Genomic DNA, 72089 nt, shown 5'->3' on the forward strand with positions numbered 1-72089 from the left:
TTCAATTTGTTCAGCATAATTTCACTAAATTGCAGTCGCCTGTCTGGATCATCTCCAATAAGCCATGAATTAGTTGTGGTCGATAGGGTTTCAACCCAATTTGCGTTATAATTCGCCTAATAGAGGTTTGTGGTATGTTCAATTCCATAGAAGCTCTTCTGGTGGATTTGTTTGGACTTTGAACAAATGCATCGGCAACACGTTGCTTATTATTCTCTGTACAGACTGTTTTGGGTCGACCACTTTTAGCAGCATTAAGGATTGAGCCAGTGGCGTCGAATTTGTCACGGATACGGTAAATGGTTTGTCTTTTTGGAGCTGGAGTATCAAATGTTTCAACCCACTTTCTCCTTACGGTTTCAGTATTTTGAGATTTCCAATACTCTTTTAACACCCATATTATTTTATCTGTATTTAAAGTATTTGACATTATGGGTTCTATTAACAATCTAAAAAAAAAAAAAAAAAAACAGATTAAATTAAAACAAATGTAATTATATAACACAAATAATATAGTTGCAACATAGTTATAATATACAATTGCATTAATATAACCGATACATAAACCTATTCCAAATGCTGTCCACCTACTTTTGGCTCACCCTGTATATCAGTACGATGGGACACTTCTTATACACTATGTTTGATAGCGCAAATTATCTTTAGACTGACAAAATGTAAAGTAGCACTTCACGTATTAAATGTGTGTTATAGTGAACCTATAAATATTGGTCACAGACTCACAGGTTCGGTAGTGACGTAAATAAAATCGATAATAATTACAATTCACTCATTTAATCTTATTCTCACGATAGCACTCGTTGTTCTTAAAATGCAATGATAAAAAAAAATAAAAGAATCCAGACTACTACTACATCTCCCATTGACCTGATAATATGTTTGTTTGTAGTTAACCACAAAGTTACACAAAGAGCTCTGTCCACCACGAGCTTATAGCATTGGCTTGTTTTTGTTTGCATTTCTCTTTCACTCTACTTTCTTTCAATTTTCAAGAAATTCCCACAGTAAATACAAAACTATAGTTAGAAATAGTAACCTCAACGTCAATTAGTAGTTTACTTACTGTGATAAAAATTTGTAAGGGTAAATATCGAGATTCAAAGGATGGAAAAGACTTTACAAATCATCAAACGAACTCTTAAGTTCATAAGTAAATGCATTTATATTGTTTCTTGGCTTCCATTTCTTCAAAGTCCTTGAATAGTGGGCAGGAACCAGAGGATTGAAAGTCACCTAATGTAACTCCTCTTTTCTAGGGAAAGAATAAACATTGTCACTGTAATTATAAGCTCATTCATTAATCTTAACGTCAGTTGTGGGAAACGTTTTGGAAAGTCTGATGGGAAATGATTTACGAAGTGTAAAATGTTATTCGATAGTTAGTATTGTTCCACTTGGTAAAAATATTGCTTTACAAATCTTACGACACTCTTTGAAGAGGTTAATGCTTATGTGAAAGAGGAAACGGGTGTGGATTTGGTGAATTTAGATTTTAAGATATTTATAAAACCTTTAACATGGTACCACATGAAAGTCTTTCTTGTACAAATTATTTCTGTGTGTGTTGGAGGAAATATATTGTATCACTAGGTAGAAAACTGGTTAGATGGTAGAAAGCATAGGTGTAATAAATTAATTCAGTGAAACTGGGTTAATGTCACAAGCTCGGTGGTGGGTCTTTTTCTCTTTTGATTTACATCAATGGTGTAGCTACTAGATGACCCTGTTAAAAGGGCATTAATTATGACATTCTTTAAATTCTGACGACTACACACACATACAAATTAAATTAAAAAGTATCGCATTTGGATAACCTGTGTCTGTACCTATAATCATTTTTCAGCAATATTATCCATAGATAATTTGAGTGAAATAAGATATATATTCCTTCTTTCTGTTGTACTAGTTATTTTAGATCGCGCAGTTAATGTGTTGAACTGCATATTGGTAGGTGCAAAGTTACACTTATAACTCGACCAAACAATACGCTCCTTATTTTCAGTTGTGATAACGTTATAAAAGTACCAGTTTGTTAGATATATACCACTGTGTCGTTTTAAGTTTAATTTGAAAATGTTATTTAATTTACATTGTGTGAACGTTAAAGTAAACAATAGTTATGGCAAGTTTGATTAAGTAATGGTTTATTAGTCATTTGTCGTGTAGTTCGATTGTTGTGAACTGAGATCAGGTTACTCAACTATTCTGAATTCTTCTCATTAATGTAATCGATTATTGATGAACCATATATTATCTGGTTGAGTGTAAAAGGTTCTAGGCTACATTTGGCCTATTGATAAGTATGTGTACAAAATGTGATAAGAAGTTAGTAAAAAACAAAGATAGATATTGATGGTGAGTTCAGCCAGAAAGTGTGTATAGTGGTGACTTTTAAAATGTAATAACTGCAGGTTCTATTGTAATAACTACTATTTTAAAACAAATGGACCGTGCGTTGTATATTTATTATTAAACATTTATGACCAACAAGTCACAGTCATCTGTCACAAAAACTCCTGCCCACATGTTTATCCGCATACACATCTCACTTGCTCTTAGGAGACTCTAGTAGCTTTGGCGATCCTTGTTTTGTTGTTATTGCTAGAAAAAATGTGAGACCAAAACTATAACTTAACGTAGCAATTTTGTTTCAGTATACAGTCAAGTACTAATTCAGAGCGTCTTCTCACTCATTTTTCACACGCAATATTTACATGGAGTAGACTTTGACTTCATGGCTTTTAACATAAGGATAAAATACGTAATACATCAGAATTTATCTCACAGAAACAAATAAACTAACAAAGAAAAAGACTGGATGGTATAAAACACAGTTTCTAATTGTCTGTCAAGAAGTTTAGGTAATTTGGTAAAAACCACTGGAAAGTGTATCTCACCTAGTCACCAAGCGGGGTAATAGTCAAAGGAATATTTCACATATAAAACACAACAATACAGAACCTATTCAGTAGAGTCACCACGTGGGGTAATAGTCGAAGGAATATTTCGCATATAAACACAACAAAACAGAACCTATTCAGTAGAGTCACCACGTGGGGTAATAGTCGAAGGAATATTTCGCATATAAACACAACAAAACAGAACCTATTCAGTAGAGTCACCACGTGGGGTAATAGTCGAAGGAATATTTCACATATAAACACAACAATACACAACCTATTCGGTAGTCATGAGGAGGATAATAGTTAAAGCAGTATTACACATAAACAAACACGTACAATAAAAGAGGAAACACTGGTCATTGAAGATAATCTTGTAGTTTAAGGATAAATCCCTCTTTAATCTCCTTTCTTCAACTCTCAGTACAGCTTTTCTTTTGATCGTAGTTATCAAACACTGTTCGTAGTCAAGTGTAGATTTCACAAAGTGAAACATGACGTCATAACTGAAACTTGTCCAAATTTGAAACGTTGTGATACAATTAGATGCAATTTCAAAGTATATTTGTATGAACTATAATTATATTTATGACAATTATAATTGGTATTTATTAGGTTAGGTTAGATTCATTGTTGTTTAATTAGACAAACTTGGTATCAATAAGCTTCATGAGGTCATGTTTAGTTTTGTTTCATTTCGTTCTGGCTTTGTAATTTGTTACTTGGTGTAAAAACGTCTGTTAAAAATTGTAAAAATAATAGGTTATCCTTTTCCTTCAGAAAAATATATTATTCTAGTGGCCTTGCCTTTTTTCCACAAATCTTTATTTCTGACTTCGTTATGGCAGCACTGATCCAAGGTCAGCATGTCATTGTATGATGATGAAACATAAGTGCTTGAACGAGTTTTCATTAAGAAGCTATTTTGTGTTTGTGAAAATACTTTTGTTTGAAGTGCAAAAGATATAAGATATAATTAATGATTAGTTGTCACCATTATAATGGATATGTGGCTCAATATCAGTAATAAATCTTATACTAGTAAAAATCTTTCTAGGTTTAGGCCTAATAATAATTCATCAGCGTTATAGTCGCGTGCAAGCATTTCAATACAGGATGATGCATGGGGTACTGAAACAAGAAAGAAATGAAAGTATGGTGAAAGTTTTGTTCAACATGGTTTCGCATGAACAGGTAATGAAGATGGACCTAATGGGTTGTGTGTTGAATATGGAACAGTATTCAGTAACAGTACTTTGCATCCAACTAAGTTAAAACGGCATATAGAAACCAAACACTTCCAATTAAAAAAATGTGGCACACATAAAAAAGAAAAACGAAACGAATGCCAGAAGACTTGAAAGAGGTATTGGAGATGTCCTAAAAATAGTTAAGTTTATAAAATGAAGACCGCTCAATGTGAGGATTTTCAGTTTAGTCTTTAAGGATATGGGAAGTTTGTATAAAAATTTGCTGTTTCATACTGAAGTCCGATGGTTTTGTCGGAGCAAAGTGCTTGCTCTGTTTTACGAATTGCGTGAGGAGATAGTTTTCTTTTTATCTGAATGCCATTTTGAACTTGCATACAAATTAAGAGACAAATGCTGGGTGCAGAAAGTGGCTTATCTTTAGGATGTATTTGCCTGTCTAAATGAAATGAATGTTACAATGCATGGTACCAGGGTAACGTACTTCAAAGTTCAGAGTGAAATGAAAGTGCTTCAACGTAAGCTAAACTTTGGGGTAAATGTATACTTATGGAAGAACTTGATTACTTAAGGAAAATGAAATTTCCTTAAGTGAAGATACAAAAGTTTCAGTCTTGCAGCACGTATCTGATTTGTGTACAACTGTTGAGGAGTACTTTCCCTCTAATTTAAAAAAAAAAAATATTGTGAATTCAAAATCCCTTTGTTGACTCTTCAAATACCAATGATTGTCCTTGAAAGAGAAAAACAGCTTTTAGAAATTTCAACTGCGTGTGTATGTTTTTTCTTATAGTAAAGCCATATCGGGCTATCTGCTGAGCCCACCGAGGGGAATCAAACCCCTGATTTTAGCGTTGTAAATTCATAGACTTACCGCTGTACTAGCGGAGGACGAAATTTCAACTCATTACACCCTAAACTCAAAATTTCAGCAGAAAGAAATTACACAATTTTGGATTCAAATGGCCATGGGAAGCATTGAAATAAGTAACAGAGCTTTGAAAATTTTAACGCATTTTTCAACAACATATCTTTGAGAGCAAACATTTTCACTGTATACAACTACAAATTTAGAAATAGGCTAAATACTGAAGATGATCTGCGCTTACACGTAACAGCCATAACTCTAAATATTGAACTACTTTGTGAACAAAATCGAGCCAGTCAGACCACTAATAAATAAATAAGTACACTGTACTTTTACTGATATAACATTTGCAAGCAAAAATTTTTGAACAATAAGTAGAAGTAAAATATTTTCTTTAAATAGTGATATTTTAATAAATTTATATTCTAAAAGCTAGCGACCGATTGTTTCTATTTTTAGTGTATTTTTTTTATTAATGCTCCAAAATGTTTTGTTTATTTTCTGATGTGAAACTCCGCAGGTCTGAACGTTTGGGAATTCCTTTCCTAAGGGGCCTGGCATTGCCTAGCGCGTTAAGGCGTGCGCTTCGTAATCTGAGAATCGCGGGTTCTTGCCCGAGTAGCGCCAAACATGCTCACCCTCCCAGCCGTGGGAGCGTTATAATGTGACGGTCAATCCCACTTTTCAGTAGTAAAAGAGTAGCCCAAGAGTTGGCGGTGGGTGGTGATGACTAGCTGCCTTCCCTCTAGTCTTACACTGCTAAATTAGGGACGGCTAGCACAGATAGCCCTCGAGTAGCTTTGTGCGAAATTCCAAAAAACAAACAAACAATCCTATCCTAAGATATATATATATATATATAAAAGCTTCTGGTACAAGCAATAACATATACAGCATACAAAATTATTACGAAAGTTTTGTTTTTACATATATTTCTAAAAGTATAGTTTGATTTAGATGAAATTTATACATATTAACGTGTGAAGGTGACTTTTTTATTTTCTTTGAATCTGGTTTCCATTTTTCTACTTGTTTCTCCAATATAGAAGTCGTGGCAGTTATCACATTGTATTTTATAAATAATGTTGGTGTGGTGTTTGTCAGTGTAGTTTTTACATAGTATAGACCTTAGTTTTGTGCCTGGTTTTTGAATAAATTTGGTATTAACTGGAATGTCATATTTTGTTACTAGTTTTTGCCAAATGTTGGTTATTTGTCTGCTGATGTCAGGAATATATGGAATGCAGCAGTATATGGTTTCGCGATTTTTTGATTCGTGAGATATATTTACTTTTGTTGGTTGATTTTGCTTTCTGTCTAGGTGTGTGCGTATAATGTTTTCTACGGTTTGTGGAGGAAACTTATTGATGTTGATGAAGTATTGTTTTATTTTGTCTAATTTGTCGTTAATTTTATCTGGTGAGCATAGTTTTATGGCGGCATAAAAAGTCACCTTCACACGTTTTCGAACACTGCAAGTCAAATAAACACAACATAACCATAGAAAACACTCAAATACTAAATAAAGAAACAAACATAAACAAACGCAAAATTAAAGAAGCCTTACTTATACAACAATTTAAACCCAAAATAAACCAATATAAAGGAACGCCTTTATAACTATATTAATATAATAAAATAAATAAAATTATGCATTCAAACATCTAACACCGCCCTCTACATTCCGACACTCAGTGACACAACCCTTTCCAAACATGTGGTCAGCTTCCGGTCAGTTACCTCTTTCTTTGTGAACTTGACGATGACCGAAGGAGGTCGAAATGTTGTTCGCTCTTTTATGTAAAATATTTTCTCAACCCAAACGAGCCGTTTTTGCATCCATAAAGACCAAAAGGGTTGTGGTATAGACAAAAACATATGTATGCAGTCTTTTGTATAAACAATTATATATACATATTATAACCATAAATGTTTAAGCCATAAACATATATAAATATGTATATACACACACACACATATAATAGTCTCTGGTATACAGAAGTTTATTCATATTACCCTCTGGTGGTATAGGGAAGAACACAGATACATATATATATATACTAGTCACTGATGAATGTATGTGTGTGTTTAACATTCATCCCCCAGCGTATGTTAACTGCAATTCGCCCGACAGTATACATGGTTTGTATCGAATACAACAGCCCTGAAACAGGACACACTTTTAAGTTCATATGAATTTTTCGTTTAATAAGTTAAATGGGTCAGTTATTACCTTCTACAAAGCATAATATTGAATTATCATCTAATGAAGTGATTACAGATTAAATAACAAAAGATGAAAGAGGCACGTTATCTTGTATTGTCTTTTATACGATAAACAGTTTTCGTTCCTCAACAGCTAGTACTGAATTACAAAGAGTCATACCCGAGTAATAACAAACGGTCATTTTAATTTAAGTAATCACAAAGTCACCTCCTAAAATTAGTAATAACAAAGTCACCTTCCAATATTAGTAATAACAAATTGTCGTGTCTTAATATAAGTAATAACAAACTTGGAAGTTTATTTTTCTTGGAAGTTAAGGTTTGTGAAAAAGTGTATGTAGTGGTTATGTTGATTTAATCAAGCTACTGATAGAACGTGATCATTCTGTTTATGAAATATAGTTCTGCTTTTGTTTTGCTTTTTTATTTCTGTCACTGCGAGTGGTCGTCATTGAATCATGCGATTGTGCTACTTCATATTACAGCTCACGTACTACCACGTGGTAACATGTACATCTTTCGCGCCTTCACTCACATCCTCAATGGTAATTTCCATGCTTATCAGTAGCAACCAATGAGAAACTCGGTCGTTACTCCACTAGCGATCCCAGACAGCAAAATGGGAACTATCGTTAAACACAAAGTAAATGAAAATCTTGAAGTTGAAGAACGTGCCGGTGAGAAAGACTTACCAAGTTTATATGAGTAGACACTCTGAAGACACGTTTTGTTTTGCTCGTTGTAGACAACTTACATTTAACAATTGACAAAATCGGAGAGACTTCACTCATTTCTGTGTACAGTTACTTTGTTTTACTAAATATAACTGTCTTTCAACATTCTATCACGTGCTTTATATTGATCGCTGGACATCAGTCGTTTCGCTCCTGTACAAGTCATAATAGTGAACTCGATTTTCAGCACTTTCACAAAATATTTGAGTTTATACTCAAAAGAACTAAGAAGTGTTGATACCAGTTTGTTCCATTATTAATTGTATAAGAACTAAGAGTGTTGATACCAGTTTGTTTTATTATTAGCTGTATAAGAACTAAGAAGTGTTTACACCAGTTTGTTTCATTATTAGCTGTATAAGAACTGAGAAGTATTTATACAAGTTTGTTTCATTATTAGCTGTATAAGAACTAAGTGTTTATACCAGTTTTATTGTTCGCTGTATAAGAACAAAGAAGTGTTTATACCAGTTTTATTGTTCGCTGTATAAGAACAAAGAAGTGTTTATACCAGTTTGTTTCATTATTAGCAGTAAAGAACTAAGTGTTTATACCAGTTTGTTTCAATGTTAGCAGTATGGAAACAAGAAGTGTTTATACCAGTTTATTTCATTGTTAGCAGTATCATCGACTTCGGAATTTAGTTATTTTTGAAGAGTAACATTAAACAGGTGAGTGACTTTAAGTATTTTGTTTTAACATGTTTTTATATTTTAAATCATAAGTAAACGATTCTCTCTTATCTAATTATTAAAACGTTGGTACTAAATAATTTAACTTTTTTTTTAAAAACAAGACGTTTAATAACCATTATTCCACCTTAGAATATTTTAAGTGTCTTGAAATCGATAAATTAGAATATAACTGAAACATCCATGCACCATAGTTAATTTTAAAATGTTTCTTGATGTAATAATTTTTAAATACTTAACCAGGGGGCTGCTTTTTTAAAAATAAAAACGCTTAAATAATATCTTCTCATCACAACACTATTTTGAATCTGAAATAAAAATAAAGTAAAAAATAGTAACTGTGATCTATTTCAATTCGTAAATTTTGTATCAGTTTTGATTTTTGGAAGTTTTGGAACGTTACTTTGTTACAGTTTAGAATGTACTTGTTTTTTTTGTTGTTGTTTTGTTGGAATTGTACGTTAGACCATATATCTAGAGTTTGTGTTATACCTGAGATGATATAGCTAGAGTTACATTGTGATTTTTTCCACAAGATATACCTTATTTTCAAATGCTTACTTTTTATTGATTTATATAAATGTTTCAGATCGCACTGGTATCTATAGCGTAGATTAATTAGATCCTGAACAACTATTTAATAATTAGCACCCTTTGTGGTTGTTTATTTCACAGTGACCGAGTTTTGTTTTCCTATTCATTTATTTGCCTTATGAGCAAGGAATTGATATTAGTTGTTATATAATTACAATTTTATAATTACATTTGTTTTAATTTAATCTGTTTTCTTTTTTTTTAGATTGTTAATAGAACCCATAATGTCAAATACTTTAAATACAGATAAAAGAATATGGGTGTTAAAAGAGTATTGGAAATCTCTTTTAGGAATGAAAACAATTTGAGCATTTGCGTTAATAAATAACATTTTATTTTCATTAATATAATTGTCTTATTACATATAGTTGTACGTATACGTGATCTCTAAATAAATGTTTTTTTTACTGTCCACCTACTTTTGGCTCACCCTGTATTAGGACTACTGTATTAACTAACTTAGGAAAAGAGTGGACGTTTGAAGCACGGGACATGAACTTCACACAGCAACCGAACAACAAACAACATAAAACACTTTTTTACTCCACTGTTCATGGTTTTTACTTACTGCTTGAGGCAGCAAGTCAACAACCAACCATTCAGTAGGAAGCGCCTCTAGCATAATTTTATTAAATCAAAGGGTGAACAAAATCAACCAATAAAGTGCAGAACGAAGAAAAATCCTAATTTCTAACCAATCCTGGCTTTAATAAATGTACATAAGAATAAGAACGACTCAGAAATGTTGGAATTATTTTGTTAAATATATTGTCAGTTTTAATATTATCTTTCTGAATTTCATTTCTAGGTTTTTATGCTTGAAAGTTTGTTTTAAAAAATTAGAAAACTATATAAACAAAGAAGAAATTGTGGCAGTTTAAAATATAAAAATTTTAACAAACGAAACTTAAAAATGGATCTACTTGAATAAAACGTAAATATACATAAGTGACATCTCTTGGAACGTACAATTACATAATGTATTTGATTGTACTGAATTTATGTCTCCCTAGATGAATTATTGTGTATATGTGCACATGAAAATGGTTTTAAATGAAACAATTTAGGGTGTGGGTGCACATAGAAGTTGTGTCTAATGGAATAAATGAAACAGAACATTTAAACAAATTTATTTTACTGGTTTTCTGAGGTGTATTTATTTCTTCATCGCTTCAACTATACATGTATATAACTGTATGCTTTTTCAACTATATATATATATACATATATATCTTGACAATGTATTTTGTTTTCTACAGCATTTGTTTGTGTTAAAGTTATGTCCTTGAATAAAGTATCTTCTGAAAATGAAACATCAGAAACCGTCAGTGTAGAAAATGGAGTGGAAATGATCACAATACCTGATGAAATGAACCAGTCGGTAGTGATCACAATACCTGATGAAATGATCCAGTCGGTAACAAGTCCAGATAAGGAGGACGAACCAGAACGTTGGGAATGGGAAGGAAAACTGGACTTTGTTTTAAGTTCTATAAACTACGCTGTCGGTCTTGGAAACGTATGGCGATTTCCATACTTGTGTTATGAAAATGGTGGAGGTATGTGTCTTGTGGTTTAATTCAACATAATATACATGAAACCTTTACCTTACTAAATGTTAAATCGATGGTTCTAATGGATTATATGTTGTTGTTTGTTATTTAGGGGCATTTTTGTTTCCCTACCTCATCTGTTTAGTCTTGTGTGCTGCTCCTCTATTCTTCCTGGAAGTGGCCATTGGTCAGTACCTCAGCGTTGGTGGTATCGGGATCTGGAATTTAGTTCCTATCTTTAAAGGTAGCTATTGTTGTTTACTTCTAGTGCCTTAGTATTTTTCACCTTTTCCGGATAAATATAACTCATACTTGTGTCTCAAATATGTCAACAGTTCTTACATTATGTAATCTACACTTTCACTAGGAATTGGCTCTGTTTCAATGGTCATCGTTTGTCTCTATAATATCTACTACGTGGTGATAATAGCTTGGACTTTATTCTACTTCGTGTTCTCAATGACGTCACCACTGCCTTGGGAATCGTGTGGTAATTGTTAGCGATGTCGAGAAACCCACCTGTTGAGAAATTTATATGCAAAAATGTTTTCTTAACCCAAACGAGCCGTGTGGTAATTGGTGGAACACAAAATACTGTATGAAAGAGGGAACCAACATCACGAATCTCAATATTACAGCCACCGAAGCAAAATCACCTGTAACCGAATTCTGGGAGTAGGTTTAATTTTTTATTTTTTAGATGAATTTATTATTTTCGATCAATAGATATGAGTCGTATTTGGATCTAGTGTTCTCAAAATATTGTTTTCTATGTATATATACACATATATATATTACAAGGGAAGTACAATTAAATAACTATTTTCTATCAACATAATGTTATTATTTATTCATTTTCCACATTTGTACACTGGTTTTTAGTCCACTTAACTGTTTACCAGTAATTTATATTTTCTACTTTAATTTATGAAAAATATATTGTCGATAGTCCAAGATGTTTAACTTGTCCAGCCACAATGAATTTTAAGATATACCACTATGTAAAATGATAATATAATTTATTTACTAACTTATAATATATGTGGTTTAAGTGTGTAGAACAAACAACTAATCCTTCACATTTAAGTTTCAATCTAGGAAGATCTCAGTGTAATAAAAATCTTCCCAATTCTATTGAAATAGATCCCATTAACAAACATTCATTTACTTATGTCAAAATAACTATCTTGGAAAATTATACAATGTAAATCTACTAATAAAAGAGGAAAATATTTTGAAGAAAAACTCCTTATTCTTATGAATTATACAATGATTTTCAAAACAAAACTGCTGAATCTTTAAATAAAATTATTTGTATTAGAATTTCAATTGTAATAAATACTTGTAATAGTTAAAAAAAAAAAGTAAAGGTGGCTTCCAAGTAGCATAACGGTTTGTCTGAAGACTTATAATGCAAGTAACAGATATCTCAATGTGTATCTTTGTGCTTAACAAAGACAAAGTTAAAGGTAAAAATATAAAAAATATGATTACTTTTGATAATTTGTATGAGAATGTAAGATACTTCTTTTAATAAATATGTTAACAGCTAAAATTAATCATAATAGAAGTTTTTTTATATGAATGATAGAAAATTTAAATATTTGTAAAATAATTGTTAAATTTTGAATTTAAACATATTTCTATTAAAAGTTTAATTTTAAATTTTGTTTAATATCATTTTTAAATAAAAGAGTGGAGGTTGGAAATTTTAACTTTTAGAATTTTAGGATGCTTTTATTTCTACGATTTTATTTTTCTACGATTATTTTGCACGTGGAGGTTGTATCTGAATATTAAGCATAACTGCCTTCTCACAATTGGCTGCAGCCCTATGAAAGGCAGTAGGAGTTGAGATATTACGTTTATAAGCACTCAAATTCTAACCCTTAAATGATTTTACATACCTGCTGACTAGTCTGACATCAGTGTCTGGATTTTATCTGATAAAATAATGTAATGACCACTTACATTATTTGTTGTGATTCATGGTTGAGAAATAAGATTAATAATTCAAAATAACTGTTTAATTTTAATTCTGTTATAATGTTTGTTATATATATATTTTGTGGAAGTTGGTTAAAAATACAAGTACATCATTCAAAGTCATTATACATAAAAAGGTAATTGTTCCAGGGGAAGCACACTTCCTCCAGAGGTACACATGTTTTAATTAGGGAAGTTTAGAAATAGTGTTTCAAAATTATGTTGCATGTGAGTCACTATTCTCACAAACTACCATTGCCTTTGTTTCTCTTCCTTTTCACAATATGAGATTAGTGTGTAGAATTCTGTTCAAAACAGATGATGCTTACTGTAGCTACATCTAGGAATAGGCTTAACTAACAATGACTGTAATAATAATGGACACATCATGTGCCAGTTTATAGTGCACCGTGTACCTTGTGAGAATTTTACTCAGTTAAACTTGTTATTGTTAATCTAGTAAGATAAATTTTAGGACATATATTTCTAGGTATAATTGGTTTTTAAATAACCTTCCTTGTTTCTATTATTGGCTTGAAAGGTACTTATAATACCATAGTAGACAGTTTTATCATTTAATACTCAAAAATTAAAAATTATGAAACCCTAACTGAAGTTGGTTAAATAGTACATTTCAATAAAACAGTATTTATTACTCTTTTGAAGTCGTCGAACATTACAGATTACTTCGGGATTACATGACTTGGGAGGTGAGAACATGGAACTGAGTTTGTGTTTGTTACTTACCTGGTTTATGGTTTATTTCGTCATCTGGAAAGGTCTACTGAGAAGTGGCAAGGTAAGATTTAAACTAAAATAAAACTTGGAAAGAAAGGAAAGATTGCATAAAACAGTGTTACAGTAACCATAAGGAAACATCACCTAATGACATAAAACACCATTATAGTAATTACAAGAACAGATCACATAGTAACAAAAAACATTACAGTAATCACAAGGAAAGATCATCTAATGACATAAAACACCATTACAGTAATCATAAGGAAACATCACCTAATGACATAAAACACCATTACAATAATCATAAGGAAACATCACCTAATGACATAAAACACCATTACAATAATCATAAGAAAACATCACCGTTTATTTAATCCAATAATCTTTAATGTTTCTAGCATTAATTATTTCATTTCTTTGGACTGTTTTACTTCATTATTTGTTCATTGTTCACAGATTATTAAGGTGTCAGCAGTCACTCCATACGTCATTCGAATCATTCTTCTTATTCGTGGAGTGACGTTAGAGGGCGCTGGAGACGGACTACTTTTTTTACATTACTCCAAAATTTGACAAACTTTTGGATCCCAAGGTTCGTTTATGTTTTTGTAAGTACATTCATACACTAATGTTATTGTTATTATATTCATATATAAATGTTACTGTTATTACATTCATATATACATGTATTTGTTATTATATTCATATATAAGTGTTATTGTTGTTACATTGATATATAAATGTTATTGTCATTATATTCAGATTTAAATGTTGTTATTATATTAATATACTAATGTTATTATTATTACATTCATATACGATATAAACACTAGTAAATATTGATGTTAGATGTCAAAGGTTGTTGGACAGAACCCATCGTATATTCTTTTACCAACGAATAGTGAGATTAACCGTACATTTTAATGCCCCTGACGCTGAAGACAAACACTAACAACCAGGCTGGGCAACAAATAAAACTTCCCATCTAATGTAACTGTAGTTTACGTCTTTGGTGAAAACAGTGTCATTGTTAATCAGTAACTGTCAAGCGACTTTTTTTTTTTTCGTTTATTTGCTCTCAAGTTTTGATACCAGTTAATAATTCTTTAATCAAAACGCAACGAAACTAAATTAGTGTTATATTTTCTCAGAAGTGAACTCTGTGAAATCAGTATTAATTTATTATATTAATGTTATCAGGTCTGGGTGACAGCAGGAACACAAGTGTTTTTCACCTTTGGTGTTGGTTTCGGTTCCGTCGTAACTCTTGGAAGCTACAAGTTTAGCCACAACTTCTTCCGGTAACAAAACAAAAAAACAAAATATTTTTTTTATTTGATTATTTAACAATGATTTTGCACAAAAATGTTCAATATAATAATTCTCTGTACTCTGTATTCGTTATTCTTTCAATAGATATTATTGTACACTTTGAACACATTCATTATTGTTTCTATATCTTTATTTCTAGAGACGGAAATATTCTATATTTTGTTAACCCTGCTACCAGCATATTTGCTGGTACTGTGATATTTTCCGTTCTCGGTCACATGGTCTACATGAAAGGCGACGGGACTGAAGCTGCTGACGTTGTGAAGTCCGGTAAGATAATTCAGTCTTCTTGTGCTTCAGTTGTTTATATAAACACTAAAAGCTCTGTTTCTGTACTAAATCAACGTATTCAGAACAAACCTTATTAATATTTTCTTTAATCTTGGTTCTAAAACATTTAAAATGAAACGTTTATTGGTAAGTTACAGTGTATCAACATCTTAATATAAACTTAGTATTATCAGACAGTGACCTGCTGTGTTATTTTCAGAGTACAAACACGGTCTTTGTTCAAATATAATCTAACATGGTGTATTTTCTTCAGGTCCAGAGTTAGCTTTCCTTGTTTATCCAGAAGTTGTTCTACAGTTGCCACCTCCCCCTTTATGGTCAATTGTGTCCTTTCTTATGCTGTTAATTCTTGGAATTGACAGCCAGGGGAGCATATAATATGTTGATGTGTGTTATTTGATAGCCAGGTGAGCATATAATGTGTTGGTGTGTGTTAATGTACGCCAACATTGTGAAATATTCAGAGACTAAACACTGTCTTTCGTTTTTGTTTCAAATTTATACGTTTCTGTTATCGTTTGCTTGGTGGGAGTTTTAACGTCTTGTGCGTGGCTCAACGAATGGAATCTCCTTGGAAGTGAAATAAACAATTTGAGCAGTATAAAAACGTGAGTAATGTTAACGTGCGGGTGTTATTTAGTAAGTCCGTTACATTTTACCCAATTACACATTTAAACGAAGAACAATAGATTTTCGAAAGAACCGATAGGTATGGGGAATACAATTAGCAGTTTACTGGGTTACCAATTAGTGCCTTTCTGCCATAATGGGGCTGAAATGCTAACTTCAGAGGTAACTTTATTGAATTTACTTGTTTGGTTTTGAATTTCGCGCAAAGCTACACGAGGGCTATCTATGCTAGTCGTCCGTAACTTAACAGTGTAAGACTAGAAGAAAGGCAGCTAGTCACCACCACCAATTCTTGGGCTATTTACCAATGAATAGTGGAATTGACCGTTGCATAACGTCCTCAAGGTTGAAAAGGAAAGCATGTTTGATGTGACGGGGATTCGAACCCGTAACTCTCGGAGTACCAGTCCAGTGCCATAACCACCTGGCCACGCCAAGCCTCAGTTTAATTAATCCAGATGTTAGTACCTTATTTTTATTATTCTTATTTTTCAGTTTTTTTCTTTACTATGGAAAGCAGTCAGCTACCCACAGCTGTCTACAGACAGTGAAGGGTGATATAAATGTGGGAAATCGCTCTCTAATTTTAATTTCTACTGCTGTTTTTTTATTTTACTTTATTTCATTTCTTTATGTGAGATGGGTGAATGAACTGATAGACGATGTATCTCCACCGCAATGTGGGTCCTACTTCTTTAGTCGCCTCTAAAACCTAGGGTAAATTTTATACCTCACGTTATAGCTTGTACCCCGAGATTCTTTCAATTAGTGCAGTGTTTTTATTTTATTTTTGTTTTGGCTTGTTTTTGGTTATAACTAAATAATATATATATTTTTTGTTGTTATTCAAAATGCATTTCTCCATAATTGGCGTGTAGATAAGGGAGCTCAATTGTAGCACCGCACGTGATAAACCAATTTTGGGTGTGGCTGACATTATCAGGTCACTTATTTAGTTTTAGGTTTACTGTATATCTATATAAATTCTAAGTATCTAACTTCTGTATACCTTTGTTTATTAAGTACATGTTTTCTTCTTCATTTCTTTTAAAAGTCTGTGGAGATCCAGAAAGATCGGATAATAAAAGGAAACTATTTTATTCAGTCATCAACAAGTAGATCTCTTAATTGAAAGCGAGCAAAATCACATGAAAGCAACTAGTAATACATTATATTCACACCCACTTTTAACAGCGATTCAACACAAATACATTCTTAACCACGAAATGTACAGTGTCGCTGAAATAAGCTCCGGCATGGCCAAGCGTGTTGAGGTGTGCGACTCGTAATCTGAGGGTCGCGGATTCGCATTCCCGTTGCGCCAAACATACTTGCCCTTTCAGTCATGGGGCGTTATAATGTAATGGTCAATCCCACTATTCGTTAGTAAAAGAGTAGCCCAAGAGTTGGCGGTGGGTTGTGATGACTAGCTGCCTTCCCTCTAGTCTTACACTACGAAATTAGGGACGGCTAGCACAGATTGCCCTCGAGTAGCTTTGTGCGAAATTCAAAAACAAACAAACAAGTCGCTGAAATTATTTATAAACTTGAAATTTAGTCATAAAACGTAACGAGAAGTCCTATAAATTTCAACTTTTATAAGGTGGCCAGAACTCCTAGAAATGTCGATTATTATACAGTGGCCAAAGACCACTTATAAAAACTTTCTTCCATCTTTAAACAGTGGACTTTTGGGCGACGTCATAAAGGCTTTCTTCTCATTGTTGTGATTTTGGTCTTACAGACCATGGAGGGTTAGGTTCATTTAGATCACTTTCTCCACATAGGCTTTGGTTAACATAACATCACCAAATAAGTCCGAGATTAATGATTTTACAGTCACAGCTCCAATCATGAATAAAATTAAAAAACAATAAAAATTAAAAATAATTACCAAATATATGGTCAAGTTCTAAGAAAATAAGAAACTGCTTTCACTGAAAACATACAAGTACCTAAGTCAGGTTTTCTCGAAAGCTGTGCAATTTTCACTAGCACTGATTTTGTTGTTTAAAATAACACAAATGAGATGAAACATTGCTTACAATAAAAGACAAACTGTAACCACATATAAAAGACATAGATCATAAGAGATACATTTGTACAATGTCTACAAGTTACAACTTAAAGCATTATAGTGAATATACATTTAATATAAGAACCAACAGTTTTAGATAAGAAATGTGTAATTGGATAATATTCTATGAATAACAATAATATTTTGACACCGCACTGAAAAAGAAATTATACATTTTCACCCAATTAATGACACGTTTTTGATATTAAATTTTAAATAAAAGATTATTTGTTTTGTTTTTTTTGCGCAAAGCAACAAGTCTGTCTGTGAAAATAAATCGAGTTTAAACAAAATAATGGTCACAAGTCAGATACAAAACTCAAACACAATTAAAAAAGAGGCCAATAAAAGGACGAAAACACAACTTACATCATGTAGAAGGAATATTATGCTATCAAACTAGAAATCTGCCTAATTATTCTGAAGTGCTTTCATCTTTATCAATGGAGTTTGGAATGCTTCGCAAGCAAGAGTCCCAGCACCAACGGTAGATTGGAGGTCCTGGAGAGAAGCAATCCTGTTTACTTACGATTCTGTCACCTTCCACATAGTACATCAGGTAGAAATTACACATTTCATCATTGCCAGTTGGCCTGTACAGAAGTAAACAAAACAAAGTTTTCCGTGACGATAAAAAACCAACTTGGAAGTAAAAAATGTATTCTCAAGATGACTGGTATGGGTAATAAAACTTTAATTAGCACAAAGTACAGAACAACGTATCGAGCTTCTGAGATCATTTTCAGATTCACTTGCAAACTCTCTTTGTTAGCCTGAAGATGACTTAAGAAGACCGAAACGTTGTTATGTTCTATATGTTAATTAAAATTGTAATACCCACAATACATAAGTTCATCAGAATGTAACCAGTTATTGAATTTACTTATTGTTTATTATTATATTTTTTGTTGTTGTTGTTGGTGGTGGTATATAAAAACATCCATTTAACTTGAGAAGTATTCGTCATTTTAAGTTAGAGACACAGAGGCACTCATAATAAGCATTTAAATTGTTACTGAAAATGACTAATTGCAACACGGAAGAAGACATTTTAAAAACAAAAAAATATTCATTTGCTTGGAATGTGAAGAATCCAAAAATTACTTGCAAATTAACACATGATACTTTTTATCATTTATTTTTCAGAAGATCATTAATCTGCTTTGGTATCGAGTCCACGAGTTGACTGCAATCTTTACCAATTTTTGGATCGCAGTACCACACCTCAATTATGGCTTCAATTAGCTTATCATTCATAGTACAGTATTTTCCCCGAAGTCTTTCTTTACAAATCGCCCAAAGATTTTCAATAGGATTTAAGTCTGGAGAGTTTCCAGGTCAGTCCATCACCTTTATTTGCATTGTAATCATAAAATTCTTCACACGTTTCGATGTGTGGCACGGAGAAAGATCTTGCTGAAAAATGCCAGATCCATCTGGAAATCTCTTTTCAATTCTGGAACCACTCTTCTCTAAAAACTTCGATGTACTGTGGTCCTCGCATCATACCTTCTACGATATGTAAGCCCCGACGCCATAGTAGCTGAAAAAAGCCCCAAAACATATTCTTCAAGGGATGTTTTACGAACTGATTGATGTGAGATTCTCGAAGTTTCTCACTAGCAGATCTGCGAACATGCAGACTTCTTTGACCCTGTACGAAGAAATAAGGCTTGTCACTGAATAACACCTTCCTCTATTGTTCTTGCGTCCAGTTCTTGTATTTCAGACCCCATTGATACTGTTTTTTCTTTCTTGAGTTGGTAAGAAGTCGTTTTTGACTGGTCTCCATGCCCTTCTAACGCAATTTCGAATGACGTAATATTCCTCAAAATTTCGTCATATATCCCAAAAAATAGATCGACCGTACTGTAAAACACAGCTAATAACGCCGTCTGCGTGAAAAAGTGACTATTAAAGGAAATAAGCGGGTCCAGCGAGCCTACACCGGCCGCCATGTTAAAAATATTGTAAAATGACCATTTGTCTCAATTAATTTGCACAAGGGTGTAGTTCATAACTATACAAAATATTTTCCAAGTAAAACATATACTAAAAAACAAAATAAATGTCATATTTTTGTAATCACAAGGAAATCAATCATTTGTATTATATTTATGTTTGTTTGTTGAATGTGAAATAAAAATGTTAAAATGTAAATATTTGCTTCAGAAATTTCTTACCCAACTTCAATGTCAACATCTCTGAAATTTTTCATCGTACAACGAGCAGCCTGTTAATAAAATATTCAAATTGACTGTTAAGTATAACATGTATAAAAATCAAGAAACCATGATTTATATTAATGTATATTTATTTGCTCCAGTATTATAAGCTAATAACTCATAATTTTAAACATTTTAATTCAAGCTTTCTTTACCAGGGGCGTAATTTTTTACACCCGATTGGGGAGGATGATTTTTTGCAACCACTTATGTGAACTGTTCAATTTATAAATTGGTAATCTCTGATTACGTGAACCTGAAAACTGTAAACATGCAGTCACAGAATAATCTTGTTGACACGATACTTCAAGGTTTCCATGTAGGTTTGTATAAGTGAGATGTTGTGAACAGTTTTCAAAATGTTGACAGAATAAAGACATATGTGTCACAAATTAACTGCCACATGAATTTATTCCTGCACACTGCACAGTATAAAAGATGGCCATTATACTTGACAAAGTCACTAATAACTTTCATTGCATGAATTACGTTTTCAAATATTAATGAAGTTAGTAATTACCCTTGATAAGTTTATATATACTAAAAAACTGTTCATGTTGTTTGATAAAAATAATTAAAATGTCTTTGCAAACTCTTGAAAATTACACATCATTACAATTAAGCACATAATTATTCATACTTTTCATTGAAGTAAGATTCATTTAGTCCTCTAGTCTACATGTTCCCAAACATAAACCTCCTTTGTGATGATCTGTTTATTAATCCTTTCATAAGCTCTTCTATATTTATCTTGTCGACCTCATCTTTGTGAATGTGACAAACTGCCACATAGTTGAAAAGGCATTGAGACATAGTTGACCTTAACCACGTCTACAACCGTCTTCATGCACAAAAGCTGCGTTCACATTCGCAGCTGAATACTGGACATACAAGTAAAATTTTCATGAGAAGAAACATTTCACTAAACATCTGCTGGCTTGTTTCATGCATTTTACAATAAGCATCCTTTGCATCGCACCTTTCAGAGATACTGCTTTTGTTGTTTGTTCCTTTGAACTTGGGCAACTGAAACTCGAGCCGTTGTACAGAGATTTCTGGATAGAAGTTTATAACCGAGTTGTCAATCTTGCCAGATGTGATCATGTTCTCAAGTGCCAGATATTGCCTCAAGTCATTGTTGTCTGCATTGAATCTAGTGGTCAGATGTTCTATGACTGTGTCCACAAATTCAAAATATTGGCTTCTGTAGTAATCTCTAGTTGTTGCAGAATGGTGTGCTGAGCCATCACCTGTGATCCTTCTGGGGGGTCTGCGAATGCGTGGTAGTTCAATAGGCACCAGATCTAGGGAAGTTACCTTTTCTCAGCTTCATCAAATATCTTGTTGTAATTTTCCTCTGTTCGCAATTCCCGCAGTTGCTCAACTGTCATTGCAGATGCATCAATCATGCCAGATACTGTCGCTAATATGGTTTAGAATGTACGGTTTAGTTCCTCTAATGCAGCTAACGGATGCTGAGCCATCAACAATCCTAAAACTGTCTTTCCTTTGTCAAATCTGTCCAGCAGACCTCGTGCTTTCACTGCTACATCTGATTTTATATTTGCTAATTCAGATAAAGAATCAACAATGTCACTGTAGTGATCATTAGCACATGTAATTGCAGATAGGTGGCACAACCAGCGTGTTGGACACAGTGAGGGGATGTATTTAACTGGATTATTGTGGCTGTCTGACGATACAATACTTTCAAAGATTTTCTTGTATTTGCCTAACCTCTGAAGCAAGTTCATGTACCTACTGGATAGAATCTAACACATTCACAAGCTACAACTGCATGTTGTATTATTAAATTAGCCTTGTGTGCTCCACAGTGACAAAACAAAGCTGACGGTTGCTTCTCTTTTATTTTTGCCTGGCATCCACTGTACGCATCACTCATGTTAGCGGCTCCATCATAAGTTTGTGCTCTTAATCCTGAAAGTGGTAAATTGAGTCTAGTCAGTACATCAAGTGTAGTCGAGGATAGTTTCACCAGTTGTATTGGACACACTATACAAACCAAGAAATGTCTCATGGACGTCAAGGTTCTCATCTACGTATCGTATACATATTGCTTCCTGTTCGGCACCTGTAACATCTTGAGTGCCATCAACCATTAATGCAAAGACTTTACTTTGTTGCACTTCGTGTGTAATGTTCCTGAGTATTTGATGGCTGAACATCTCCATTATTTCATTCTGAGCCTGGGGTGATGTGAATGTGGTTTTCTTTGACAAGTAGGCCATCTACTAAGGATCTTCCTCTTCCAGGAGCTTCATTAACTGCAGGAAGTTCCCTCCGTATCAGTATGTCCACGTAATGCTAAACCTTGACGTAGTAATAAACGTAAACTTCTGAATATTTTGGCCAGACTTCTTTTGCATTCTTCCTGCTGCTTCTTTTTCCATCATGTAGCTGGACAGTCACTGGAGTTACATCAAGTGAACCTTCTGGAGATATAGCGAATCTGTGCTGAGAGGAGGGCTGGTGTTCGTTGAATTTCTGTTTTGCCTTTTTCCAGTTGCACAAACTGGTGGATATGAAGGTATACTCCACTGGCCTCTCAATTTCTCTGTAAAAAGGCCTCTATTTTCTGCCTTGGCACAATAAAAGCATATAACTTTTTGAGTCTGACTGTCGAAGTGCAGCCATGGGAACTCATCAAACCACTTACCCTGGAAGTTGATATTTTGAGATTTTGCTTTCTGTCGAGGTATTAGTTGTGAGTCTGGATGATATTGCTTCCTACACTGTATCTGTGAAGTGTCAGATTTTTTATTACTGCACAAACTTGTTTCACAACTATCTGGTGGTTAGTAATGTGCAATAGTTGCACAAGTATTTTCAGACTCGTCCTGTGATGAACATGGTAATTCCTCTGTATGGCAAATTTCTATTCTTATGCTTGAAGTTGTTGGATTATCTGCATCTACATTGTCACTTGTAGTACTAGTAACTGGCTTGCAGAACTGTTTAATATGGGAAAGTTTCAGACGCTTGCTTGTCATAATTGGAATCTGTTTCCCAGATGACTCAACAGGCTAAAATACAGTTTTTTTATTGAAAAACTCTGATGTACAATGAATGAAGATAGAACAGAATGGAAATTGGACTGAACTGTACAATGTATTTAAGTCGAACGCGCGAACCTCACAGTGACTACCGAGCTGACTGATTGCCTGGGCATCGCTGGGACAATAATGTGTGCTCGTTACAACACAAGTAATTGCATGTTTCTCGAAAAATACTTAAACAATTACAAATATATTATATTCCTGTTAAAACTTATCAAAAGGCAAACGAGTTGTGATATAATATCTATTAGCACGTCTATTAAATGAAAAGACCTAAAAAAAAATTAGCAATAGAATTCGAGTAGAGGCTTCAGGCCGTTGAAATCGCTCCTTTTGTGTTCTAATTATACAAGAAAATACAACATTTTTTACTATCTGTTTTTTTACCATAAAGCTCCAGCACTTTATTAGAGGGCAGTGATAATCTGAAATATCATGGATTAATGAGACCCACAAACACAGGTCTAATGAGCCCTGTTGTAAAATCGAGGCTCAGACTAAAGGGAGCGGAGGGGCTGATGTGGGGCGCATCTGGATCCGAGTGGCCCGTTAACTGTACACTAAACGTACACTATAGTCAGCGTCTTCGGCAACTAAGGAGAGTAAGGTGTTCGACAATAAAACCGGCTAGACATGTTTTAGAACAAATGGCGTAGGAAAACCGCACAATATACACATAAGATTGATGCAGCTACAAGCTACAAATGGCTTGCCAGATCTAGATCATGGGAGTTTACGCTTGGAAGTAATATTTTCGAATTTAATGCTCTGTTCAGTATGTTGTGATGAAACTTTTACTTAATCTCACACTACGTACAAGACATAGGTAGATTTTGAGATAGTGCTTGCAAGCTTTGCATTATATTTAGGCCTACTGACTGATACTTACGAACTATCGCTTAGATCGAAAAGCTTAGAAGTATGCCTATATTAAAGATGTAAATTTCGGCTACTGAAAAAGCCTACATCTAGGCCTAATTATGTAATTCGATTGGTAAGAACACGAGAATCACAAGAACAAACACAGAATTTGTAGGCCTGTGATGCAATAAAACAATTCAACAGACCAAACTGTAGGTAGGATGATTGAATGCACCATCCCCCACCTAAAATGAAGGGGGGATGTATACCCACCATCCCTCCGGAATCTACGCCCCTGTTCTTTACTGTATTACAAAATTTCAATACAATTTCCACAGAAAAACACGTAATGACCTTTTTTAACCCTCACCACGATATCTCCTTGCAAAATTGTCAAGTTGTTCTGAACAGGGTAGAACATCTGAAACAGGTAATATTAACATTAAGTTAATATTATTTATTTCGTATAGAATTATTTAATATTATGAAATTTAAATAGTTCTCACGTTTCCTGGTTAGTTTTAATTGCACACATTTTCAAAGATTATCGAATTGTTTCTACAAATACCTGTGGTTTCAGAAGGTCATGTTTTCCAATCAACAGCTACTGGCCATTAGGCTTAACAACATATCCTGCCACAAGCTTCCCTGCATGAGAAATATAAATACATGTTTAAAAGTTTAAAACTAAAAATATGTAGAAACCTTTACTAATGCACTTAAAATTCATTAAGAATTACACATCCCTCGAACAAACTTATAATATAAATAAAAGGGTTATTTGTCTTTTCAATACATATATTTACTTCACTTTCTTATATTTCAGGTTACATATATTCAAATAAGTTTCTTATTTATAATTACTTGCTTCAGTGATAAAGATGTCAAATAGCATGTGCAACAAAACATTTTTATTTGTCTCAATAAACACATACTTGTCCATGTATAACCTAAAAAAATGTCTTCTTAAAATAACTTGCATACCCCTAAACTGAATAATACAGTAGATATTGAAAGTTTTCCTTGTAAAATACTTGGAGAATTACAAAATATATTTAACTGATGTGTGCAACATTTGTTATGTGTGTATTGTATTTAATTACTGTTTGTTATCAAATGCAATTAATAATAAATAATGAAGCAAATATATTAATCATACTTGAAAATATAAATTCCTCAATATGGAAATAAAAGTACATAAATTACCAGCACCTTTATGTATAACAAATAATAGGAATTGTTTAAAAACTGTGATGGAAAATGAAATGATTGAATGGTATAGATTAGGAGAACCAACAGAATGGAGACAATTATTACATGAGTTCCAATATCCTTAGAGAAATTCCATGAATTCATACTAATATATATAAACACCAGAATCTATTCTGCTTTATTTAATCAACTTTCTTTTCATATTGATTTACATAATTTCTATAGTTTCCAGTGACTACATATAAAAACAGAATGAAACAGTATAATATTACATTCGTGTCCTATAGTGAAAAATCTGTTTAACTGAAGTTAAACACAAAGCTACACAATGGGTATCTAACCCCAGTTTATAGCGTTGTAACTCTGCAGACATCCTGTTGTGCCACTGAAGAAAAGATGGGATGAAAAGAATCCATCAATATTTGGCAAAATTCACTCTGATAGTTACTTGTATTCATATTTACCTATGTGCATGTGTTTAATTTTCTCTTGTGGTATACAGGCTTATCATATGTTTTAATATAGAAATTTTTCAAAATTTTCATTTATTTTGGTGCATGTAGTTTTAACTTTCTTTTGACCTAGTTACCTACAGTTCTTGGTCATTCACCTGATGTATCACTGCTGTCTTCTTGTGAGACATATTTCTTTAAATATTTACATACAATGTAAAGATAATTAGAAGTGTTTTCCATTGAAAGGTCAGGTGACCTTATCATGCAAGAATAACACCAAAAAAATCTCCCTTATCTAGCAGTGAAAGTGATAAAAAAATCACATGGGTAGCACAAGAAATATGGGCAGACTAGGAATATTGTTTCCTGTATATAATGCCATGCATGCTTTTCTCAGTCTGGGACAACTTAATAATGGAGAGGGGGAGACTCTTTTCAACAAAGGAACTTTCTTTAGTCCATAAAAACATTTATTGTTTTTGAGAGTCAAATATTGTTTCGTTGTGTCCAGTGTCTTAAGCGTCAATCAAAGTTAGAAAATTCAGACTCGCTCTACAAAGCGAGATGAAATACTAATTCTAATTACTGATAACAAGTTCAAATAGGTTTTCAGAAAGAATAATATTTTCACCATCCATTCTTATGTCTTAGATTTTAGTCATTCTGTTAAGACCAAGAAAAGCAAATATGTTTTTAAATACAAAACTTAAAAACGAAACAGATGCTACGTTTGTTACATTCATGCTTTCTTCCTTTAATAAAGTTTAAAAAGTTCTTTATAAACATGACTGCAATAAATGATTGTATAATATGCTGAATGTACCATATTACAGCCTTGTATTATGTCTTATTCGTAAAAGATTTAAAGATATTCAAATGACGTGTTTTTTTGTTTTTTTTTTGTACGGGTAAAACAACTGGAAAAACAGATACTGGAATATAGCAACAGAACTTGGAATCATATATTAGATACTGACTAAATTCGTAATGTAACAGACTTAATCTTAAGAAAATACTTTCCTACCATATGGTAGTATACGTACAAAACTTCAAGCTATGTATTTAAACAGAATACTTACCACTTTAGGCTGAACATCAGGCATTAGTAACGGAAGCTTTAGTTCAGCAGAAACGTGATGTAACATACACTTTAGGCTTAACCACAAAATCCAAAATATTGTGACTGAATAGAGCTTCCTTAGTCGTGATGAGAAAGCCATTTTAACTACTGGTCCTGCACGTCGTCGAAAAGATATAAGTCGCTGCTGAAACGTGGGATGAAATTATATCGATTTTTGTGCGAGTATTACGTTTCTAAGTGTGTTGCTAAGCTACCACACACCTCAAGTTCTACGTGCTTGACGCAAAGTGTCCCCCCGGTCCGAGGTGAACAGCGAAAAAACAAATTACACAAGTAATAACAGACTGTTTCTGTGATTGAACAGAACCACAGCGCAAGCTTAAACAACCCGAGCTCACGAACAACTTGTTTGTGACGTTACAAGGTTCCTGAAAGAAAGTTCACCGTTTTATAAAATTAAACACTGACCATTGAGCGCTTAGAAATCTCGGTTAACGTAACGTTCAAGATAATTTACACATACGAATATTATAGTAATATTATGCTTCTAAAAATAGCATTATGTGATTGAATCTTAACCTCCGTTCTGCGAAGATGTGTTTCTTCTTTTCCTGTTCCTCCGTTATCAAACTTCCTTCCTTTTCTATATAAAGTTCTCTCATTTTACTTATCATATTACATTGTGTACACTTTTGCAGAAGTGACATCACCTTACCACGAGTGGTTTCTTTCATCGTTTCGTTTCTTTTACATATTATACATATAAGTTCGTGTAGGTAACATTGGACGCCAATGAACTGTCATTAAAACAAAACAAAAAACAGAGTTATATTTATATTTGGAAAGAACAAAGGAATATAACATTTTTTTAACATTTGTATTTTCCTATGCACATAAAGTTGTTCAAAAGACACTATATCAGTGAAGGTCCACAGTGACACAGGTGTAAGTATGAACGCTAATTAACGCTAAAAACGATTTTTCGATAACAGTGGTGGCCTTAGCACAGACAGCTCATGCGCTAAACAACAAACGAGCAAAAATCAAAATGCCGAAGAATCGTTAGAAAAAAGCGAAAAACACTGCTTTCTATCTCAAAATACAAAACGTGTGTAACATTTTTACACACGTGCAAATATAACTTAAAGGCCCAGCAGAGCCAGGTGGTTGAGGCAGTCGACTCGTAATCCGAAGGGGGCGTATTCGAATCCACGTCATCAAATAGGGTCGCTCTTTCAGCCATAGGGACATTTTAATGTAAAGGTCAAAAGTAGCCCAAGAGCTCGCAGCGGGTGGTGATAACTAGCTGTCATTCTATAGACTGTTAAATAGCAAAGAGCTCTCGTGTAGCTTCATGCGAAATTAAATTTAAGACACGAAAAAACAAAACAAAAAACAACTTTAAAACAAACTTGTACGTAACGCCAACCAACAATATATATTTGATACTTACATGTTTTGTCTACAACTCGACAACAATCTGAATATTACGCCCGAAAATAATATTTCACTTAATACGTTCAACAATAAATTCGCTTAGCAACTAACTACATGTAGAACACTTGACAACAGAATTCTATAAAATATCCTTACTCAACTTTTAAGCTGACTTTCTCTCGCGCAGTGAACTAAAATAAGATTTGAAAAATATCTCTTTAGCTGAATAAAGTATTCGGAAAAAGAAGAAAACAAACTTTTAATACTACTGATAAAGCATAGCTTATACATAAGTCCCGAGAAAACAACTCCACTGGTTCATCAAGCTTACCGGGTTCGTTAGGGACTCGTAGCGAAGGAGACCAGGCGACATTCTCGAGGAGAAATTTTCATTTAGCCTCGAATTTCGACATGATACAAATACCTGTGTGTAAAGGGAAAATCACAACCTAAACATCTATGGAATCTACTAACTTTCCTTCTTCATCCCGCACCAGGTAAAATGTTTACATTTTATACTGAGTGGCTGACGTTTGTATAGGCCCGAATGGGTTAATGTTGTCTATGTGAATATGATGATAAATGCGAGTAAAGTAGAAAAAGTGAAGGCAAAGGCACGAACGTTGTGTTAACCTGTTATTACAGTAAAAAGTAAGTAAGTCGGGAAGGGCAGATGACTCAAGGTGCCCTAGTTGGGATTTACAGATCCATCGCCTCAAATTTTAGGTGGAGAAAGTGCCCCGAGAAAACCTACTTTCACTAGTTAGGACCAAGTGAAGCCTCTTCCAGTAATTTCTTTTTCCTTCCCATTTAAAGTAGAGTTTGGGTAGTAACACGCAGATAATCGGGTGATTGACCAATGAAAGTAGGTTTTCCAAAGGCACTCCCCCCATCACACACACAACCAGTTTCTAGGAATATTTCCCTTCAAGTCAGACCCCTTGTTTATTTTAATCTATATGTATATCTATTCAAACTTCTCACTTTTAATTTTAATTCCATTTATTCTACTTTATTTTTATTTTATTATTTAATTATTTTTAACATCTGCCGTAACATTTTTCATTTTGGAATACGATCGCAATAAAATCAATTTTAGGATTCGATTGTGGAAGTCATACAAAACGAATGCACCAATGAAAACAATTTCACAATAAAAGGAGATGTGACAACTTAAATACCGTCTCCCGATGGTGCAGCGGTAATTTGGCAGTGATAATAAATAGTTTTACTTGCAATACATTTGTAAGGTATTGTATCAAGTCAAAATATCACACACTCACTTTGATTTCCTCTCATCGTAATTTGTGGATAATATTTTGGATTTCATTTGTTTTTTGAAAGAAAACATTTAATCAACTACGATCAATTGTAAAGTCTTTAAATAAATAAATTTTATTTCCTTTGAAGTTCATAATATCAATATTACAGTACTCTTTTGGCCTTCATTGTTAGGGGGGTAATAGCCAGATGAAGCTTTGGATCAAAAGAAATATCACATAGGTTCGAGTATTTCCTCATATTTCCAGGTTCCAATTCTTTAAAAATTGGCGTCAATGCTTTTGCTCAACATTTTAATATTATCTGTTATACCATTTTTAGGTCGTTTACCCCAGCCATTTTTGAACTCTTCAGTGATACCAGTACCATTAATATTAACAATTGTTGACACGGTATCATATCCTTTGTCATGAAATATTACTTTACAATCTTCAGTCTGTTTATCAGCATGTTGAATACAGCATAAAAAATTTCATCTTTTCTTTTTTACATCTCGCTCCATTAAACACATGCTGGACTCTCCTTAATTCAGCTGTAAATCCTTATTTGTGTAAAACATTTTTTTTCCTTTTCTCTATTTCACCCAAAGAAAAAAACAATTACATTCACAGACACAGTTTGCTAAGTCCTTTGAACATAATGGCTTTCTTTATTATTTGTAATACAAAGAATTATTTTGAATAATAATCACAATTTTATCGAGAGTCTTTGAAATAGCTGTCAACAATTTCGATCCATTGACTTGGAGCAGCCAAAAATCTACTAAAGCTAAAGATATGATAAATTGTTGTCTTATTGGTCAATGACTTTTCTCAAGAAAGAAAACAAGAAAAGAGAATTTTTTTTACTGCAGATACGTGCGTGTGTTTTTTATAGCAAAGCCACATCGGGCTATCTGCCTCGTGCACTGAGGAGAGTCGAACCCCTTGATTTTACACTGTAAATCCGTAGACATACCGCTGTACTAGCGGGGAGCACTACTACAGATAGAGGCAGTGTTAATTAAGGTAAGACTGGAGTCTATTTAGAGCTAACTGGAAGTGTAACGAAGAAAAACAGCAACCCAAGAACCAATAACTCAAAATGATATGCCACTTCTCATTCTTCGACTATATTTAGGTTCTCAGCTTTTCTTCCTTTTACAGCAGTAGTTTAAGTGAATCGAGCTAATGAAATAATAAAGTAAATATTTTGTTCCATGTAATATTACCTAAAACTTTCTAAACTAAAAGCAAGATGAAGAAGGACTCGGCCTGGCATGGCCGAGCGCGATAAGGCATGCGCTCGGAATCTGAGGATCGCGGGTTCGCATCCGAGTCGCGCTAAACATGCTCGTCCTCCCAGCCGTGGGGGCGTTATAATGTGACGGTCAATCCCACTTTTCGTTGGTAAAAGAGTAGCTCAAGAGTTGGCGGTGGGTGGTGATGATTAGCTGCCTTCCCTCTAGTCTTACACTACTAAATTAGGGACGGCTAGCACAGATAGCCCTCGAGTAGCTTTGTGCGAATTTCAAAACAAACAAACAAACGAAGAAGGACTCTTTGATCGTTTATCACTCATGGTTTATTCAAACTTAAAATGTGTTATTAAAGAAAAAAGTTAAATACCCGAAACGCATACAGCTATGTCACAAATAAAAGAGCCCTGGAAGTTAACCATATTTTGATAACGTCACATAGCACTTAAACAGGTGCAAGTGCACTCCCAATACAATAACAATTTGTCTTCATGGCATGAACTGTGGGCCTGGCATGGCCAAGCGCGTAAGGCGTGCGACTCGTAATCCGAGGGTCGCGGGTTCGCGCCTGCGTCGCGCTAAACATGCTCGCCCTCCCAGCCGTGGGGGCGTATAATGTTAGGTCAATCCCACTATTCGTTGGTAAAAGAGTAGCCCAAGAGTTGGCGGTGGGTGGTGATGACTAGCTGCCTTTCCTCTAATCTTACACTGCTAAATTAGGGACGGCTAGCACAGATAGCCCTCGAGTAGCTTTGTGCGAAATTCCAAAACAAACAATGGCATGAACTGCAGTGTCAGAGCAACCAGACAGAATCCACTATTATTTGAGGCAGTATTGCACATCATTGAAATCGGGTTTCAAATTTTCATTTACGCCTTCCCGTAATTTGTTACGACAATTCCAGATGTACACATTTCTTGGACAGTGGGTCCACAAGAATATGACGATTATTCTCGTAGGAACTTTCACTGAACCATCCTAAAGCTTCGTAAAACATGATGGTATTTGTATTATAGCAGTTAACGTGTTTGTGCTTTGAATTCCAGGATATGCACTTTGGAGACATAACTACTTTGTAATGAATGATAGTCAAATTTTATACTTTGGTCAGACAAGGGCACGTCAAGAGATGATAGGTGTTACTGTTCATTTTTATGATGTCAGACTATTTCTATTTTACTCATAATTTTTGGTTGAACCTTCACTCTATCCCATGACATTTCGAAAGTGTGGTGAAGCAACAGTGAGTAACATGACGTCACTTCCAACCGATCCCAATATCAATTGGCACAACGTTCTTGGATAATGTTACATCCATCAGGAGAATGGAACCATGACGTTACTTTCACTGTTCATCCTAAACGGTAGCCTGCCATGGGTGCATCTGTCTTGTTTAGTTCTTGTTGGCATCCAACAATAGAATCCTCTAATGGGTGCAGCCACCTGGATGAACCCATTGGTGGTGACACAAGCATCTTCGATGTTATATAACGAGTTTCCTTATAAAGGATTACCCTCAAATTCAACCAGATTAAATACACAGCGAATCAAATAACAAACCTATGACAATTATTTTTTATCATCATTGATTGATGATTTGTCTCTACATTCGTAATTAATACTCAACAAACAACCAGCCTTCTTCAAACACAAATGATTAGAAACTAAAGCCACTGTAGGTCAGACCCCAAACTTTGTGGATGAAATGATGTTTCAGTTGGCTGTTATTTAACACTTAACTTCGGTAACCTTACACGGCATCTATAATGTTAAAGGCATCTGATTACCATTTTCTAACTTCTAGTTTGGGTAACCTTACAGAATGTCTCTGTAGTTTCTAGGTAGCTGTTGCATGGTATACTTGTTACTGTCTGATATATTTTCAGGCTGTTTCAAAGTAACATCCCATCCACGTGATTTTTGCTTCGTTTTGTTTGAATAAGTTATTTACTTTATTCATGGTCCTTCTCTCTCATCTCATTTCATTGATTTGTTGTTTTTTCTTTACACTAGTTTTTTATTTTTACACTTTAATTATTTCATAAATTTTACATTTTTGCAAACTTTTATTTCTTTACGTCGCTGTTCATATGCTGAGAAACATATAGAAAACTTTGGTGATTGTCCAAAACTACCACGACACATTATGTCTGTTTGATTTTTACTTTTCTTGTTCCACTCAGTGTTTCTGTTGTTGTTGTTTTTTAAACCATTAGCTGGCAGAGTTAGCATTTTATAGACTTAAAAAAACAAACAAACACCAAATCTCAAGAGATATTTTATTTTTAATAAATATTTTCTAACGATGTTCGAATATTTACAAGAAACGTAATTTTAATAGAACGATTGTGATAATACAACAGATGTGACAAGTGAAGTCTGGGAAGACACTGGCTGACGTAGATGTTCATGGTAGACTTTGGTTTCTCAAAGTTAAAAGGTTCTTTATTTTTCTTCTTTCGGTTTACGGATGGCAAACTTGCAATGTATGTTGTAGGATTCAGATTTAGTTCGCTTTGGTTCCCCGCTCTATTGGACAACTTTTTACACTAGTGTGTGCATATTACCGGCAGCTTATTAAACTCATGTGAGCCTCTTTTTTAGCAACTAATATAGTTTAACTCGAGATTACAGTGTCTATAAACATTATACAAACCATATAGTGAGAAATGTTATCCTATATATCAAGCTCCATCTACAGGAAGTGAAACAGGGTTCATAACGCAAAATGATCATAAAACCTCAAGACTCACACTTTGTATCTATCGCTCAAGGACCTAATGAGTTTCCGTAAGAATTTTGGTGAATATCCATTCACATCGTGCGAAATAATTACATGGACACACAAGAGACAGTAATATTGTACCTATAAAGATATAGGAAGTTATAAAGTACGTTTTATTAACTGAAACAATTTCTGAGACTCACAACACTGTGACATCTGTCTCCTGACGCATTGTTTGATGATCGCTCGTCTTTACAATTTCCGTGCATATAATATCCAGTACTAAAGGTACATTGTATCTAGTACACGTGGACAACTTCCAAGCGCCATTTTCAAAAGTTCGATTACACATATTTTATGGAACAGAGTGGATACCCTTTAATTTTCAAGCTTTTGATATATGTAACTATAGAACGGATATGTTGTCGAAACATCTTATACACACGTGAGTTATAACATTTTACCAAATGGAAACCGTTCTGTATACGTTGCGTATTGTTACATGAGGTATATTCACTCTTGTGCAAATTAATTAAAACAAGACGGAAAATTACGATTTTTTTTCAATTTTTTTGCGTTTTATTTCTGAGAATCCAAAAATTACAAATTAATACATTATATGACCGCCTTTATTTTTCAGAAGATCATTAATCCGCTTTGGCATCGAGTCCACGAGTTGACTGCAATATTTGGATCGCGGTACCACACCTGAATAAGATTATCTTTCGTAGTACAGTCTTTTCCGCGAAGTCTTTCTTTACAAATCGCCCAAAGATTTTCAATAGGATTTAAGTTCGGAGAGTTTCCAGGCCAGTCCAGCACCTTTATTCACGTTATAGTCATGAAATTCTTCACAAGTTTCGATGTGTGGCACGGAGCCAGATTTTGCTGAAAAATGCCAAATCCATCTGGAAATCTCTTTTTCAATTCTGGAACCACTCTTCTCTAAAAAACTTCGATGTACTGTGGTCCTCGCATCATACCTTCTACGATATATAAGCCTCCGATGCCATAGTAGCTGATAAAGTCCCAAAACATCTTCTTGAAGGGATGTTTTACGAACTGGTTGATGTGAGATTCTCGAAGTTTCTCACCTGGAGACTTGCGAACATGCAGACATCTTTGACCCTGTACAAAGAAATGAGTCTCGTCACTGAATAACACCTTCCTCCATTGTTCTTGTGTCCAGTTCTTGTATTTCAGACCCCACTGATACCGATTTTTCTTCATTGAGTTGGTAAGAAGTCGTTTTTTGATTGGTCTCCTTGCCCTTCTAACGCAATTTCGAATGACGTAATATTCCTCAAAATGTCATATATCCCAAAAATAGATCGATTGTACTGCAAAACACAGCTAATGACGCCGTCTGTGTGAAAAGATGACAATTAAAGGAAACCAGTGGGTCCAGCGAGCCTACACCGGTCGCCATATTGAAAATATTGTAAAACGACCATTTGTTTCAATTAATTTGCACAAGGGTGTACATGGCTTTTGTGCTAACCTATGTGTTTGTACACTTGTAACTTCACGGTTTGTATATTGAACATCACCTCATATACAGTGCACAAATTTCTCTATATGTGTGTATTCGCTCCATAGCAAAATTATGTACATAAAATATAAACCCTTGTGTACGTCCATATTCATTAATAAACGTCGAAAAATTATTTAAGTTCTATTCTAAAAGGGTAATTCCAAATTTATTATGGAGTAAAATTATTTTTACTCCCTTGTTACCAGTTTTCAAATCGATAGAGTAGAAGGAAAACAGACAACTCTCATGCTGCTCGGACTGATTAATGGGTTTCGATAGTCATCGAGTGGGTGAAAGGTGTTGTTGATTTGTTACCCTCCTGTGATAACCATTTCTAAATTAGGGTTAGCTATGCCTGAACTTTGTGGTCCCCGACCCAGCTGTTTTGCCTTTGTGTCACAAAACGTTATTATCTTGTTACGATTTAACTTTTTAGTGAGTATGAATCATCTACATTATTTGTGTTTTTTGTTGTTTTTTAGGAAACATCATACTTCGCATCGTCCGTACATTTTAAGACTGATAGGAAAAGATTCTTCAACAGAAAGCGAACTTAACAACAGAGACTTTCATCAATATACAGGTAAACACAGCGGAGACAAGTTCCGTGTATAATGTCACAATAATTTCTACTAGATGAATAATGGATAGTTAAACTTTCTAAGGACAATTACGGTCCGGCATGGCCAGAGGTGTTAAGGCGTGCGACTCGTAATTCTAGGGTCGCGGCTTCGAATCCCGGTCGCACCAAACATGCTCGCCGTTTTAGCTAATATTAGCGTAATATTATGTGACGATCAATTCCACTATTCGTTGGTAAAAGAGTAACTCAAGAGTTGGCGATGGGTAGTGATAACTAGCTGCCTTTCCTTCAGCCTTACACTGCTAAATTAGGAACGGCTAGCGCAGGTAGCCCTCGTGTAACTTAGGGCGAAATTAAAAAAAGACAAGACGGACAATTACTCAAATTTTCCTGTAAATATTTATTAATTAAAATTCAAATGTTATACTTAAATTAACATATTTGTTCGTAAAATACGAATAATGTTGCACAATAATTGGTTGTTAAAAGTGAATGATACAGTTATATATCATTCAAGTGAGTTCAAAATGTTTGTCTGTCATCAAATTCTTATTATAATAAATCTCAATACTATCATTTAAACATTTAATGAGAAAAATAATTTATTGTGAGTATTTAATGCGCGAAAAGAAGTTAATAAAACAGTGTTTCTGTTAACTGTTGTTCAGCTCGTGATGTCATCTTTAATTGACTGCAGAAGGTAAATGTAATGTAGATGTCTGAAACGTTACTGCACTTTTAGCATCGTATCAATTGTTTGAAGTTAATCATAATGCTACAAAGGACCTATTTCTGCATTAATTACTACTGGTATCTGAACCCGATTTCTAGCGTTGTAAATCCGCAGTCATGCCATTGGAGCGCTGTGAAGTATCGAAATATGGTTTATACTGTCCTAAATTTCCATATTATTAATGAACCATCAGTGAGACTGTGTTTCTAGTGACAATCAGTAAGACTGTGTTTCTATTAATAACCATCAGTAAGACTGTGTTTCTAGTGACAACCATCAGTTAGACTGTGTTTCCAGTGACAACAATCAGTGAGACTGTGTTTCAAGTGACAATTATCAGTGAGACTGTGTTTCTAGTGACAATCATCAGTGAGACTGTGTTTCTAGTGACAACCATCAGTGAGACTGTTTCTAGTGATAACAATCAGTGAGACTGTGTTTCTATTGATAACCATCACTGACACTGTGTTTCTAGTGATAACAATCAGTGAGACTGTGTTTCTAGTGACAATCATCAGAGAGACGGTGTTTTTAGTGATAACCATCACTGACACTGTGTTTCAAGTTATAACCATCAGTGAGACTGTGTTTCTTGTGAAAACCATCACTGACACTGTGTTTCAAGTTATAACCATCAGTGAGACTGTGTTTCTAGTGAAAACCATCAGAAAGACTGTGTTTCTATTAATAACCATCAGTAAGACTGTGTTTCTTGTGACAAACACCAGTGAGACAGTGTTTATAGTGACAACCATCAGTTAGACTGTGTTTCCAGTGACAACAATCAGTGAGACTGTGTTTCAAGTGACAATTATCAGTGACTCTGTGTTTCTAGTGACAACCATCAGTGAGACTGTGTTTCTAGTGACAATCATCAGTAACACTGTTTTGCTAGTGATAACAATCACATGAAACTGTGTTTTTAGTGACAACAATCAGTGAGACTGTGTTTCAAGTGACAATTATCAGTGAGACTGTGTTTCTAGTGACAACCATCAGTGAGACTGTTTCTAGTGATAACAATCAATGATACTGTGTTTCTATTGATAACCATCACTGACACTGTGTTTCTAGTGACAACCATCAGTGAGGCTGTGTTTCTACTGACAATCATCAGAGAGACGGTGTTTTTAGTGATAACCATCACTGACAATGTGTTTCAAGTTATAACCATCAGTGAGACTGTGTTTCTAGTGAAAACCATCAGGGAGACTGTGTTTCTAGTGACAATCATCAGTGACACTGTGTTTCTAGTGATAAAAATCACATGAAACTGTGTTTCTAGTCACAACCATCAATGAGACTATGTTTCTAGTGAAAACCATCAGGGAGACTGTGTTTCTATTAATAACCATCAGTAAGACTGTGTTTCTAGTGACAACCATCAGTGCGACTGTTTCTAGTGATAACAATCAATGAGACTGTGTTTCTAGTGATAACCTTCAGTGAGACTGTGTTTCTATTGATAACCATCACTGACACTGTGTTTCTAGTGACAACCATCAGTGAGGCTGTGTTTCTAGTGATAATCATCAATTAGACTGTGTTCCTGGTGACAACCATCAGTGAGACTGTTTCTAGTGATAACCTTTAGTGAGACTGTGTTTCTAGTGACAACCATGAGTGAGACTAGGTTTCTTGTGATAACCATCAGTAAGACTGTGTTTCTGGTGACAACCATCAGTGAGACTGTGTTTCAAGTGATAAACATCAGTGAGACAGTGTTTCTAGTGACAACCATCAGTGACAACCATCAGTGAGACTGTGTTTCCAGTGACAACCATCAGTGTGTTTAGATAACCATCACTGTGTTTCCAGTGACAACCATCAGTGAGACTGTGTTTTTTGTGATAACAATCAGTTAGACTGTGTTTCCAGTGACAACAATCAGTGAGACTGTGTTTCAAGTGACAATTATCAGTGAGACTGTGTTTCTAGTGACAACCATCAGTGAGACTGTGTTTCTAGTGACAACCATCAGTGAGACTGTTTCTAGTGATAACAATCAATGAGACTGTGTTTCTAGTGATAACCTTCAGTGAGACTGTGTTTCTAGTGACAACCATCAGTGTAACATTCAGTGTTACAGAATGTGATGTATTGTCCATCAACCACAATCATGGACATTGCTCTGAAAAGGATTAATATAATATTCAGTTCTACAATTATAAATACCAATCCGTCAAGAACATTTGTAAGGGAAGGAGAAAGAGGTCACAGAGAACCTGACCCTCCAGGGTATGAACTTTTCTTACCCAAACACCGACAGACATTCCCATTCAAGGTTCATGAACAGAATCACTTATTATGCCCTATACCTTCTGCAATCAGAACGCACAGTTATAAAACAGCCAGATTCCGTGTACCTGTTCTTAAACCATTAAAATTTAATGAATTTACTGTTCTATACTCATTTTAACTTGTTAGAGTTAAAAGATCTACATCTATGTTATGACTGTTTAGTGTTTAGTTTTCATATAAATTATTTATTCACAAACGTTCCACTAAATTAGTTTATTGGCATTTGTTTGCAAAAACTCTTTCAAGAGAAGTCCTTTGTTCATGGCTAATCCAGATCTGGTTTTCAAAAGAGAGTTGGCATCACTACCTGTGTTTCTAGTGACAACCATCAGTGAAATTGTGTTTCTAGTGACAACCATCAGAGAGACGGTGTGTCTAGTGACAACCATCAATTAGACTGTGTTCCTAGTGACAACCATCAGTGAGACTGTGTTTCCAATGACAACCATCAGTGAGACTGTGTTTATAGTGATAACCATCAGTGAGACAATGTTTCTATTGATAACCGTCAGTGAGACTGTGTTTCTAATGATAACAATCAGTGAGACTGTTTCTAGTGATACCCATCAGTGAGACTGTGTTTCTAGTGATACTCATCAGTGAAACTGTGTTTCTCGTGATAACCATCAATGAGACTGTGTTCCTAGTGATAATCATCAGTGAAACTGTGTTTCTAGTGACAAACACCAGTGAGACTGTGTTCCTAGTGACAACCATCAATGAGACTGTGTTCTAGTGATAACACACAGTGATACTTTGTTTCTAGTGACAACCATCAGTGAGACTGTTTCTTGTGATAACCTTCAGTGAGACTGTCTTTCTAGTGATAACATAAGTGAGACTGTGTTCCTAGTGACAACCATCAGTGAGACTGTTTCTAGTGATAACCTTCAGTGAGACTGTGTTTCTAGTGATAACATAAGTGAGACTGTGTTTTTAGTGACAACCATCAGTGAAACTGTGTTTTGTGAAAACCATCAGTGAGACTGTGTTTCCAGAAATCAATTTTCACGTTCTTATTTGCAATTCTTTTCATATTTTTTCACAAGTAGATCTGAGCAAATCGGTAAATATTAATAAACAGCAAAATGTTAGTTATTAATATGTATGTGGCATAACATGTGAGATAATTGTATATTTTACCACGGATAAGTTAAGAACCAAAAACAGTAAAACATATCACCGAAACTAATCGTGAATATCAGCTTTTCATTTAAGTTACGTATTTTTACCTTTAATCTGTAGAAAAGACCAACAGTTCTTGTGACTTCTTGAAGAATATAGAACCAAATGGAAATCTAAAATCTTCAATAAAAGAATTTTCGAACAAGAAAATCGACATTGTCAATGGAAAGCAGCCGAACACAAGAAACAAAGCTGGTGGTTTGAGTTTCAGTGGGCGAACAACGAATGTAGAAACTCACAAACCAGTAACATCGGGAAAAATGAAAAGTATGAATCGTTTATTGAGATTCTTAAGTAACATCTTTCGTGGTTTGCATAGTTTCATCCTGTTCGATCTGAAGATAATATCGCAACGGAAACAGGCGTTTAGCCAACTGAAACGACTTCAGAGACAGATAATGAATCTTGGAAGAAGTTTGATACACAAGTTGATGGTGAGAGTTTCAATGGAGAAACAATGAATGAAGAAACTCACATATCAATATCGCCGGGAAAAATGAAAAGTATGACTCGTTTTTTAAGGTACTTTAGCAACATTCCATTTCAAGAAGAAACGACAAGTAAAACTGACTTTCGACCAATAACAAATGGAAACGTCCACATGCAATCAAACGTGATGACAATTTGAACCTCTGTGGTAAAATGGAACTTTTCACAACAACTCTGAAGGCGTTTGTGGCACCTAGTGCAGAAAAGCTAAACCACATTAAGCTCAAAACAATCTTGAATGTTGGAAAAGACAACTTACAATCTACAATTACAATCAAAGAAGCTTTTGGTGGACTGACTGGAGACAAAATAAAACTCAGAAAACCACAGAGTAAAACTGTTTTGTCCAACTCCAAAATGGAAGACAAAACTACAGCTAAAACAGATTACCAACAATCGGAGGGAGCACAGTGCTCAAATCTAATTAACCAGCCAGATAACGAACAACGAACCAAGGAACTAAGAAAGCAATAACATCGGGAAAAATAAAAACTATGACTCGTTCTTCGAGGTACTTAAGCAACATTCCATTTCAAATACGTCTTTAGGTACGCAGTCTATGCCTTAGCGTGTATACGTTAAGTTGTTGTCAGAGAAAATTATTGCAAAATAAAATATTTGAAGTCTTGTTATTTGTTGAAAATTTTAAACTCTATAACCCTCAAATTAATATGATTTTTATACCATTAACTATTGCATTATATTTGTTTAATTTATGTGCTTGTATGTTACGACTCCAACACAATAAAATTGGTTTTATTGTTTGTGTCTTTGTTTTTTAGAAATACGAATATACCTACACAATGGGCTGTCTGTGCTCTGTCTACTACGGTATTTGAAACCAGCCTTTTAGCTGGGTGAGCCCCAAGCATACCACAATTTAAATAGGAGGCAATTGTTTAGCTTGTTTTTCAATTTCGCGCAAAAACACACAAGGCTATCTTCGCTAGCCGTCCCAAATTTAGCTGTCTAAAAGAAGAGGGAAGGCAGCTAGTTATCACCGCCATCTTTTGAGCTACTCTTTTACCAACGAATAATTGTATTGACTGTCACTTTATAACACCCCTAAGGCTGAAAGGGCGAGCATGTTTGATGCGACGGCGATTCAAACCCTCGACCCTCAGATTACGAGTTGAGCGCCCCCACCACCTAGCCATGCCGTGGCGGGGGCAATCGGTTGTAACCATTCATCTGATTCAAACTATATATGGAATGACAGCAATTATTAATGAATTATATTTTACAATATTAATTATATTTTATGAATTGTGTTATCAGAGATTCTGCAGCTGAGAAACTCAAGAATCCGCCAACAGTATGGCGCATGATTAATCACGCATAAAGTTTTTATAGTAATGATAATTAATGTATTTGATTCTTAGTGTCAACAGGACTTTTTAGTTCATTAATTTACATTTTTTTCAATGAAATGTTCCAGTACCTGTGTATTTTTACAATTACAGGAAATATATTACAGGTTATATATAAGGACCACATATTTCTACTGTAATTAATAATTCTTATTAATTAAACTGTATTTATGTCTAAAAGTATTTTTCAAACATTATTCATCTTACATTTCCCTTTGAGTCTATAACAACAAAAATTGATTTACTCATGAAGACACTTTCCAAAAACTAAAACTTCATGTAAGAAAAATTCTGAGCTTTCAATTGGTTATAAACACTTCATAGAGCAAAGTAAGCACATGTAAACAATCATTTCCAAAGAAAGAAGAAATGGGCAGAACCAACTTTTTTGATTCTGCTTCTTATTTTTTATTATATATTTTAGCTTGTCGAAATTTTGTAATTTAAATTTCTATTTGTTAAATACTATAAAATTGGACGTCACAATTGTATAATTTAAACCAAAGAAGCATTCAGTATAATATGTGATGCACAAAAATTGATATTCAGGACTTTGTTTTAATATTTATTTTTAAATTAATTAATTAACTATTGTATAATATTAAATTTGAATTACATTATACAATCTGATACCACATGTATTCATAAAATAGTGGTTCAATAAAAGTTATGTAAATATACAAATGTAGTAACATCCCCCTGACCCCTACACATAGTAATAGGGTTAAGAAGGTGTAGAATGAAACAAATGCAAATACTAGTACAAAATAATAAATAACATTCAAACCACCAGAAGCAACGCTTAAAAATTATATATGCTGTTGCACTGTTCTAACATGTATTGTGAAAGCCCCATCTTCATATACTGTATGGTTTATGGAAAATGTGCATGAAGGAGTGCTATGCTTTGGACATGAAAGCTTTTTTAGTAGCATCTTTTGCAAGGGCAACAATGCTGCAGATACACAAAGCTTGGTTTTGCTAAATACAAGCAAAATCATGTCAACAATAAAGAAGATTATATAATTTCATTATAGCAGTAACTTTGTTGTTAAACATCATAATACTATTGTATTACTTCACCAAATATGTGTGTGTAAATTTCTACACATCACATATGGCATTTGGAGCATAATGAAAGCTAATCACTAAGATGTTACTGACTAGTTGCAGCATATCCTTAGTTGAAATATATCATGCAGACTCTTGCCTAAGTGTCACACAAAGAGGGATATATAAGAAGGGGTTAACATTCAAAGAGTTCATATCTATAGTTTCATGAAATAGTTGTATTGCACTTTATACTTCCTTGTGTATGTGAAACTTTATTGTTGTAAGATGTAGAAGCTACTTCTCTGGATACTTGTAATTTGATTTGGTGAGTGATCAAGTAAAGAGAGGAAATGGATATGGTCAGATTTGTTTTGGAAAATTCAGGATTTGCCATTAAAATTTATTTGTAATGTCTTTCTTGAACATGCTACGTGTTTGTGCTTTAGTTATTCACATGGAGCAATCTTTAGGGCAACTAGTTTTGTGAAAAATATTGTTTTTGTCATTGCAATATCAAAATTTCCATTAACAATATGTTCACACAATCTCTCGTTAACTTCGTCACTTCTCACCAACATGTGTAAAAGGGTGCAAATATCATGTGTTATATATTAGATTAAATACTTGGCTATACAAGCAACAGACCATTTTAACTGAGAAGATATTCACCAACTGTTCCATTTATTTATAGAAGTTGGAATTTTTTTTAGTATGATTTATTTTTCTCCAAAATCTAATGTTTCAAACAAGACAGGTTTTCTTAATTCCTTAAAGCTGCTATAAATCATTTATGAATGGATTTTTAGCCCATCTCAAGCCCATCACCACCCCTCCAAAGTGTACTCTTCTATCAAAACTATAGAGAATCCTAGCTAATAATTAAATACCCATGTTGTTTAGATGTAAATATCCAGTGTACCTTTGAAAGATTATAAATGTCATTACACCAGATGCAGAAATTAACACCTAAGGTAAACAACACATATAACCTGAAGTCAGCTTGAATATCTAATGAGTATAAAGTTTTTGGCAATATCAACCTGAGGCATGTTTACTGCAGTTTTGAAAACTTATTTCAAATACATCAAATACAACAAGATTTTCAAACATATTTCATACAAATATCTTTGATAGCATGTATCAAATGTAAAGTTAAACTAAACATTGTTGCTTACAATTATAAGCACTGTATTAAATATAGTTTTGTTTTCAGAATATGTTAAGTACTTTTCCCTTTCATAATAACTTGCAGCAAAGCACACATATTGTGAAGGCTGTAATTGTACAGACTGATCCAGTGTCAAATACACAAGTCATATTCACAGAAACAGTTGTTTTCTACAGACTTTAAAACTGTTGTGAAACAATAAGTATGGCTACGGAAATAGGTCACAAAACTTTCAAGTTCAAGATGTGTAACAGAATTTATGATAAAGTTTATAACTGTGGCATACTCAAGTAATGATTGTAAATATACTGAAAGGTAAATTGAATATTTAACACAAAGTATGTAAAATGATGAGCAATTTTGAAACATTGATCTTTCGTCTTTAGAACCAAACTGAAAATCAGTTTAAAAAACAAGTGCTTAGGTTACAGGAATTTTTTTGTATCAAGACTTCTTGAACCTACATGTTTTCCTGACTCAACGTTCCATAATAATAGTTTTAACTGTTGTTCACTATTTTGCTAAAACTGTTACAATCTGTTTCCATTTCTTTTAAATCACACAAATATGTCAAACTAAAAGCATTTGTTACTTCTCTTTAATGAAGTGTGTGCATATCATTTGAACAAGGAATTAATACAAATTCAACAATCAGATGGCCAAAGTAATATGTAGAACTGTAAGCATCCATTGTTTCTTTTTAGTGAACTGTGTGCGTGTCATCTGAACAATGAATTACCATCCTAGATTCATCAAAATGATACTACTAGTATGTAGGTCTGTAAGAATCTTGTGCTTCTATATGAATGGTGTGTTTATCATATAGACAAATAATTGACACAACTAGATCCAAGAATCAGCCTTTTGTGAAAGGAAGTATTACAGTACAGATTCATAACACTTGAATGATGTTATTTATTAGTTTATTTTGTGCATTCTGCTAATAAATTACAGTATTGTGTTTCATATGATTAACCTTGTTTTACATTATCTTTTAAGATGCATGTATAAATTATCATTTAGATACTGAACAAACCTAACCTAACATGTGAACCTGAGAAAACAGTATGGCTGTGATACATTTCTCTGATGTAGTCTCAGTTGTTTACGATAACTTTGTTCTAGTTTCACTGTAGTTACCCATACTATCAATTTTTAAAAATTTCTCTTGTGGACAAAACTATGTAATCAGTGCAGGCAGAAAATAAGTAATTGATTGATTGATTGATTTGCACAAAGCAGCGAAGCTATCTGCGCCAAACATCCGGTAAAAGGAATAAAATAAAGTAAATGTAGTGAAAGACATAAAAGGAAATGAAGGTAAAACAAAAAAGTATAAAATCAATGTTGACACCTAGTCTACAATGTTAAGATAGAAGGCAGAGTATAAGAAGTTGTAAGGTATTTACTCTAGCAAAAAGGTAATGATCATAACCCACCAGGAAGACTAACAGGTAAGTTCAAAAACCACCGTTGGTTTTTGGCCTTTCCAGTCCTGGTTCCGGGTTATGTGTCATAGCAGCCATTATCAAAATGTAAAAGAATAGAAGTTTTAAAAGATAAAAGTCAAGTAAATGGAGTAAAATTTCTAAAAGTAAATGAAGGTAAAAACAAAACAGCAATTAAAACAGAAAATGGCGTAAAAACCAATGTTGACATCCAGTCTACAAAGTTGTAAAGGACTACCTGTAGCAGAATGGTAATAATCATAACCCGCCAGGAAGACTAACAGGTAAGTATAAAAACCACCGTCAGTCACCTGAAGTTGGTCTTTCCAGTCCTGGTTCCGGGTTATGAGTCATTATGGCCAGTACTAAAAGGTAAAGTAATAAAAGTGTAAAATGATATGCAGTAAAAGTTTAATAACAACTCGCCAGGATGACTAACGGGTACTTCAAATGGATAATTCAAACAGTAGCGTTAGTCACCTGAAGTTGGCTTTTCTAGTCCTGGTGTCGAGTGATTTAATGTTCTGGCCATTGTCCAATGTCAAATTGAATGAAAGAGATTAAAACTGTAAAAAAGGAACCACAATTAAAAAGGTGTAATGAATAAATATCCAACATTTAAATGAGATTAAAAAGATTAATGGCCATTAAAAAATTAAAACTTTATCAAGGTGGACAAAGTCACCATCACCAATAACACTCTCCAATGTTACAGATAGACCCTGGGAAAAAACATGTTTAAAATATTGCCGTCGTTGAGAATTGTAACGATGGCAAGAAATTAAAACGTGGCTGATAGTGATTTGAGTGTTACACAAACTACACATTGGTGCATCAGTTCCAGATAAAAGAAAACGATGAGTTAAAAACTGTGACTAATGCGTAGCCTAGTGAGAACAACTTCCTCCTTCCGAACTTTACGGAAGCTAGATGGCCAAAGTCCAATATATGGTTTGATTTGAAAAAGCTTGTTGTCACGTTGCTCACTCCAAGTGGACCGCCAGCTGGCACGGAACCGATCCTTGAAGACAAGACCATAGTCCATGTACGGAATAGGCACAGGGATGATAGTGCCGGAGCAGATAGATTTAGCTGCCGTGTCTGCAAGCTCGTTCCCGCGAATACCAACATGGCCTGGTATCCAGAAAAACTGGATTGAAGTAGCTGTTAATGAGAAATGGGCCAGTCGGTTTTGAATATCAGCGAAAACAGGATGTGAGCCAACGTGTAGCGATTCCAAGGCCAGTATAGAACTAAGCGAATCAGTATAAATAGTGTAGTTGGAGTACTGCTCAGCTGCAATATGATCCAGGGCAAGAGATATGGCATACAATTCAGCACCCGGATGCGAAGGCCAAACGGAGCAATGACAGATCGTCTGTTCTGAAAAGGTACTGCCCACCGAGGAAGGAAAACACATTTCCATGTGGGATGCTTTGGTAAGGAACGAAGTTTCGAAGTATATTGTAAAGATAGTTGCAAACGGCGAAGGTGCAGAGAAGGTTCATGAGATTCAACGTATAAGCTTTGAACTGGAGAGGAACGGAAAGCCCCAGTGCAGAGTCGAAGTCCTTGATGATGAATAGGGTCCAGCATCTTTAAGGCCGAGGGTCTGGCAGAGCCATAGACCATTGATCCATAGTCAAGTTTTGATCGAATAAGAGCACGATATACCTTTAACATTGAACATCGATTTGCTCCCCAACTGGAAGAAGAGAGGACACGGAGGATGTTCAGTGCTCTTGTGCATTTGACCCGAAGCTGCTTTAAGTGTGGTATAAAGGTCAGTTTACGATCAAAGATAAGCCCCAAGAACTTGGTCTCAGGGACCACTGGCAGCAAAACTTCACTAATATGAAGTTCAAGATCAGAGTGAATACCCTGTTGACTGCAAAAGTGCATGCATACGGTTTTAGAGAGAAAGAAATTAAAGCCGTTCGCCAGAGTCCACTTCAGTACACGATTGAGGGCAGTTTGTAGTTGCCGCTCAATGTATCTCATGTTTGACGACTGGCATGAGATGTGAAACTCGTCGACATACAGCTCATTCGCAACAGTGAGAGGGAGTTGTTCAGTGATGGCATTTATCTTTATACTGAAAAGTGTGACACTCAATACACAGTCTTGAGGGACTTCAAGTTCCTGTACAAAAGAACGGGAAAGTGTCGAAACCACACGAACTTGGAATCTCCTGTCCATTAAAATTTTTTTAATAAACATGGGTAAATGGCCACGTAACCCATATGTATGGAGGTAAGGAACGACTGTTTTTTCACAATTTTATTTAAATTTTTTTGAGGATCCATAGGAAAAAGGAAAAATTTCGGTACCCACTGACCCCAACCACCATGGAGCCCTACAAGGGGACGCACTACAAGGATAATACAACAACGCCAGGGCTTCGTGAGCACTATACGCAAACACCAGCATCAGGCACAATGTCTACAACACCCGTTGAGAACTTCCAACACTGGTACTTGGTTGACTCTAGCCCAAGTGGACCAGCCGATTGACCCACGGGTGGTCACCCAAAGGCCGCCTGTGTACAGGAATTCGAGGCCAAAGTGGTGTGTTAGGGTTGGACCCCTCAACCACCAGGATCCTTTCCTCCCTTTCACGGGTCGCCACGCACGGCAAACAAGTGGGTGGATGTTTAGATCCCAGAGAAGGTAACCAGACAGAACAGAACCTTCCCTGGAAGGTCCCCTCACCACGTACAGGAATCCACACCGAGGGGGAAAATAAGTAATAAGTGTGTTGAATTAACAAGTCTAAAATGTATTGTCCAATTAACTTAAAGTTATTCGTAATATCTGTTTATGATAATAAGCATAATGATAATAATAATATTGATAATAAACATATTTAATTGTAACCATGGAATAAAACCTACTCATTTGAAAACCCATGATTACATTGTTCACAAAACTAAAGTGTTAGTTAAACTTAAAATGGTAAACTGACTGGCAATACAAAGGACCCAACACAAAGCCATGAAGAACACAATTTACAACTATAATCTAGTCAGACATAATTCCATTTCTTACTACTCTCCAACCAATTTTCTAACCAGTTTAATAACATTTCCTCCACACCCATACAGTTAGTTTTTATAACAAGTCTTTTGTTAGGCACTTCTTATCAAATGCTTTCTGAAAATCAATGTAAACTATATCCACAGAATATCCTTCACAAACTCTTTCAGTAACATTCTCAAAGAATGTCAGAATGTTTGTTAAACAAGATATTCCCTCAGTGACACCTCACTGGCTCTGACATTATGTCAAACTACTTTAAGTGATCCTGCAATGCACCTTTAATCACAATCTCCAAAATCCTTCCAACCACTGATGTAAGACTAACTGGCCTATAATTGCTTGGACAATGTGCATCACCTTCTTTAAATATTAAACTAACATTAGTCAACATCCAGTCTTTTTTCACTACTTAATAATCTATAAAAACTATTAGCTAGTTATTCAAAAATAAATTCTTTATGTTCCTTTAAAACTCCAGAATAAAAGTTGTCTGGCCCAGGAATTTAACAGTTTTGAGGTTTCCCAACTTTTATCACAATTTCAGAAAGAAAAATTAAAACTGTTATTTCAATACTTTTCTTATACATTACGTACTCTAGTTGAGGCATAACACTTTAATTTTCCTTTATAAAAAGTGAAAAGAACGCATAATTTAACAAGTTTATGATCTTGTAATCTTCCAAGATCAGCTTCCCACTGTCACTTTTAAGATGCTCAATCCCCATTCTAACATTTTGCTTACCAATCACATAACTAGAAATTCCTCATTGTTTGATTTCAATCTCTCAGCCAATGCTCTTTCATATACAGTTTTTGCCCTCTGTTTTCCTTTTTAACCTGTTCTCTTGATATCCTACAGTCTTCCAAGTTCTTATTATTTACAGTAAGTTTGAATTTCTTGAATTTTTATGTTGATCCATAATATGGTTTCTTAAGCCTATACTAAACCATACTTTTCTGCCCTATTTTTTCTGTAGGGAATATGTATGGTCTGCATGCAAATGAATGTTTCAAGATCCCAACTTTTAGTCCAATCTATGGATGCCAGATCATGTCTCATTCCATAAAAATTGGCTTTCCTGAAATTTAGAAACAGGGTTAAATCGGTTTTAAATTCTACAAGCAGTAAAATTCTAAACCTAATAGTGCAATGGCTGCTTGCACTTAAATGCTCACCAGTCACAACTTCTGTTTATCATATTAACATAAGATGATAATATTAAATCTAGCTTCCTCATTTGTAGGTTCTGACACCAGCTGGTATATAAAAGTATTTATAAGTTTTCAAAAACCTATCCCCCTCACTGTCAAATTGAAAATTCTCCAATCAATACCACTAAAATTAAAGTCTCCCATAATAACATCCTTTTCAGGTACCATTCTGATCTCATTATATAGTTTCTGATTAACTTCTACATTCTGATATCATGATCTATAACAAATCTCAATTACAAGACTTTTCCATCCATATCTACTAACACTAATCTAAATTGACTCAAACTTATCGCTGTTTTCTTTAATATGATCCAACCTCAACAGGATGTATTTCACTCCTCACATATAAAGCTACTCCCCCCTTATTTTTCATACTCTATCTCTAGTAAATAATCTGTAGTCTGATATTTTGAAAAAAATTCCATAATCAAAGTTGTTAATATCCAACCACATTTCATCAATACCCATAATATCAAAATACTCAGTTTCCACAACTGCTTTGAACTGATTTATTTCTAATATATCTAGCATTGCAATAGCAACAATTAGTTAAATATATTATGCCTGTTGTACATGTTTTCCTATCAATTATATTTCTAGTGTTACTAATATCATAGCCCACACCTCTGTTTAACCCTAGTTTAAATTTACCACTAGAGCTGAGTTAAGAGCCTTTGCTAACATGCTAATTCCTGCTTTTTTATGTGTAAACCATACATTCCAAAAAGATTAACCTTCCTATTAAAACTACCCTACAAATTTAGCCAACCTATTTTTTCATCCCTACATATTGATCAAAGCCAGACATTCAATCATAGTGGCCTATTTAGCACCTTATCCCCAGAATTTATTCTTGACAATATCAAACTGACACCTTTTCTTAAATTATACTCATCAATAAGCTCTTTAGATCCATCTTTCCTTACCTCACTATCCTCAACATTAGCACTAAAACTGTGCTGCTACTAGAATCCTTAACTATCTGGCTATATCAGCGATATCCTGTACCTCCTGCTCCTGGATAGCATAAGTTGTTGTTTTTTTTTGCTCCTATTCACTACACACACTACTTTTTCTAACTAGAGAGTTGTCTACAACTATAACTTTCCAATCCTTGACAAAAACATACCTTGTGATCCCATCGATTTCCCCTAGTACTTGTAAATCTACAAAAACTCCCAGTTATGTAGAAATTACACAATAATTTACCCTAAAACTGATTAAAAATAATAATTCAGTTTTGAAGTTTTGCTCATGGTAAATCTATAGAGGAGCATTATAAAAATTATTAATGTTAAACATTATTTGTTGCTTGATTAATTTATTGCATGTTATCTTTCACAGAATAACAGTGCATGTGTATTTTGTGTTTAACCACCTGTGAAACATTACTTATTGAAATATCAAGAAAGTTTCCATCTCCTTATTTAACGAAAATTAATTTCTGTGATAGTTAAGAATTAATAACATTTATTCATATAAGACAAAAATTAACTACATAAGAAACTACTCAAGTTATTTATTTACTTGACTCAACACGTGACAACAATGTTTCTAAATACTAGTAGGGCTTTCTGTAGTGAAATGTTACTAATAGTGTACTTCATCACCCTTCTTTCTCTTCAGACCTTCTAACTTCATTCACACCTCTTGTACTTGACCTTCAAACTGTTTCTTTTTACATTCAGTTTCTTGTTGAGTTTCTGTGATATTTTTGAGTTAAGCAGCTAAGTCATTATTATTACATAAGTTGGTAACAATTTTATATAATAAATACATTGCCTGTAAAATACAACAGGGGCTTCACTACAGTAATGCCATTAACGTTAATAAATACAAAGTAAATGTATACAAGTTCACTTTAACTTTCACAAAAATACTCACTTTCTCAATAAACAATCATCAGACTAGAAGATTAAATCTTAGTGCTACAGTTAAAAAACTATATAATTAATTGACTTAAGTGTTTTAATACCTTTAATTACAAAGTGAAATGAATGAATAAAAATACCAAATAAAATAAATTTATGTAAAAAAAACTCAACAAACTTTCATTTGTATTTCCAAACATTAAAAACTTCATATTAATATCAATCAACATCTTTTTAATTTATTCCATTTTGTACATATAAATTAAAGTCACGAATTTTTATTTTAGTTTTAAGTTGCAGTTCTAACGCAACTAGTAATGATTGTGAATATATTTATTTATATGAGTGTTATATGGCACCCTTAGCCACAAAGCTGGAAAAGCACAATAGTTTGAAATAAAATTGAAACAATTTGCTCTTCTAACTTGAGTAAAAACGCGTTTTTATTGATTTTAGCCAATCGCTGTTTCACAATCTCGGTTGTCATGATGTATACCATTGCCACTACTTACCTTCCCAATGCCATAGTTTACTGATGAAAACGCGTCATGTAAGTTTTCCATACTTTCTAACTGTTTAAATCATAGAGGGATTTATTTCAGTAAGGATATGATTTTAGGTATATGCACTAAACTGAGAAGTACAAGCTCAACTGATGATACGATATTAGAAGAAAAGATGTTTGTGAACAATTTCTGTAGCAACTATAGAACTTTTTTAATTTTGAAAAGAATGATTTATCATTTTGTATGTTATTTGAATTACGAGGCTGAATTATGATAAGAGAATACATATTATTTTATGGAACAAGATAATGTATGGTTAGATAAGTCATTTCACTTTCGAACAAACGAAGTTACATTTCGCCATCAAGGCCTTTCCTTTCTTAAAACCCTGTATGTCCCGAATGGCACAGTGCAGAGGCAAACTGTGTACTTTGTTTTTCAAATCAAAACAAAAACAAAATTTGTAGTTTTAAAAAATATACAATAATCGGTACGTTTTTAAAACGATTTAGGAATAAATAAAATCAGTATTTTAAATCTACAACAAAAACAAGCATATTTAATTGTTTCTTAAAATAATTACAGTGAAATGTTTTGAAAATTTCATAGTTAAGAATCTATGTTAATATCACATATATACGTTGGTATAAAATTAAGGTAGAAGGTTTACTTAAGTTAAATATCTTGCAGAAAGTAATTATTTACAACATAACTATTATATTTAATAGTTTTTATAGAATTCAATAAACCACACAAGTACGTCTAATAGATACACCAGGGTCTTGAAGAAGTATTTAAATAATCTGAGTAGTTAATTCTCTTTATCACAATCCAAAGATTATCTACAAGTTTAACAATATGGAAAACAACAGGAGGGGAGGAAATTAACGCTCAGTGACTCCTCTTCGTCTCTTTAGATATACATAAACAGTTTTTATACATCTAATGTCTTTTGTCCATAATATTAAGAAGCGGAACCTCTCATGCCCAGTGTTTGTTGTTGTACTATTATCCTATGTAAGTTACGAAAACATTTGTGAGACTTACATTTATATATATATAAATTATGATGTATCACCACAATAATTAAATTAATAAATGTTGATTTCCCTGGTAACCTGATAATTTCATGATTCGTAGTTGGAATAGTTTTAAAGTTTAACTGCTTCTGTGGATATCATGCCACCCCCAGGAAATGTTTAAATAAAAACATAAAAGAAAAGCCTGAATTATGCATTCTGAGACAACGTTTTTGGCAAATTTCAGAATGGCACACTGAAGTGTTTGTCTTATTTTTTTTTAATCATAAATAAATATACAGGCCTATATACATAATATATAAGTTAAAGTCCTCAGGCCCAGCAAAGTAGGCCTACAGTCCTGTCATCAACATATAAAATATAGAGTCACTCAGGAGAGTGCAAAATATATGTATAGTGTCTATAATATGTATTCAAATATCATGGCCCTGGATTTCAAGAATTAACTTCACAAATAAACAGTTGATGGCACTGTGGCAGGCTGGCAGCACCATGCACTAACCTAGTACCATTGGCGCCATCTATAGTGAATTATTCACTATAGATGGCGCCAGTGATATTGTAAATGTGATGTTAACAAACAGAAGTTGCAATATACAATCACTCACTATGTCAAGCCCGAAAAAGCAAAAGACACTGCATAGGTTCTTTAAAAAGCCCATTTATAAGGCTGAACCTGATCAATCTGCTGCAGCCAATCAGGTTGAATCTGAATTGTCAACTGAATTTTCAGTTATCACCGTGGCCTTCTACCAGTGCTGCCACTACCACCTCAGGTCCAGTTTGGGATATTGGAAATTATATTTCTGATGATATCAGCATTGGTAAACAGGTAAGTCGACTCCTCATTAAATTAATTTTGTATTAAAAATCATGCAAACACTCTGAGTTTTAGACTGAATATTCATTGCTAGCAGGATGTTACGCCTGCTCTGTGAAGTACAGCTCTAAGCCTTTCTCTTCGAGGTTATTGTACTCTTATAACATACTTTCCTATGTGCAAAATAACTTAATTAGAACTATGTATTTCTGTCTCTTTTAGATAAACGCTGAAACCAAAATGCTTCCTTGAGAATGTCTGGAAGCCAGGGAGTGATTGTTTTCCCCCAGCGTGGTCCAAGAAAGCTGCCTTTTCAGCATCGTTGGCTTTCACAGTGGAGATGGCTACTCTACAGTCAACATGCAAAGGGTGTTTTCTGCAAGTACTGCTGTCTTTTTGCTTCTGATGGTGCTGGTGTTGGAAGCCAGAAATTGGGACAACTAGTGAAATTTCCATACACAAACTGGAAGAAGGCTGTTGAAGACTTCAAGGCACATGAATTGAAACAGTATCACCAAGACAGCAAAGAAAAAGCTAACATTTTTTACAGGTTGTAAACACAAGTTCATCTGTGCACTTGCAGCTTGATGCTAATTACAAGCAAGAAATTGAACAGAACCGGCAATATTTGATGCCTATTATTGATACTGTATTGCTGTGTGGGAGACAGGGTTTAGATTTGAGGGAAAATATGATTCTGGTCCAATGTTTGTTGGTGAAACTGATGAGGAGCCCATCAATAATGATGGGAATTTTCGGGCAATTTTGCGCTACAGGGCAAAGGGTGATGTCAAGCTTTCAACAAGCCTTAAGAGTACAAAGAGGAATGCTATGTATCTGAGTCCTCAAATTCAAAATGAAATCATCAATGCCTATAATACTCATGTTATTCATGATTTGGTCAACAGGGTTAATGCTGCAAAATGTTTCTTAATATTAGCTGATGAAACAACAGATATTTCAGGCATTGAACAGTTTTCGCTGTGTGTTAGATATTTGCATGCCAATGACAACTCTGTTGCAATGAGAGAAGATTTTTTGCAATTTATACCTCTTTATGATGTGACAGGCAGAAACTTGTGTGATGTTATCATAACCAATCTGACAAAATATGGTATTGACATGGCTTACCTGCGAGGATAAGGATACGACGGTACTGCCTCTATGAGTGGGAAATTTAATGATGTTCAGAGACACATAACTGATAAATTCCACTTGCACCCAATGTACACTGCAGTGCCCATTCCCTAAACTTGGCAATTTCTGATGCTTGTAAAGAAGTTCCTGTGCGAAATTGCATGGGAGTAATTTCTAGCATTGAAAACTTTCTCAATACACCCAAACGGTGGAGAATAAAGCATCTTAATCGAAAAAAAGTTTGAAAGGTCTCTGCCCCATCCGGTGAGTTGAGAGGCATGACTCAGTCATTGTCTTTCTAGAATTAATCCATGCAGTTGCAGATGCCCTTGAGATCATTTCAGGTTCACAAGACAGAGATTCTGCCACGCAAGCCAATCGTTTTCTATAACGCAGCTGGAATTCATCATCACGCTACTTACCATTGCTAAATTGTTTTCTTTTAGTTTACCTCTGTACAACTTCCTGCAGCAACAGAACATTGATTTAGGTGCTGCGATGCATCATGCAGAAATAGTGGAAGATTTAATCCGTTCACTTAAAAATAATATTGTGAATGAATTTAACAACATTTTCTGTGAGGCTCAAACTCTGTGTAGTGAACTTCAAATTGACATCATAATGCCAAGGCAGGCTAAAAGACAGATGTACCGTGCTAACCCACAAACCACTAGCCCTGAGGAGTACTTTCGTATTGTTGTATTTGTACCATTTATTGATCACTTTCTTTCACAAATATTTGACCGTCTGTCCAGTCACAAAACTATCAGGGTATACCACAGAACGGTCAGAACCTACATTACAACAATGTGACCAAAGTAAAGAGTTGGTCAATATATACAGGGCTGGCAGCTGACAGCACTTCACTAGTTGCCGTAGGTGAACTTAGGGTTTGGTACAAATCACTTGCAAACAACAGACCAAAAAATGTCATAGATGCATATGCAATGTGCAATGCAGAAATGTTTCCAGTCATTACTAGACTCTTGAAAGTATTTGCCACGCTGCCTGTGCTAACGAGCTCAGTGGAGCATTCGTTTTCAACTCTCAGAAGACTCAAAACGTATTTGAGAAATACCACCACTGAAGATCGATTGAATGGCCCGGCCTCATAATACATTCACCGTGATATTAAAGTTTAATCAAACTGTGTTATAGATGTCGTGGCAAGAACGAACAGGTGTTTGAGCCTTTATAGGTATTTGATTGTATTTCTCTAGTTCTGTGCATTTGACTATTTGTCGTGTGTGAAATTATCTGTCATGCAATCACGGATCTTTGTGAAACTTCACAGGTGGCAACTGAACTTATCTAAAAATTTTGGGTCCATGGGGAGGTAACACCCTTCCTTGGCTACGCCCCTACCTGAACTGCTTGTACCTTTCGCCTCAAAGTAATTATGACTTTGAGCAAACGTAATAATAATAATATTATGATGTCAAAAGAACAACGTTCAGATATATTACAGATTTTTTCTTCTAATTTCACCAAAGATAAAACTGAAAGGATAGTGACAACCTAAGTATAAAATCGAAACGTTGCATGGTCTTTTACATATATATACGTGTGTATTCTTTTAATAATAACTATTTTGTATTTGACGGAAAAAACTTTAAACGCTTGTCGACATTATGGGAAGATCACGATGAGAATGTTATATAACATTAATATATTAATTTAGTTATATTAGGCATTTTTACTTGAACCCAAGTAAGCAACTGCTTACTTTTAAAATTTAAGGTATATTTTTACCGGCTAATTCCTTCTAGAGAATTTTGTAAAATACAAATCATTTTGTTTTTACCTTCTTTATTAAGAAGTATTTATAAGATTTGTTTGTTTTGTGTTTACTTCCACTTAATTTAATATCGATAATTTCTTGTGCTTACACTTTTGAGCTTTCTCTGTGTTGGTATTTGGGTAATTATGTGAAATACCCTAGAGGGTCAGGTGCACTAGACCTCTTCCTCCAGACTTTTGAGGTGTAAACTTTTCTCACTATTCGAATTATTGTATTTTTTTCGAATTTCCGTTACGTTGCTATGATACAATAACGCTTAACAATTGTTTTTGGACTATCAATTATTGCACGTGCGGTAGTGGTTGAACTAGCGGTATTTATTAACCAATAGTTCAGATTTTGTGAGAATTTTAAAATAACCTTAATTTTTTATTATTTTTTCATTAATATGTAAATCCTCTTATATAAAATTACATTTTTTATTATTTTTTCAGTTATGGCAACTCTCCGTGTAACTTTTTTTTCCAAGACAGAAACAAGCCTTATTAGTTAACGACAAGCCCTAAGGAACATTTTGAAACGAAACAATAATATATATATGAAAACATAATGTAACATAGACAGAGCAACAAGAATTACACAATGTCAAAAACATGATCCTAATTTTTTAACTTTGTTGTAATTTCCAGCATGGTGATCTCTTAAGATATTATTACATGCTAATTCATTAAATTGTGTTTTATTTGATGTATTTCTGTATATACCCCCTCTTTGAGGTGGGATGAATAAAGAGAAAAAACACACAAAAAACATGGTTCTGTCTTATGTACACCTTGTGGTAAAGAAACTGAAACAGTGAGACATTTATATTGCCTGTGTCCGATAGTTTAACCCTTATGGACGTTAGTTTTCGAGACTATTTCTTTTATCATTCAAAAATCAGTTCCAATGAATCAGAAACGACGAATTCTTGTACAGGGCTTCCTAGAAGGATTAAGAAAAGATAGCCTACAGTGCATATTTTTGATTATATAAGCCAAATATTGTATTATGACTGTTAGGAAAATTTGTTTAGCCAAAAATATCCATTTAAATCTGTTGTCATTTTATAATGTTCAGTTAAGAAAGAAAATAAGTTTTGATTATTCCAGGTGTGTTATTCGTAATGATGTCAATTCTTTCTTTCAATTGTATTCTAAACTTGTTCGTCCTTTAATATGAGCAATTACAGATAGTATTAGGTGTATTCAATTATATATAACTGTGTATTTTATTTGTGTATTTGTTTTGTATGTAATATATGTGATTATGAGGCCTCTTCAAGAGGTTTGTAAATGATAAAAAAAAAAAGTTTGCACACTTACGCACTACAATTTTATTTCGTACGACTCTCCGATTTGTCAACGACGGCACCATTTTAAGACATATTTTGTCCCAAGGTTTATCCCTGATAATGAAAAGTGTCATTGGCAATGATGACACTGTCCACCTTACAAATGTTTTTAGTTTTTTAAGGTCATTGGCCTTTTCAACGCTATTTAAGTATTCAAAAATTAGACTGTTTTGTTTAACATGATGTCTTTTTACGAATTAAAGTAAAACTAGTTCGATACAAAATTAGGAAATGGCCGTGACGCCAAATAACTCGAAACCAGGACCTATCCGTTAGTCATCCAAGCGAGTTATAATAATTAAACTTATGCTACAGTTATTGTTTGGAATTAAGCACAAAGCTACACAATAGGCTATCTGTACTCTGCCCACCACGAGTATCGAAACCCGGTTTTTAGTGTTGTAAGTCCGCAGATATACCGCTGAGCCACTGGGGGGAATGCTACAGTCTTTTAAAACTTGCATTACTTTATTTTCTCTCTTACTGCTGTAAACTAGATTTAAAAATTGAGATTTAATAATATTTAAATTTTTAATTGAAAAATTAGACTGTTTTGTTTAACATGATTCCGTTTTACGAATTTTAACAATTTTATTTTCAATTTGTTTACAGGTTGTTTGTTGCAGATAACGTAGTTGCTTTGCGCCTTAAAACGCCAAATCAACCAACCTCTCCGATTTATTATATTATGTACGTCTCGTATTACTATCTCAAATAATAGGAAGTTCGATTTGTAATTAGTAGTTAACATGTATTAACTTTGTTATTTGCCAACAAGATTGGTGCACACAATTTACATTTTTCTTTTCTTTATGTAAATATATTTTAATATACAAACACCAAAATTATACAATTTATAATTATGGTTATTACTAACAGTTATTACAAATGATTTATAAACGACAGTATTAGAAACTTACAGACAATACTGAGTCGTATATCCAGTTTAAAACAGAATATTTTATCGACGATCCAAGTTCGCGCCGAAAAAGTTTATTCAGGGTTGATACTGTTCCACCTCGCTTAAGCTAACGCCGTATTTCTTAACTGGTCTCATACACTTACTAATTCATTTCTTTCGGCAAAGATATTTTATATCCCTGAAGAAATAATAACGTCTGAAGTTGAACGGTTGGTACGCTCGAAATCAGTTAACGTTCCTAGTCCAATTCTGTAGTTTTCCGATTAATGGAAGTTGTTCTCTGCTTATCAATAAAATTGTTAATACCAATACCAGCCGTTTTGAGATACATTTTTATTTCAAGTGGGTTTCTCGTCATCAAGAAAAACGTTATAGCTTCTTGGGCCTATACAATACTGATTGTATCTCACCGACAATATTCTGTTTTTCGGCTTTCACGCGAGCTTTCTTCAAACAAATATTAATTTTCACTCCAAAATATGACACTAGGACTTATTTTCGGGGGATGTCTTATTTTGATATATTAAAAAAATGAAGTTACAAAGTAAAAATTATAGAACCTCTAAATAAATAGAAATTATATTCTATTTAATGTTGCAAACTATTAAACTAACCATTTAAAATAAACTATTATTAAACTATTATACTAACTGATTAATTCTTAAACAAACTAATTAACTAACTATTAAACTAATTAATAAATTAATTTTTTTATTTCTTTCCTCTTCCTGCCACTCTTAACTAGGGCTTATTTTAAGGGTAGGGCTTATATTAAAACTATCCACAAAAATCACACTAGGTCTTATTTTATGGGTAGGTCTATAACATATTTAACAATATACGTTACATCCAAAGAAGAAAATCTTGATAGAAACAAGCGTAGGCTCTAAAATAAATGTACGATATTAATGGTGGAGGGGGGTTAATTCCCTTCAATCACCAATAAAGTAACTTAAAATAATTTATGTGTTTGAATAACGTTAGTGCCTGTGCTTAAATCGCCATTCCACATAAATTGGAACAAATATTTGGAACGTTTTCGTTTATGAATTTACTGTTCCGTTACAGATACCAGAAGGCCATTGCCTGAAACTTTGTATCAATAGCATAGCGTATTATATATATATTTGTAGTTAACTTATCTTCGGTGGTTAATATGTTTTCAATTATTGCAAACAATAAGACAATGAATTAATATTTTTGTCGTGTTCGCCTCCCGAAAACTGGCGAAGAATGATTACACGTACACTTGTAATACCTATTACATTTTTAAACATTCTTTTCTTCCTGGTATTTGAATTTTCTTGCTCATTTATATAATTTACTATATTTTTCTTTCTTTTTCATAATCTTTTAATTTTATATCTCGATCTACAATTTTTTTGTATTTTTTCTTGATTTCCTTTCACTGTTTCTCCAACTCCAATAAGCCACCCAGCAACTCAGTAGTGTGTTTTCGGATTTATAACACTTAAAAATCAAATTGATAGACTCAGCACAGATACCTCGTTCTGTAGCTTTGTGTTTAATTACAAACTAACAAACAACTCTAATAAATGTTATGAAGTCATCTCGAAGGTTGAAGTGTAATTAGTAACTTTTTTTATTACTTGTAAAAACTGTGTCACGTTTGATTTATTTAAGAATGAAAAAATCAGTTTATTTCTGTCATCGCTTGCTACAGATTTGCTACGTTGCAATTTAGTTTTACATTTCCTGTCCATATTTTTTCAAAGTTAAGTAGATATATAAACCTCCTTTGTCTAACTTTATGTAATGTTCAAATATATGTACATATAAACACAGAGAGATATGAAATTTTATGCAATGATGTTTCGCGCTAAAAACTGGTTACAAAGTTAGTAATATGGTCATGTAACCTTTGATATGAAGTCTAGGTCGTGGTTTCATAAACTGGTACCAGAAGGCAATATTAGTATGAGCATGTTGATGGGGAACATGAATACTCAAATCAGAAGATAGCCTAAGAGTTTTCACATAATTTTTCTACAATTTCAGCGTCATTATTGGATGATTTTTATTATATCGTGTTGAAAACATTTTTATTGATTGTGCAGAATGTTACGAATTTGAGGAAAACTACAACTGAGTTTAAGAGAACACCTTTTAGAATACATTATCTTACTTAAATATATTTTTTCTAGTATTCTTTTCAAGAAAAGGATTTTCGTGTTCAAAACGTAAATCAAGCTCGTGGCATAATTCCATTAGGGCTCTTTCATGTAGAATTGTTTGGACAGATAAAACAGTACTTCTAATTAAATCACTACATAAGTTGAAGATTTAGAAATAAGCGTTTATTTGCTGGTATTACAGGAAATCACTTGGGACAAGTTCATTATATTTGACATGATATATCAGTGACATTGTATCATGTACAGCAAATATTTAGACTTATTTAGTGATTGTTTCTAAAATGTATGAAGCTGCTTGTCTTCAAGCCTACATCTGTGTTATGTGGGTATCAAACTACAAAGTATAAACAAACGATACATATGAATTAATGGTCACAATTGTAAAATATAGAAAAACTGATATTTGTGGTAGAATATGAGTTTAAGTAAGAGTATGATGCATCACTAATACTCGACGTAAATTAAAAATCAGCTCGAGGTGAGTGTAAAAACACAGTCCCATGCATTACCTTGGAAACTATAAACGAAATAATATTTAATTACGAATCTGTTCTGAGTGGAAATTACCCTGTAAGCACTTTTGGACAAAATTAAGCATTATTTCTATGTCGTTAATGTTTGTAATTTGTAAACCTAAAAATTAAAAAAAAAAATTCCAAGAGTGAATTTTCAACAAACTTTTAATTCAAATAAATATTTTATATTACAAGCCACAAAACACTAAAATGAGAACTGATTGTAATCAGTATGTAACATACATTTTGTTCCTGGATAGTATGTGTTATTTCTTAATTGCTTATGTTGTAAAAGTACAGAAAATGGCCATTATTCCCTTCAAACTTTGCTTTGGTGACCTGGATAATGAAATTTAGAAATTAACCTATTTCCTATGTAAAAACTGGCAAATTTGCACATTCTCGTTTACATAAGGTCTGAATAAAACAACACATATTAATCGAGATTTACATGTATTTATACTAAAGTTATACAAAAATGAGCAAAAACGTTTAGAAGTGAATAGTTTTTTTGAGATTTGCTACTTTAATATAAATGACTTTCACGTATCATCCCCAAAATATAGTCTCCTATCATGTTTTCGTAAAACGTTCCTTCGTGGCGGCGTTCATAGTCCAGTATATCTTGGTGGAAGCGTTCGCCTTGCTCCTCTGAGTTCTGAGTTCATACTCCCATGTTCTCTTTGAATTTATCGAGATGAGCGTCAAGGATATGGACTTTCAGGGACATCCTGCAACCCATTTTGTCGTAGTTCTTCACCAGAGCCTCAACCAGTTCCAAATAATTTTCGGCCTTGTAATTGCCCAAGAAGCCCCGAACCACTGCGACAAAGCTGCCCAAACTTTTTTCCCTCCTATTGAGCTTTTTGGAGAATTCTGTGCTCATAGAGCTTAGGGAAGAAGTCTCAAAGGTACTTGAAGGCAGACTCCTTATCAAGAGCTGAGACAAATTGTTTCATAAGACTCGATTTTATGTGCAATGGTGGGAACAACATTTTCTGGAGGTCCACCAGTGGCTCACACTTGACATTGTGCCTCCCCACAGAGAACTCGGTCCGTTGTGGCAGGTGCTTCCTGTTGTAGTGCGCTCCAGTGTCCCTGCTGTTCCAAAGGCAAAGATAACAGGGAAACTGGGTAAAGCCTCCTTGGAGACCCATCAGGAATGCCACCATTTTAAAATCTCTGGTAACCTCCAAGCCATACTCATCATACTTCAAGGCTTCTAGCAAGGTCTTGACGCTGTTGTATTACTCTTTGAGGTGCACCGAAAGATAAATTTTGAAAGGTCTGAAAGTTGTATAATATAAAATTTTACTATTCAAGCAAGCAAAAATTGTCCATCTTACCTTCTAGAGTTTTTTGCAGTGCTCGCAGGTAAACTGAGATGCTCATGGTCTTTCTTGTTCCCCAACAGGCATGCCGAAATATTTCTTGTAGACTTCACACATTTTAGCAAATACTGTCACGGAGCACTTTTTCGCTCTTGTCTTGATAAGTTGGCCACATACATAGTAGAATGTGTCCAGAGAATGCTTGTAGCTTCTTGATGCCATCTTTGAAAAAATCAGATAGGTCTGTGTGTTCACTTAGGCACCTAGAACTAAACTGAAGTGGTGAGCCCCTGTATATATATTAGTATGGAAAGTTCTAGAAAATTCTAAAAGGTTCTTGAAAATTCTTGTAAGTCCGAAAAATTTCTCTTTCAGCTACTCAGCACTGAATCTGACTGGAATGTCCTGGAAATGGGTAAATTTGAAAATTACAGTACCCATGTCACAAAAGCAAAGTTTGAAGAGAAAAATAGGTCTTTTCCATTTACTTTAGGCATAAGCAATCGCGAAAGTACACTTTATGCTCAATAAAAAGTAAAATTTTGGTTACATAGTGTTATTACTAGTGAAGTAGCTAAAATCATATCGCAAGGGGCGTATCAAGAAGTTTGAAAACAAAGTTAGATTTCTTTGCGAAAAACTACTTTTATCGCCAACCATAATTAAATCTTTGTAAAATTAAAATAGAAGAAAATGTAAAGAAAAAACTTTAATTCGATATTGCGAAATAAAACGTAAATGATAGAGAAAGAACGAAAGAAGTTTAAGAAATAATACACAAAAATATGCTTGACTGCGGATTTTTGGCTTTTTCGTTTAATCAAGTCCACTGATGGGACAGCGAAAAGTTTGTGGATTTAAACACTAACATCTGAGGTTCAGTTTTCCGCGGTCGACACACTAGGCAATCCAATGTTGCTTTGCCCTAAAATAAATAAACTTTCAGTCAACAGTTATTTTAATTTGTTCATTACAGGTTTAAGCATAAAAATGTATATAGAAAAAATAACAGATCTATCTTTTTCTACCAGAAGTTATTATGCAGGAAGTATTTCGTTAATTCATAACTTATAAACTTACACTAGGCTTACGACAAGATATCCAAGTTGTTTTCATTCGACGAAGCGATATTTTCCGTACTTGTTAAATAAAGCTGTGTCCTGTATCGTGGATAAGTTTGTCGTACCTTAAACTGAATATACCCATTCAAAGAAATATCATGTTAACATTTTTAATGCTTAGCTTATTCAAGGAACAACAAGCGAATACAAGTAAATCAGTAGCATAAATACCTGAATTCTTGGTGATAGAACTGTAAATTTAGAATAATAAAGCTGTGAATCACTTGTTCCTAAAGCAGCATATTTAGTAATATCACGTTTTAAGGTGAAAAATCACACTCTATCCAGTACTGTAAAATGCAAACTGAATATAAGGTGTATCTTCTCATCGTAGCTTAAAAACTTCAAGGTGTGGAATTCACATATTGTTCCTATAAGATGGGATGAAAATCTTTAAAAGTGTTAACATATTTATTTAGTTGAAAGTAATGAAAAATGGCAGCAACGTTAACAATTCTCCCTACTCATCCAGGTTTCAACAAAACATGTGACAAAATTATGAGGCATTTCCATGGTCAAAACTTAGGAAAAAAGTTTCTGTTTCATACAACTTATCATACCTGTCAATTGGTTGGAAAACTTAACCAGAAAATTCCCGTTGTTGAAATAGGTGAAGAGACATGTTATCTACTTCATTCTCTTTAAACAAGAAATTTTATTATATATATGTGTGTTGTGAACTGAATGTATCTATTTCATTTTCTTGAGTTAATTCATTTGATGTACGTTCATACTTCACAGTAACATATCGTGCATATATATACACACAAGTATATACCTTTTTTGTTTTTGTCTATGAAAGGTTTTGTTTATATATGCAAAGATGGCTCGTTTGGGCTGAGAAAATATTTTACATAGAAGTACGAACAACGTTTCGACCTTCTTCGGTCAGGTTCACCGAAGAAGGTCGAAACGTTGTTCGCTCTTCTATGTAAAATATTTTCTCAACCCAAACGAGCCGTTTTTGCATATATATTTCTCTACAAGTGGGTTTTCTCGACATCACTGATTAGGGTTTTGTTTTGTCTTTTCATTTCATATAATTTTGCAGGTGACTTATTTACATCATTTGTTGATTGTTTAGATGTTACCTAACATAAACAATTTGCTTTCATGTTCTTAAATTCATTGGTAAAAAATTCTTATTTTTGTGCAAAGGCTTTTTTCCTATATTTAAATTTTATTGTATTATGTTTGATCTTTATTAAAGGGTATTGTTATTTTCATTCACAGCTAAAGGGTTTAATTTTGAAAGTTAATCAATGTTTAAGGATTTGTTAAAGTTGTTTATGTTTCGTTTATTTTATGAGCTTTACTCTGCGCGGTTTCTTTTCTTGTATTATTCATTTGTATTGTATGATAAATGCTTCCCAGGAGTTAAAGTTAGAATGGTCACTTGGATGATGCATGCACTTGGGGAAAAAATGTGTATATGTTATTTTTCATATGTTTTCCAGTTTGTGCATACATTTCCCCCAAGGTTTTAAATTATGGGGCTTTGAGATATTTATCACATAATCATTCTTAGTGATTTCATCAATTTGGGTTACTGGTTGCTATCACATAATCATTCTTAGTGATTTCATCAACTGTTTGTTTTGATATTCGTTGTTTGACTACTACTTTTCTTTAAACACGTTGGTTCTATTAATACAATTTTTAGTTCTAGAAAAAAGGAGATAGAAGTATAGTGATGAGAGAGCATAATACAATTATATCTCTATTTAGTCAACATTCTAAAATTACTTATCTAATTCTTAACTTAAATTTAACTTTCTTTTTGAGTTTTGAGAATTTTGTCGTTTGTAAAATACTTATATTTGATATAAATACATAATTTCTGAAAACAATTTTCATAATTTTATCGTATACCTGCTCCCCTTAGTTGCGGTCAAAACATGATAATAGAATATACTTTAAATAACCAAACTTATTACTGTACACTAAGGAAAATAAACTGAAGTTTCAAGTTAACGATAAAGATTATGAGAGAGAAAAAGTGGCAGAAGTTTTCAAATTTGAAAAATTCAAATGAAACTTATTCTGAGTGATTAAAACGACAGCTGCTTCTTGATAATAATGACAATACACAAAACATTATAATTTACTTTGAATTGTACTTGGTGAAATTTCAATATTAAATCAAAGGTGAATTTAAAGGTGAATCTAAGTGTTTTTGCACAGTTTGAAGATTTTCTGAATTGAATATAATATAGTATCGATGCAGATCATTCACAAATAGTTTTATATTTAACTTTAAACTAAGTTTTAAGTCATTTTGAAACTGTACATATTTACATGACCATTTTATCGAGATGTTTGTCTTGTTATTCAGTAACTTACTTCTGTATAATCAATCTATATTTATTTAGAAATTGTAATCTTTATATCGAATAAATGTTGCAGTAAGTATTGTCTTTATAAAATTTACCACATTTATTTCTGATGTTATAAAAGAAAAATATATTGTGCAATTACCCCTTTAACTTCACAAAATTACTTGCTACTTAAAAACGACATAACCTGTTATATCAGAAATCAAAGTCTTTTAAGCTGAGAAATATTCTTTACCCTTGTCTTTCTCTTAATATTATTTCATGGACACGAATTTAGGGTACTGGAATAATATATTCCTAGTATCAGCAAGTTAAATAATAACAACGACGAAAAAATAAACTACAAGATATCTTAACTGTGCTCTGCCCAACATGGGTATCGAAACCCGGTTTCTAATGTTGTAAGTCCGGAGAAATAACGCAAGACCACTGGGGAGAGGGCGACACAACGTGGTGAGCTTTGTTTTCTGAGATGCTTTTTCCTCACCACAATGAATTTATATTTATATAAGTTTTGAAGAGAAGCACTAATGCCAATAATCTGTTCTAAACTGTTCAGCAGACAAACTTTATACTATACTTAAAATAAATATGAATTCCATCCTGTCTTTCAGTTCACCGTTTGTCACTGAGTTATATCAGTTTTAGAAAATTCTGTCCCTCATCTGTAACCCTCTAGAAGAGCAAATCGAGAAAGTAAAGCAGGCCTAAGCTTCTTGTAGTGTTGGACTGCATGTTATATGTAGAATGATTTTAATTGTCATTTTTATCACATGAAACGGTGAATTACCTCAAAATCGATATAAATCGGTGACATGTAGCGAGTCGAATGGTGTATTGGGCTACACATTTATTTTTAGAAGTGTATAATTTCAGACAACGAAAAGGTTCAGCCTCTTGATTTCATACCTAATATATTTCGTAATGTCAGGACAGTGAAGATCTTCACTTATAGCCACTATTTAAAATGTATTTTTTATTAGTCAAACAACATAGCAGAACCGGCTTATCCAGATATTCTTAAAGTAAAAAGGATGCCCTTAATTACTAAGCACTAAAGAAAACAGTTACCAAACATCAGAAATATAACTTATCTAGGGTTATCAATAATATTATTAATACACACACTAAATCTAAAGTAAAATTAAGATAAATAAAACAATTAACTTGAATCTAACGGTCACCCGACAACAATGAACGTACGTACACGTTTATTTATATAATTTTGTGCTCGCATTTCCATAATCATCTGTCTCTCGGTGGACTCAGCAGATACCCCAATGTGGCTTTGTTGTAAGAAAACAAACACAAACTAGTCATCTGTAGTCTAGACAGACCTAAAAATAAAATAGCTTAGCACACTTGAATCGTGGTAAAAAATGAAAATTAAAAAAAATTCTGTTTTGTTTTTCGGGGAACACAGCTTAAAAATTCGAAAATTGACATCAAACTACAAAACAACATTATAGTCTTGCGATTTGTGACGTCTTACTTTGGGTTTCTGAACAACACTGTTGCTAAGGCAGAGTCGGAAACTTCAAGAAGTAGCTGCCATGAAATTAAGTTCGAAAACTGGGTATAGTTTACACACATCACTGTGTGTTACGGTTTATTATACCAAACTTTGATAATTCCAAATAAGAACACAAACATTTGTAGTCTTACTAATATACACTTCCCATTATCACATTTCAGAATTATTCTTACTACAGTAACAATATTTTTTTTTCTTAAAACGAGAGGGTAAAGTGTTTTTTGTTATACTTAACTGATGACACCGTAGAAGTATTAGGAGTGTTTATTAATATACTTAATTTTCTGCCTAGAATTACATTCACTTTTTAATGTTATAAAACACTATTTGAAACAAAACAAACTATAGAACGGTACATTTTGTGCATTCACAATATCTAGTGTCGATTTCTGGTATTATTTATTGGAAGGATAGGAAAAGCAAGAAACGTTTTGACAATAACGACAGAACTTAGACGTTACCACTAAAAGACTGTTTATTTTAGAGACGGTGAGCATTTTGTCCTGTTTGAAATATTTGACTGTTTTCAGTTTTGTTCTGACATAAATGCATATTAGTAGGTAAAACATGATTAGAGCAGAATAATTGCTCTGGAAAAAAGAGTGAAAAACATGTGGCGCTTGCGCTGATAATACGTGTTCTTTGTCGGAAACGAACCATTAAAACCCATCAAAACAACATGTATTGTTACTGTTACATCTACTATTTTTTATCCTAAGTGCAGAAGTAAAGCCCAAGTAATGTGCCTATTGCAGTTTGAGTATGCGTAAAGAAGCAAGATTTAATCATTTTTTGACAGATTGTTTAGGTAGAGTATTCATGTTAAAACTTTGTAGAATAGACGGCAACAACCAGCGACGTGAATACGAAAGGCGGAAGACTTTCGAAACGTCGTCCTCCACACTTGTGTCTCCACAACAAGTAGTTGCCGTCCATTCTACAGTTTCATCAAGATTTAATCATTTTCCTGCAAATGGCGCAAAATTCTTGGAGAAAATTTGTGTGCGTCAAAGTCAAACCTAACGCTCAACTTAAATTGTCGTTCAACATGAAAATATAATAAAAAATACAAATTCATAAAAGAACATATACGTATAAAATTAGATTTTTCAGGCTGAACGTACAACGAATTCTAAAATATACTTTTTTAACAACATTTATTTTTACCTGATAATCTAATTAAGTAGGTGACTTTACTGAGTTAAATAGCTCAATATAAACTCTTCAACTATGATCTTAATATGTCAAAATGATTGAACTAAGCCATGCTTTACTGTTAGTGATCACTAAATTTAATGAGAGATACCTTAAGAGTATGCTATGCTGTCAGAATTAAAAGTACTTTCGTAAACTCTATTTTAATATTTTAATTCAGACGTTTGACTTTCGCATTATTTGCTAAAAGGAGTTACGCACTACATTGATCTACGTGTACCACCTAAAAGTATCCTGTGTATGTAGAAAGACGAGACGTGATGAGCAATTTGGCGTCTCATATTTTCATAGAAAGTTTGTAAAGTGTATAGTAATGATAATATAAAACAACAGATTTAGTCAGACAGTTTGTTTGATTGATACCGTGTTGTATTGTTGATCAGATTCTGAATTAGCAGGCTGATTATCCAATTTTGGTTTTGCGCCGTGGATACAAGGGTAAATTTAACAAGTGACTGTTTAGTTTTATTTGTGAGTTAAGCCTACCGATCAGTGAGGTTGTAAAACTCGTAACAGAAGTTAAACGCTTTCATTTTCACATCAGCGATGTTCGTTTCTTCTTCTCCAAACTTGTTATTATAATTTTGTAAACTAAGGGACTGTTTTCAACCTTAAATTTTTTGGTAGGAGGAAGAGCTACAAGAGAGGTGGTCGGAAGACTTTCCCCACCATTTCAGCATACATGAAAGTGTAAGTCAAGGTACTTTCCATTCACAGATAAAACTATAAGCACTAACGTTTCAAATTTTCTCTCGTATCTACATCAAAAACTCAAACCTGACGAACTAACACGCACGATAATTCAGTAATTGATTGAAAATACTTTAGCACTTTAAGTAACGAAAGCTCTGTTTATATGTGGCCCGGCATGGCCAAGCGTTCGCATCCCGGTCGCGCCAAACATGCTCGCCCTCCCAGCCGTGGGGGCGTTATAACGTTACGATCAATCCCACTATTTGTTGGTAAAAGAGAAGCCCAAGAGTTGGCGGTAGGGTGGTGATGACTAGCTGCCTTCCCTGTATTCTTACACTGCTAAATTAGGGACGGCTAGCGCAGATAACCCTCGTGTAGCTTTGCGCAAAATTCAAACCAAAATATCATAATATACGGACGATCATAGGATGTTAATTATTGTTAGTAGCTTCATATTTTTCTTAAACACAAAATTACACAGTATTTTTGCTATATCTTTGCTCTTTGCAGTACAGTTTGGAAAGTTTTGTTTGTTTGTTTGTTTGTTTTTGAATTTCGCACAAAGCTTCTCTAGGGCTATCTGTGCTAGCCGTCCCTAATTTAGCAGTGTAAGACTAGAGGGAAGGCAGCTAGTCATCACCACCCACCGCCAACTCTTGGGCTACTCTTTTACCAACGAATAGTAGGATTGACTGTCACTTATAACGCCACCACGGCTGAAAGGGCGAGCATGTTTGATGTAACGGGGATTTCCCTCGGTGGGCTGAGCAGATAGCCCTTTGTGGCTTTGCTATAAGAAAATCACATAATCACAAATCACAATAACAAATAAATATGATAGTACTAAATGTAGATGTCACTACTAGTACTGATTCACCGAGAATACTTCATATATTCACAAATGAATACCACATAAGTTATATATATATATATATATGAACGAAGAACAGAACGATGTAAATGCAATTCAAGAACACCCTCCACTATCATTCCAAAAGACGAAAGTAAGAAATGGTAGTAGAGGCATGTGTTTGAATTTAAATTGTATTGTTAGGTTTTGGATTTATACTAAATATATTGGCTCGGCATGGCCAGGTGGGTTAAGGCGTTCGACCCGTAATCTGAGGGTCGCAGTTTCGAATCCGTGTCGCACTAAACATGCTCGCCCTTTCAGTTTTGGGGGCGTTATAATGTGACGGTCAATCTCACTAGTTGTTGGCAAAAAAGTAGCCCAAGAGTTGGCGATGGGTGATGATGATGAGCTTCCTTCCCTCTAGTCTTACACTGCTAAATTAGGGACGGCGAGCGAGAAATAAAAAAACCCACTAAATATGTTGTTGTTTTAGAGTGCTGATTTTAATTGCAGTAAGTCTACGGATTTACAACGCTTCAATCACGATTTCGATTCTCCTCGGTGTGCTCAGCAAATGGTCCGATGTGGCTTTGCTATAAAAAACACAAAAACATATAAAAAGTTAAAATCAATTGCTTATTTACGACAAAGAAGAGTAAACAGAGTACATAAAATAAAACTGATTTCAGAACACTCTATTGCATTTCTGATAACTTGAAATGCAGACACCAAACAGAATTTTATTTTAACGAGCTGGTCATTAACTGGGAAAATTGCTTAACTGTAAGCATTGATTACGTTCTTTAGTGCCACATTAAATAACATATCAATCAAAATTATGATTTAAAATATTAATATCATAAAAGTATTCATATAAACAAAATTAGTGTTTCCAATTATTACTTTTTTGATCATTCCATCTACCTGATATAAAAGTGGCCAATATTGACAACTATCGCTCAAGAACATTAAAGTCTAAACTTTTTTAATACTTCGACTTCCATATCGCAGTTTTAGAACAAACTTTTGGATCAAAGTTTGTCTGTTTATTTTCAGTTTCTCTTGATGGTGTCTCGAAACACTTGAACCACTTAAGAGAAACATCTTGATACACACTGTTGAAGTGTTTCTTGTTGTTTGTGTGTATTTTTATATTTGCTTTGTTAAGGATGGAAGTTCGTTCGTTTGGAGTAAAGCACAAAGCTGCACAATACGCTGTCTATCCTTTTCCTATCACGGGTATCGAAACCCGGTTTCTAGCAGTGTGAGTCCGCAGATATATCGCTGTGCCACTGGAGGGCACACTTCAATACACTACTAAAGTACTCCGAGCTGAAGTCAGA

At 33.9% G+C, this 72089-nt stretch overlaps 2 protein-coding genes across 4 annotated transcripts; one reads left to right on the top strand and one right to left on the bottom strand.

Annotated features, from left to right (window-relative positions):
• The first annotated feature begins 7623 nt into the window (after positions 1-7623).
• Positions 7624-13578, top strand: LOC143242711 (sodium- and chloride-dependent GABA transporter 1-like). Of its 3 annotated transcripts, none has more exons than XM_076486183.1 (6): positions 7624-7900; positions 8580-8628; positions 10503-10802; positions 10909-11040; positions 11164-11471; positions 13449-13578. In XM_076486183.1, the coding sequence occupies exons 3-5, from the start codon at positions 10523-10525 to the stop codon at positions 11295-11297; spliced, it is 546 nt and encodes a 181-aa protein (XP_076342298.1). In that variant the 5' UTR covers positions 7624-7900; positions 8580-8628; positions 10503-10522; the 3' UTR covers positions 11298-11471; positions 13449-13578. The 3 variants fall into 3 exon arrangements, with proteins under 3 accessions (XP_076342298.1, XP_076342297.1, XP_076342299.1); XM_076486182.1 differs by having other exon boundaries at positions 7625-7900; positions 8577-8628; XM_076486184.1 differs by lacking the exons at positions 7624-7900; positions 8580-8628 and having other exon boundaries at positions 10138-10802.
• A 1100-nt stretch (positions 13579-14678) lies between these two features.
• On the bottom strand, positions 14679-26786 carry LOC143242233 (putative peptidylglycine alpha-hydroxylating monooxygenase 1). Its single transcript, XM_076485601.1, has 5 exons — positions 26763-26786; positions 24387-24437; positions 20037-20086; positions 18223-18446; positions 14679-14818 (listed from the first exon to the last, which is right to left on the bottom strand). Exons 1-4 carry the CDS (start codon positions 26784-26786, stop codon positions 18269-18271), a joined length of 303 nt encoding a protein of 100 aa, XP_076341716.1. The 3' UTR covers positions 14679-14818; positions 18223-18268.
• Between the last annotated feature and the right edge of the window lie 45303 nt (positions 26787-72089).

The sequence above is a fragment of the Tachypleus tridentatus genome, unplaced genomic scaffold (genome assembly GCF_004210375.1).
Source record: "Tachypleus tridentatus isolate NWPU-2018 unplaced genomic scaffold, ASM421037v1 Hic_cluster_2, whole genome shotgun sequence".
NCBI classification, from domain to species: Eukaryota; Metazoa; Arthropoda; class Merostomata; order Xiphosura; family Limulidae; genus Tachypleus; species Tachypleus tridentatus.

Bases quoted from the DNA above. Each gene is read 5' to 3' on its own strand.
- LOC143242711 (XM_076486183.1), top strand. From the start codon at position 10,523: ATGTCCTTGAATAAAGTATCTTCTGAAAATGAAACATCAGAAACCGTC. The intron at 10,803-10,908 runs GTATGTGTCTTG...TTTGTTATTTAG, and splicing joins GTGTTATGAAAATGGTGGAG to GGGCATTTTTGTTTCCCTAC. The intron at 11,041-11,163 runs GTAGCTATTGTT...CACTTTCACTAG, and splicing joins TTTAGTTCCTATCTTTAAAG to GAATTGGCTCTGTTTCAATG.
- LOC143242233 (XM_076485601.1), bottom strand. From the start codon at position 26,786: ATGCCTGATGTTCAGCCTAAAGTG. The intron at 20,087-24,386 runs GTGAGGGTTAAA...TTTTATTAACAG, and splicing joins TTTTGCAAGGAGATATCGTG to GCTGCTCGTTGTACGATGAA. The intron at 18,447-20,036 runs GTAAGAAATTTC...ACTTCTGTACAG, and splicing joins GATGTTGACATTGAAGTTGG to GCCAACTGGCAATGATGAAA.